The following is a 72,089-nucleotide window of genomic DNA, read 5'->3' as shown; positions in this document are numbered from 1 at the left end:
TTTTACCGAAAATTAATCGTTATTTCGGTACTTTTTGAGATATTTCGACGTTTAAACGTACATTTTACTCCATTTTAGACGCAGAATCTAGTGCACACTATATGCAGGGCAGAAACAAGCACGGAAGCTCGAAATTCGCGACCATTTACTCGATTTTACCGATAATTACTCGTTATTTCGGTACTTTTTGAGATATTTCAACGTTTAAAAGTACATTTCACTCCATTTTAGACGCAGAATCTAGTGCACACTATATGCAGGGCAGAAACAAGCACAGCAGCTCGAAATTCGCAACCATTGCCTCGATATGGACGAAAATTAATCGTTATTTCGGTCTCGCTGAAGATATTTCGTCGTTTAAACGCACATTTTACTCCATTTCATACGCCGATCGCAGTGGACGCGGTTTCCAGCTTGGAAATAAGCCCAGCGGCGCTAAGTTCGCGACCATTTACTCGATTTTACCAAAAATTATTCGTTATTTCGGTACTTTTTGAGATATTTCGACGTTTAAACGTACATTTTACTCCATTTTAGACGCAGAATGTAGTGCACAGTATATGCAGCGCCGAAACAAGCCCAGCGACTCGAAATTCGCCAACATTTACCCGATTTCTCCGAAAATTAATCGTTATTTCGTTACTTTTTGAGATATTTCGACGTTTAAATGTACATTTTACTCCATCTTACACGTAGAATGTAGTGCACACTATATGCAGCGCAGAAACAAGCAAAGCAGCTCGAAATTCGCAACCATTTCCTCGATATGGACGAAAATTAATCGTTATTTCGGTCTCGCTGGAGATATTTCGTCGTTTAAACGCACATTTTACTCCATTTTATACGCCGATCGCAGTGGACGCGGTTTCCAGCTTGGAAATAAGCCCAGCGGCGCTAAATTCGCGATCACTTACTCGATTTTACCAATAATTATTCGTTATTTCGTTACTTTTTGAGATATTTCGACGTTTAAACGTACATTTTACTCCATCTTACACGTAGAATGTAGTGCAGACTATATGCAGTGCGGAAACATACCCAGTGGATCGCAAATATTGAAAGCATTTACCGATTTTAACCGAAAATTTCTCGTTATTTCGTACTTTTTGAGATATTTCGACGTTTAAAAGTACATTTTACTCCATTTTAGACGCAGAATGTAGTGCACACTATATGCAGCGCCGAAACAAGCCCAGCGACTCGAAATTCGCCAACATTTACCCGATTTCTCCGAAAAATAATCGTTATTTCGTTACTTTTTGAGATATTTCGACGTTTAAACGTACATTTTACTCCATTTTTTGACGCAGAATGTAGTGCACACTATATGCAGTGCGGAAACAAGCCCAGCGGATCGCAAATATGAAAGCATTTAACCGATTTTACCGAAAATTAATCGTTATTTCGTTACTTTTTTGAGATATTTCGACGTTTAAACGTACATTTTACTCCATTTTAGACGCAGAATGTAGTGCACACTATATGCAGGGCAGAAACAAGCACAGAAGCTCGAAATTCGCAACCATTTCCTCGATATGGACGAAAATTAATCGTTATTTCGGTCTCGTGGAGATATTTCGTCGTTTAAACGCACATTTTACTCCATTTTATACGCCGATCGCAGTGGACGCGGTTTCCTTCTTGAAAATAGGCCTAGCTGCGCTAAATTCGCGACCACTTACTCGATTTTACCGATAATTACTCGTTATTTCGGTACTTTTTGAGATATTTCGACGTTTAAAAGTACATTTTACTCCATTTTAGACGCAGAATGTAGTGCACACTATATGCAGCGCAGAAACAAGCACAGCAGCTCGAAATTCGCAACCATTTCCTCGATATGGACGAAAATTAATCGTTATTTCGGTCTCGCTGGAGATATTTCGTCGTCTAAACGCACATTTTACTCCATTTTAGACGCCGATCGCAGTGGACGCGGTTTCCAGCTTCGAAACAAGCCCAGCGGCACTAAATTCGCGACCACTTACTCGATTTTACGATAATTACTCGTTATTTCGGTACTTTTTGAGATATTTCGACGTTTAAACGTACATTTTACTCCATTTTAGACGCAGAATCTAGTGCACGCTACATGCAGGGCAGAAACAAGCACAGAAGCTCGAAATTCGCCAACATTTATCCGATTTCTCCGAAAATTAATCGTTATTTCGTTACTTTTTGAGATATTTCTACGTTTAAACGTACATTTTACTCCATTTTAGACACAGAATGTAGTGCACACTTTATGCAGGGCAGAGACAAGCACAGAAGCTCGAAATTCGCGACCATTTACTCGATTTTATCAAAAATTACTCGTTATTTCGGTACTTTTTGAGATTTTTCGACGTTTAAACGCACATTTTACACCATTTTAGACGCAGATCGCAGTGGACGCGGTTTCCAGCTTGGAAATAAGCCCAGCGGCGCTAAATTCGCAACCATTTACTCGATTTTACCAAAAATTATTCGTTATTTCGGTACTTTTTGAGATATTTCGACGTTATAAACGCACATTTTACTCCATTTTAGACGCAGAACGCAGTGCACGCGATTTCCAGCTTCGAAACAAGCCCAGCGGCACTAAATTCGCGACCACTTACTCGATTTTTACCGAAAATTGATCGTTATTTCGGTACTTTTTGAGATATTTCGACGTTTAAACGTACATTTTACTCCATTTTAGACGCAGAATGTAGTGCACACTATATGCAGGGCAGAAACAAGCACAGAAGCTCGAAATTCGCCAACATTTATCCGATTTCTCCGAAAATTAATCGTTATTTCGTTACTTTTTGAGATACTTCTACGTTTAAACGTACATTTTACTCCATTTTAGACACAGAATGTAGTGCACACTTTATGCAGGGCAGAGACAAGCACAGAAGCTCGAAATTCGCGACCATTTACTCGATTTTATCAAAAATTACTCGTTATTTTCGGTACTTTTTGAGATATTTCGACGTTTAAACGCACATTTTACTCCATTTTATACGCAGATCGCAGTGGACGCGGTTTCCAGCTTGGAATTAAGCCCAGCGGCGCTAAATTCGCGACCATTTACTCGATTTTACCAAAAATTAATCGTTATTTCGGTACTTTTTGAGATATTTCGACGTTTAAAAGTACATTTTACTCCATTTTAGACGCAGAACGCAGTGCTCGCGGTTTCCAGCTTCGAAACAAGCCCAGCGACCCGAAATTCGCGACCACTTACTCGATTTTACCGAAAATTGATCGTTATTTCGGTACTTTTTGAGATATTTCGACGTTTAAACGCACATTTTACTCCATTTTAGACGCAGAATGTAGTGCACACTATATGCAGGGCAGAAACAAGCACAGAAGCTCGAAATTCGCGACCATTTACTCGATTTTACCGATAATTACTCGTTATTTCGGTACTTTTTGAGATATTTCGACGTTTAAAAGTACATTTTACTCCATTTTAGACGCAGAATGTAGTGCACACAATATGCAGGGCAGAGACAAGCACAGCAGCTCGAAATTCGCAACCATTTCCTCGATATGGACGAAAATTAATCGTTATTTCGGTCTCGCTGGAGATATTTCGTCGTTTAAACGCACATTTTACTCCATTTTATACGCCGATCGCAGTGGACGCGGTTTCCAGCTGGAAATAAGCCCAGCGGCGCTAAATTCGCGACCATTTACTCGATTTTACCAATAATTATTCGTTATTTCGTTACTTTTTGAGATATTTCGACGTTTAAACGTACATTTTACTCCATCTTACACGTAGAATGTAGTGCAGACTATATGCAGTGCGGAAACATACCCAGTGGATCGCAAATATGAAAGCATTTAACCGATTTTACCGAAAATTACTCGTTATTTCGGTACTTTATGAGATATTTCGACGTTTAAACGTACATTTTACTCCATTTTAGACGCAGAATGTAGTGCACACTATATGCAGCGCCGAAACAAGCCCAGCGACTCGAAATTCGCCAACATTTACACGATTTCTCCGAAAAATAATCGTTATTTCTTTACTTTTTGAGATATTTCGACGTTTAAACGTACATTTTACTCCATCTTACACGTAGAATGTAGTGCACACTATATGCAGTGCGGAAACAAGCCCAGCGGATCGCAAATATGAAAGCATTTAACCGATTTTACCGAAAATTAATCGTTATTTCGTTACTTTTTGAGATATTTCGACGTTTAAACGTACATTTTACTCCATTTTAGACGCAGAATGTAGTGCACACTATATGCAGGGCAGAAACAAGCACAGAAGCTCGAAATTCGCAACCATTTCCTCGATATGGACGAAAATTAATCGTTATTTCGGTCTCGCTGGAGATATTTCGTCGTTTAAACGCACATTTTACTCCATTTTATACGCCGATCGCAGTGGACGCGGTTTCCAGCTTGGAAACAGGCCTAGCTGCGCTAAATTCGCGACCACTTACTCGATTTTACCGATAATTACTCGTTATTTCGGTACTTTTTGAGATATTTCGACGTTTAAACGTACATTTTACTCCATTTTAGACGCAGAATGTAGTGCACACTATATGCAGCGCAGAAACAAGCACAGCAGCTCGAAATTCGCAACCATTTCCTCGATATGGACGAAAATTAATCGTTATTTCGGTCTCGCTGGAGATATTTCGTCGTTTAAACGCACATTTTACTCCATTTTAGACGCAGAACGCAGTGCACGCGATTTCCAGCTTCGAAACAAGCCCAGCGGCACTAAATTCGCGACCACTTACTCGATTTTACCGAAAATTAATCGTTATTTCGGTACTTTTTGAGATATTTCGACGTTTAAACGTACATTTTACTCCATTTTAGACGCAGAATGTAGTGCACACTATATGCAGGGCAGAAACAAGCACAGAAGCTCGAAATTCGCCAACATTTATCCGATTTCTCCGAAAATTAATCGTTATTTCGTTACTTTTTGAGATATTTCTACGTTTAAACGTACATTTTACTCCATTTTAGACACAGAATGTAGTGCACACTATATGCAGGGCAGAGACAAGCACAGAAGCTCGAAATTCGCGACCATTTACTCGATTTTATCAAAAATTACTCGTTATTTCGGTACTTTTTGAGATTTTTCGACGTTTAAACGCACATTTTACTCCATTTTATACGCAGATCGCAGTGGACGCGGTTTCCAGCTTGGAAATAAGCCCAGCGGCGCTAAATTCGCGACCATTTACTCGATTTTACCAAAAATTAATCGTTATTTCGGTACTTTTTGAGATATTTCGACGTTTAAACGCACATTTTACTCCATTTTAGACGCAGAACGCAGTGCACGCGATTTCCAGCTTCGAAACAAGCCCAGCGGCACTAAATTCGCGACCACTTACTCGATTTTACCGAAAATTGATCGTTATTTCGGTACTTTTTGAGATATTTCGACGTTTAAACGTACATTTTACTCCATTTTAGACGCAGAATCTAGTGCACACTATATGCAGGGCAGAAACAAGCACAGAAGCTCGAAATTCGCGACCATTTACTCGATTTTACCGATAATTACTCGTTATTTCGGTACTTTTTGAGATATTTCAACGTTTAAAAGTACATTTTACTCCATTTTAGACGCAGAATGTAGTGCACACTATATGCAGGGCAGAGACAAGCACAGCAGCTCGAAATTCGCAACCATTGCCTCGATATGGACGAAAATTAATCGTTATTTCGGTCTCGCTGAAGATATTTCGTCGTTTAAACGCACATTTTACTCCATTTCATACGCCGATCGCAGTGGACGCGGTTTCCAGCTTGGAAATAAGCCCAGCGGCGCTAAATTCGCGACCATTTACTCGATTTTACCAAAAATTATTCGTTATTTCGGTACTTTTTGAGATATTTCGACGTTTAAACGTACATTTTACTCCATTTTAGACGCAGAATGTAGTGCACACTATATGCAGCGCCGAAACAAGCCCAGCGACTCGAAATTCGCCAACATTTACCCGATTTCTCCGAAAATTAATCGTTATTTCGGTACTTTTTGAGATATTTCGACGTTTAAACGTACATTTTACTCCATTTTAGATGCAGAATGTAGTGCACACTATATGCAGGACAGAGACAAGCACAGAAGCTCGAAATTCGCAACCATTTCCTCGATATTGACGAAAATTTATCGTTATTTCGGTCTCGCTGGAAATATTTCGTCGTCTAAACGCACATTTTACTCCATTGTAGACGCAGAACGCAGTGCACGCGATTTCCAGCTTCGAAACAAGCCCAGCGGCACTAAATTCGTAAACATTTACTCGATTTTACCGAAAATTACTCGTTATTTCGGTACTTTTTGAGATATTTCGACGTTTAAACGTACATTTTACTCCATCTTACACGTAGAATGTAGTGCACACTATATGCAGTGCGGAAACAAGCCCAGCGGATCGCAAATATGAAAGCATTTAACCGATTTTACCGAAAATTAATCGTTATTTCGTTACTTTTTGAGATATTTCGACGTTTAAACGTACATTTTACTCCATTTTAGACGCAGAATGTAGTGCACACTATATGCAGGGCAGAAACAAGCACAGAAGCTCGAAATTCGCAACCATTTCCTCGATATGGACGAAAATTAATCGTTATTTCGGTCTCGCTGGAGATATTTCGTCGTTTAAACGCACATTTTACTCCATTTTATACGCCGATCGCAGTGGACGCGGTTTCCAGCTTGGAAACAAGCCCAGCGGCGCTAAATTCGCGACCACTTACTCGATTTTACCGATAATTACTCGTTATTTCGGTACTTTTTGAGATATTTCGACGTTTAAACGTACATTTTACTCCATTTTAGACGCAGAATGTAGTGCACACTATATGCAGCGCAGAAACAAGCACAGCAGCTCGAAATTCGCAACCATTTCCTCGATATGGACGAAAATTTATCGTTATTTCGGTCTCGCTGGAGATATTTCGTCGTTTAAACGCACATTTTACTCCATTTTAGACGCAGAACGCAGTGCACGCGATTTCCAGCTTCGAAACAAGCCCAGCGGCACTAAATTCGCGACCACTTACTCGATTTTACCGAAAATTAATCGTTATTTCGGTACTTTTTGAGATATTTCGACGTTTAAACGTACATTTTACTCCATTTTAGACGCAGAATGTAGTGCACACTATATGCAGGGCAGAAACAAGCACAGAAGCTCGAAATTCGCCAACATTTACACGATTTCTCCGAAAATTAATCGTTATTTCGTTACTTTTTGAGATATTTCTACGTTTAAACGTACATTTTACTCCATTTTAGACACAGAATGTAGTGCACACTTTATGCAGGGCAGAGACAAGCACAGAAGCTCGAAATTCGCGACCATTTACTCGATTTTATCAAAAATTACTCGTTATTTCGGTACTTTTTGAGATTTTTCGACGTTTAAACGCACATTTTACTCCATTTTATACGCCGATCGCAGTGGACGCGGTTTCCAGCTTGGAAATAAGCCCAGCGGCGCTAAATTCGCGACCATTTACTCGATTTTACCGAAAATTAATCGTTATTTCGGTACTTTTTGAGATATTTCGACGTTTAAACGCACATTTTACTCCATTTTAGACGCAGAACGCAGTGCACGCGATTTCCAGCTTCGAAACAAGCCCAGCGGCACTAAATTCGCGACCACTTACTCGATTTTACCGAAAATTAATCGTTATTTCGGTACTTTTTGAGATATTTCGACGTTTAAACGCACATTTTACTCCATTTTAGACGCAGAATGTAGTGCACACTTTATGCAGGGCAGAAACAAGCACAGAAGCTCGAAATTCGCGACCATTTACTCGATTTTACCGATAATTACTCGTTATTTCGGTACTTTTTGAGATATTTCGACGTTTAAAAGTACATTTTACTCCATTTTAGACGCAGAGTGTAGTGCACACTATATGCAGGGCAGAGACAAGCACAGCAGCTCGAAATTCGCAACCATTTCCTCGATATGGACGAAAATTAATCGTTATTTCGGTCTCGCTGGAGATATTTCGTCGTTTAAACGCACATTTTACTCCATTTTATACGCCGATCGCAGTGGACGCGGTTTCCAGCTTGGAAATAAGCCCAGCGGCGCTAAATTCGCGACCATTTACTCGATTTTACCAAAAATTATTCGTTATTTCGGTACTTTTTGAGATATTTCGACGTTTAAACGTACATTTTACTCCATTTTAGACGCAGAATGTAGTGCACACTATATGCAGCGCCGAAACAAGCCCGGCGCCTCGAAATTCGCCAACATTTACCCGATTTCTCCGAAAATTAATCGTTATTTAATTACTTTTTGAGATATTTCGACGTTTAAACGTATATTTTACTCCATTTTAGATGCAGAATGTAGTGCACACTATATGCAGGACAGAGACAAGCACAGAAGCTCGAAATTCGCAACCATTTCTTCGATATTGACGAAAATTTATCGTTATTTCGGTCTCATGAGAGTTATTTCGTCGTTTAAACGCACATTTTACTCCATTTTATACGCAGAACGCAGTGCACGCGGTTTCCAGCTTCGAATCAAGCCCAGCGACCCGAAATTCGCGACCATTTCCTCGATATTGACGAAAATTAATCTTTGTATCGACATATTTTGTGATATTTCGACGTTTAAACGCACATTTAACTCCATCTTACACGTAGAATGTAGTGCACACTATATGCAGTGCGGAAACAAGCCCAGCGGATCGCAAATATGAAAGCATTTAACCGATTTTACCGAAAATTAATCGTTATTTCGGTACATTATGAGATATTTCGACGTTCAAACGTACATTTTACTCCATTTTAGACGCAGAATGTAGTGCACACTATATGCAGCGCCGAAACAAGCCCGGCGCCTCGAAATTCGCCAACATTTACCCGATTTCTCCGAAAATTAATCGTTATTTCGTTACTTTTTGAGATATTTCGACGTTTAAACGTACATTTTACTCCATTTTAGACGCAGAATGTAGTGCACACTATATGCAGGACAGAGACAAGCACAGAAGCTCGAAATTCGCAACCATTTCCTCGATATTGACGAAAATTTATCGTTATTTCGGTCTCATGAGAGTTATTTCGTCGTTTGAACGCACATTTTACTCCATTTTATACGCAGAACGCAGTGCACGCGGTTTCCAGCTTCGAATCAAGCCCAGCGACCCGAAATTCGCGACCATTTCCTCGATATTGACGAAAATTAATCTTTGTATCGACATATTTTGTGATATTTCGACGTTTAAACGCACATTTAACTCCATCTTACACGTAGAATGTAGTGCACACTATATGCAGTGCGGAAACAAGCCCAGCGGATCGCAAATATGAAAGCATTTAACCGATTTTACCGAAAATTAATCGTTATTTGGTACATTATGAGATATTTCGACGTTCAAACGTACATTTTACTCCAGTTTAGACGCAGAATGTAGTGCACACTATATGCAGGGCAGAGACAAGCCCAGCGACGCGAAATGCGCCAACATTTACCCGATTTCTCCGAAAATTAATCGTTATTTCGTTACTTTTTGAGATATTTCGACGTTTAAACGTACATTTTACTCCATTTTAGACGCAGAATGTAGTGCACACTATATGCAGGGCAGAGACAAGCACAGAAGCTCGAAATTCGCAACCATTTCCTCGATATTGACGAAAATTTATCGTTATTTCGGTCTCGCTAGAGATATTTCGTCGTTTAAACGCACATTTTACTCCATTTTATACGCAGATCGTAGTGGACGCGCTTTCCAGCTTGGAAATAAGCCCAGCGGCGCTAAGTTCGCGACCATTTACTCGATTTTAACAAAAATTATTGGTTATTTCTGTACTTTTTGAGATATTTCGACGTTTAAACGTACATTTTACTCCATTTTAGACGCAGAATGTAGTGCACACTATATGCAGCGCCGAAACAAGCCCAGCGACTCGAAATTCGACAACATTTACACGATTTCTCCGAAAATTAATCGTTATTTCGTTACTTTTTGAGATATTTCGACGTTTAAACGTACATTTAACTCCATCTTACACGTAGAATGTAGTGCACACTATATGCAGTGCGGAAACAAGCCCAGCGGATCGCTAATATGAAAGCATTTAACCGATTTTACCGAAAATTAATCGTTATTTCGGTACATTATGAGATATTTCGACGTTCAAACGTACATTTTACTCCATTTTAGACGCAGAATGTAGTGCACACTATATGCAGGGCAGAAACAAGCACAGAAGCTCGAAATTCGCAACCATTTCCTCGATATGGACGAAAATTTATCGTTATTTCGGTACTTTTTGAGATTTTTCGTCGTTTAAACGCACATTTTACTCCATTTTATACGCCGATCGCAGTGGACGCGGTTTTCAGCTTGGAAATAAGCCCAGCGGCGCTAAGTTCGCGACCATTTACTCGATTTTACCAAAAATTATTCGTTATTTCGGTACTTTTTGAGATATTTCGACGTTTAAACGTACATTTTACTCCATTTTAGACGCAGAATGTGGTGCACACTATATGCAGCGCCGAAACAAGCCCAGCGACTCGAAATTCGCCAACATTTACCCGATTTCTCCGAAAATTAATCGTTATTTCGTTACTTTTTGAGATATTTCGACGTTTAAACGTACATTTTACTCCATCTTACACGTAGAATGTAGTGCACACTATATGCAGCGCAGAAACAAGCAAAGCAGCTCGAAATTCGCAACCATTTCCTCGATATGGACGAAAATTAATCGTTATTTCGGTCTCGCTGGAGATATTTCGTCGTTTAAACGCACATTTTACTCCATTTTAGACGCAGAACGCAGTGCACGCGGTTTCCAGCTTCGAATCAAGCCCAGCGACCCGAAATTCGCGACCATTTCCTCGATATTGACGAAAATTAATCGTTGTATCGACATATTTTGAGATATTTCGACGTTTAAACGCACATTTTACTCCATCTTACACGTAGAATGTAGTGCACACTATATGCAGCGCAGAAACAAGCACAGCAGCTCGAAATTCGCAACCATTTCCTCGATATGGACGAAAATTAATCGTTATTTCGGTACTTTATGAGATACTTCGACGTTTAAACGCACATTTTACTCCATTTTAGACGCAGAATGCAGTGCTCACGGTTTCCAGCTTCGAAACAAGCCCAGCGGCTCGAAATTCGTAACCATTTACTCGATTTAACCGATAATTACTCGTTCCCAGACTGGGAATCCAAAAGACACGATAGACAAACAATACCCATCATACACTAACACTCCCAACTTAAAGAAAATAATAATAATAAAAAGAAATTCTTTGAAATAGTTCTTAGACTATTTCTGGTGGCAGCAACTACCATATTAATCGGACATCTCGATTAATATTTCATAAACAATCACACCATTTCAATTTTCCCCTTCCGATTAAACTGAAGATAACACAGCAAAAAATTTTATCTGGATTTAGTCCAGACTAACACGGAAGGCATAACACGATCGAATCGAACATAACAGAACGTAACAGAAAAATTTTTGGTGGCAGCGGTGGGATACGCTCCACAAAGGATTAAAGTTATTACTGTCATTCATAAAATATATATCTGAAAAATAATGGCAACCAAATTAGAGTCATTGGATGAAGATATGCTTTTGACATTGTCGGAAAAGCTAAGAACGTGGGATGCAAATTTTCGAGTATTAACTGATATGATTGCAAAAATGAACGAATTACAAAACGACGTACGCGAACTCAAAACGAAAGGGGAACCTCAGTCACCTGCATCGCCGCCGGCAACCCAACAAGAAACAGTACAGCCAGGTGGATATTCCCAACCGATTAAGCTAAAAGACGCGATCGAGTCAGTTCCAGTATTCGACGGACATCGACCCTCAGTATTTCAATTTTTAAGAGCATGCGAGCGCGCACGAATCATGGTTCCTAGGCATCAAGAACCCCAGTTAGTAAAACTATTAATGAATAAGCTTCGCGGACATGCGTTTCTCGCCGTCGAAGATACAGAACTAATAAGTTTGAACGATTTCGGTAACAAATTAAAGGATCTGTTTGGCCCAAAGAAATCTCTTAACGAGTACAAGGGAGGATTAGGAACGATATACCAACGACCTGGGGAAGATATATTAGATTACATAGATCGCGTTAGAAATCTTAGGTTAGCGATAATGGACGGAGAAAGAAGCGAGTACGGCATGATATCACCGGACATCCAAGATACAATAGATTGGGAAACGAGGGAAGCTTCCGTTAAGGGGCTCCCAAACGAGGTGTATTTACGCGTAAAGATAGCAGGATACCACACTTTAGAAGAGGCGTATCGCCAAGCCGTTAAGGCAACACAAGAAGTGAAACAAATGAACGATAGAACGCGACTCCAACGACCAACATTTCTGAATAATTACAAACGCGACAACGTACGACCCTTGACTACTAATAACAATATCAGAAACAATCATCAGGATCGAAGGTCCGAACCTCCATCACAGAATTATTCAAAACAGGATATCATAACATGTAATTATTGTAAAACACCTGGGCATTTAGTAAAGGATTGTTATAAATTTAAAGCACGGGTAGATGCTGGAATAATTATACCCTATGCTTAAGAACAGTCGGGAAACCGAACACGTCCTTCGGGGGAATGGGGCGAGCCACGAAGGGACGAATTTTCGAATCGCCCAAGAGTGCCAGCGGCCACAAGGAGGCTAGCGCCTATGGTAATAAAGAGAACAAGGGCAGCTGCCCCCGCGAAATCGACTCCACAATCCGTAACAAGGAACAAAACGAACGTAACGTCGACTGTAAAATCAAGGGAACAACCATTAAATACTGTGGGGGAACCATCTCACAGCCACGCGAAAATAAAAACAGAGAGTCCGGAATCTCAAGGCCAAAAGAAAAAACCAACACGGAAGGAACAGACGAGGGAAAACCACCAGGAACCGGACTCAGATGCGGAAGACGACCTCTTCGGATTGAGGTGATGGGCGTGATAGGTCTAGAAGAATCACTCGTGTCGTTAACAGTAACAATTTATTTGCTTAAGTCTGTGGTATACACTAGCGCGCCGAAAGCACGGTACAGATATCGGTTAGAGATTACAAGTTCAAGATTTGGTTAATGGTTTGCTTATAGCGTGACCTGTCATACTTCGCAGCTTGAGATAGACTGTTTGTTCGAAACCACGGAGTCTTTCCTTTGTCGCCCCTCGATATCCCTACTACACGTGTGTTTATTAGATGTACCGCGGCGGTCGCCGCGTATGCGTTCTTCTGAGAATTCGGCGAAAGAAATATAGAGATATCGATGGTAGATTGGACACGTCGGTATTGAGCTTTGACGGCATAGCTCTTTGTATCGCGAAGCCGTTGGAAAATTCCGTGGTCGATGCCGCCACAAATTAAAGTTTACTTGAATGCTTCATTTGAAAGATGATCGGCAAACCGCAACAATTGGTATTTGGCTTGTCGAGTGCCGCTACAGGATCATTTCAATAAAATTAAACGATTCTCTAACAACCCCAACTGCACGAATAGTTTCCCCAGACTTAAAAACCAAGACAAGTTTACTACTAGACTCTGGATCAGAAATCAATATTATCAAAAAACCTGCTTTACTCGATTCAGCTATCATCGACGAACAGAAACAAATTGAAGTTCGAGGAATTACGGCAACGAGCCTGGTCTCCCTAGCGCAGACAGTAATACAGGTCGCAGGCCATCCAGTCATTTTTCACGTAGTTGATGACTCATTGCTGATCGATCAAGACGGAATCTTAGGATCCGAATTTTTTGCAGGATGCAAAGCTCGTTTGGATTACGAGGAAAAGCATATCAAATGGGGAAATATTTATATTCCCTTCGACACTAAAGAAAGAATAATCGTACCGAAACAAAGTTCGGTAACATGGTCAAATAATATCGCAAATCCAGAGATAAGAGAGGGATTTATTCCCAGAATCGAGCCGATCAAGGGGATTTATTTTGGTAATGCAGTTGTGAGAAATCATAAAGGAAAAGGTTATCTGAGAATAATAAATACTACTTCAAGAGATTATGAATTTACGACACCAACAATGGTAATCAAAGAATTTGAAAACCCCACCCCGCTTCCTAGTACGGCGTGTAATACAATTTTAAAAACAAAGGAAAGCAGATCTGACAAAATAATCGAATTACTACGACTTGAACACTTGAACGAAGAGGAAAGGAAAAACGTCGAAAAATTGATTCGTAATAATCAAGATAGATTTCATATTCCAGGAGATACGCTGGAAGCAACTGGAATTCTAGAACATAGAATAATTACAACGGATGATATACCAGTTAATACTAAACAGTATCGTTACTCACCAGTACACCGAGAAGAAATAAATCGACAAATTCAAGAATTATTAGACACAGACATCGTGGAACCATCGATATCCCCATACAATTCTCCGTTATGGATCGTACCGAAAAAACCCGATTCGCAAGGAAACAAACGTTGGAGATTAGTTATTGATTATAGGAAGCTGAACGATAAAACGATCGGCGATGCTTTTCCACTACCCAATATCACAGAAATATTGGATCAATTAGGAAGTGCAAAATACTTTTCTACGTTTGACTTGGCATCAGGTTTCCATCAGATCCGTATGTCACAGGAGGATGCCCATAAAACTGCATTTTCGACACCGTACGGACACTTTCAATTCAAAAGAATGCCCTTTGGATTAAAAAATGTCCCAGCAACATTTCAACGCTTGATGAACTCAGTATTATCCGGACTGCAAGGAATAGAACTATTCGTCTATCTGGATGACATTGTAATTTATTCGAGGTCACTTCAAGAACACGAAAGTAAATTTAACAAATTAATGGAAAGACTAAGGAATGCTAAATTACGATTACAGCCCGATAAGTGCGAGTTCTTACGACATGAAGTAAATTATTTAGGACATATAATTAGTGAAGATGGCGTAAAACCTGATCCAAAGAAAATCGAAGCCGTGTCGAAATTTCCACGACCCAAAAAGGTAAAAAACATGAAACAATTTTTAGGACTAGCAGGATACTACAGAAGATTTATACCCGATTTCTCCAAAATCGCAAAACCATTGATGCATTGATGCAACTATTGAAGGAAGATACCCCCTTTAAATGGGCAGAAAATCAAGAAAATGCGTTCAATAATTTAAAAACAGCATTAATGACAAAACCCATTCTACAATATCCAGATTTTTCTAAACCCTTTAATCTTACCACAGACGCATCAGGATATGCAATAGGCGGCGTACTGAGTCAGGGGCCGATTGGAAAGGATTTGCCATTCGCATATGCCTCGAGATTATTAAATTCCGCCGCACAAAACTACTCCACTATCAAAAAGGAGTGTTTAGCAATCGTCTACAGCGCAATGCATTTCCGACCGTATCTGTACGGAAGAAAATTTACTATTGTAACCGATCATAAACCTTTGGTGTGGATGCATTCTATCAAGGACCCTACTTCAAGAATCTGGAAATGGAAATTAAAATTGTCGGACTTCGAATTTGACATTCTATACAAAGAAGGTAGGGCAAACGCAAACGCGGACGCATTGTCTAGAAACCCTCCGGAGATCTGCCTGCCAATCAGGAGGAGAGAAGAAAATTCACCGATCCAGTATCCTGCCCCAAAACGATTCGAATTAGACACCACAACCGAAGACTCTCCCATATTTGAAGCTAAACCACGTGTCTTGTCTCCATCCCAAGACTCTACATAACGAAGAAAAGTTTTTACCCGGAAACATTTTACCATAGAAGAAACCCCCGTAAAATACTTTGATCAAGCATTAGCTGAACTCGATGCGAAAACAGGCGAAGAAATATCCAACCAAGAAAAGGAGGACACTGTTACAACAAGCGAAGAGGAACCCTCCATTGCAATCCCAGAACTAACACAACAACAAGAAAGAGACACGAGACTTACTATACTTGCGGAACTAAAAATTTCGGAAACTCGAGACTCGATTACGAGAGTGAATGATCATAAAATAATATTCATAGATATATATGGCACCCCGATAGATAAAGGAGCCTTAGAGATGAAGGAAGCAGGGCGATTGCCTCGTTATGAAAGTTTAATGTTGGAAAAAGCAAGGTTGAATCATGACTCCGGGAAATACATCGTATCCCTACCAATAAAGGAAAATCGAAATATTTCAATAACACCAGAAAATTTATTAAATTCATTAACATCATTGTTGGACGTAGTTAACGAAAAACAACTAACTTCCTTCAGCATTAGCAAAGGGAATTTAGAAGAGATACCCTGGCGGCACATAATCAGGAAATTAAAGGAAGTTTTCATAGAAAAAACAATAACTATTACCATTTGTACCAGGGAAGTAACTATCCCACCAGTAGAAACACGAAGCAATATAATACGAGAAAAACACGAATCATCTGTAGCAGGACACAAAGGAATAACTAAAACTTATTTGAGAATACGACAACCTATTATAGGGAAAATATGAAAAAGGAAATTCAAGATTATGTAAGGACATGCAAGGAGTGCCAATTGAAGAAACTCACAAGGATAAAAACGAAGCAACCAATGATACTTACGGACACACCAGGTAAAGCGTTCGATAAAATCAGTATGGATATCGTTGGGCCGTTGCCAAAAACTCAAAAGGGAAACGAGTATATACCAACTATCCTAGATCTATTGACAAAGTACTCAATCGGGATCCCCATGGTAGGAATCTCTTCAGCCGAGATAGCGAACGCTACGTAAAACGATTTATCTGTCGATTCGGGTCGCCGACAGCTATTCTCACTGATCAAGGAGCGAACTTTACATCTTCGCTAATGAAGAAAGTAGCAAAAAGATTCCGCATTAAACAATACATCACGTCGGCATATCACCCACAAAGTAACAGCTCAATCGAAAGATCTCACCATGTATTGGCAGAATACCTGAAGTTATATATTGAAAATTCCAGAAATTGGGACGAATGGGTGGAACTAGCCATGTTTTCCTACAATACCTCTGTACACGAAGGAACGAAATTTTCACCACATGAATTGGTTTTTGGACATTTGGCCACAGAACCTACTGGTGAAATGATAATCGAAGAAAACATGGAACCAACATACGCAGAATATCTCACAGACTTGTTCAATAAAATCAACACCGTGCAGCAAATGGCAAGGGAAAACTTGATAAAATCTAAATTAAGATCAAAGGAATATTACGACCGACGAATCAACCCTCAAAATTTTAAAACAGGAGATTTGGTATATCTACTAAAAGAACCTAGTAAAGGAAAATTCTCTGATCAATATACTGGACCATATAAAGTGTTAGAAATTTTGCAAAATCAAAACGTCAAGATTGAAGTAAAAGGACTCCCTCGAACAGTACACTTGAATAAATTAAAACTGACACATCATCGAAATAGACCACCAGAGCGATTCCAAAATGAGTAATCCAGTAAATAATTACAAAACAGTAAAAGTGGAAAGATACCTCGTGAACAATTATTCATCATAAAAAGAAACAAAACAAGTTGTGGACCCACTCCATAGAACATAATATACAACTGTCAACGAATGGATAAACTAACCTCAACTGCTTCAATATATGTATATATGGAAGAAAATAATAGTGTTAAAGCTTCACAATATCTCAATTAAACCAGCGGAATAGTCTTAGCAAACAAAAGGGTACCTTATAAGTTAACAAAGTCCATATGCAACAAGTTATCGTAGAATAAAGTGTACATGCAAGAGTTTCACGAGAATTTGCTACGGATCCATTTTCGCAAAACATAATATATGACGGTATGAAGATACCGAAGGTAATAAATACCAAGGTAACCAATCATAACCTAAAAAAAAAGGGGAAGAATGTTATCAATCATCTTGGAATAAAAATGGACAGTAATAAGAAGCTCGTTACTCACATCGGAAAATACACATTGAAGCCAACGCAGTTACAAGAAGCCCACTACCAAAGTTAGGCGAATACTTATAGAATACTGAACCAGGCATTGCCGAAGAAGTCAGGACAGCAACAGGAAACTGAAAAACAAAGGGAAATTTATGACATCATAACAAATAATCCAACGCTAATCCATTATACAGATATTTTGTAGTGTTCTATATATATACTTACAATTCTAGGATAAGTACAAATAATCATGATAAGTGTCGGAAATGTAGCGGAGAACCAGAAAATACCCAACGCGCTTTATATAATTGTTCCAAATAAAGTACTCGGTGGTGAAGGATTAGAATTGTAGAACCTGTAAATAATAAAGATGCTAATTAACAATATATAGATTAGTTCTAGAATTACTTTATACAGATGTGAAACAACGATAAAGCCACATGTTATTAGATTAAAACAACACACAGTATATAAATGTTATAATGATTACACAAACAACACCATTGTCACAAAAAAAAAAAAAAAATTTAACTGCGCTAAAATAGAGGGAACTAAGCAACGAACGAACAATTATTTCAGTATTAAGCAAACTAAGGACGCGTCGCTATACTTTTACCAGAAACACTCACGAGCGGCCATCTTGGACCGCCATGAACATAGCATAGCTCTTACACGTGCACATCGACTAGAGACATTCACGAGCGGCCATCTTGGATTGCCATGAACATAGGAAAGCGTTTACGCATGTGCACCGAATACACGCAATAATTATGCACATTAAATAAATGCAAAATAATATTATTCCTATTGCAATTATACATCAATTATTAAAATAATGTCACAAATAATTTCGCATTAATGTAATGTCTTCACATACTAGAGACATTTACAGGCGGCCATTTTTAATAACCAACACTTATGCGTTACAAAATAAATCATATTTTCAATGAAAGAATGAATATTTAATAAATAATAGTAGAAAAGGGGAAGATCATAACGAAGAAGGAATAAAATAATGATCAATACAATGTAACGCAAGAATAATGTAAATTGATGGGAACTAACTATGAGAAACAAACCACGGATCAGGACATTAAATAAAATTATTAAACCCTTAACTACCCGCGGCGAATAGATTTAGAAGAAATGATGAATACCGATCGACAAAATATTGGCATCGACGACTCACGCAAATAAATGCATATACCAATACATATACATACACATAAACATACATACACATTTATACATAACACATGCATACGTACAATTGTAAACAACCATTAACATACTAAAACTCTTTCCCTATATATATACATACATATATAATATGTATACAACGTAATAACAATAATATACACACAAAATGAATACTTATGTAAAACAATCAACATTCATAACAAAGCATATATATTATATCTACTTATTATATTATAATTTTCATGCATGTCCATTATATTTATTGACACACTCATACACACCCATGTATATATATATATATATATGTCGGAGATGGAAAAGCACCGGAACCTCTCCTTGGATTCTCGGGAATACCGTAATGTCGTAATTTAGATTAAACAAATGTCGCTCCGATTGTTCGAGGTTTATGATAGTGAGCTTGGGCTCGAGGCGACAACCAGTCGCCGAACGTAGCCGCGGTCAAGGGATGAACGTTTTGTCTAACAAAGGCATGAAGTAACCCTATAGCTATCCTTAAAAGAAATACTTAGGACGGGGCACGACTGTAAGCGTTTCAACGATTTCTGTCCCGTGGCTCGCCACACGCAGACTCTATTCTTTGAGTAAGATGATTACCAGATGTCGACGCGTCTCCACAGTACATGTTCAGCTAGCCCGAGGACCCGCTATAAATCTTAAGATCTGTTTAACTAAAGTCCTTCAAACCGACAAACAGTCCTCGTCCCAACTACGAGAAAATAGGAGAAATCTATTTTTCTCACCAACGACGCTTCCTCTTCTCGAACTTTCTCTTAAGGGCGCCTAGCACCCTTCCCTAACCACCAACATGGAAATTGACCAATTAACAGTAACGCCGATTTCCCTCACTTTCCGAATGAAGGCTTTTCTCCACGAATCCGATGATTTCGTGCCCTTAGGCACACCCGTCATAGTTTTCCTCGACAGCGTTACCGTGATGGAGAACCACTCTCCGGTACGATCTCGACGACGATTCAAGTAACTCTCGGATACGTAGTGATTGCCCCACGCATTAACATTGAGTACAACTTAGACGCTAAAGAAGAGTAGAGTTCGTCATCCCGTTGACCGTGGATTCGTTATTGAGCCTAGGATCATTGTCATTAGCTTCTCGAGTATCAATTTATCGCGATTACTTGTCCAATTCCAACATGGTCATGTTTGCACTAGTAAATATCTCCTCTCAAATCATAACGCCAACCCGACATATATATATATATATATATATATATATGTCGGATGCACGTCAGGATTGTGGGTGGGGGTGTTCGGTGTATCTTCGTTGGAATTAGCCATAGGTGCGGTGTAACAATGGTTGAGTTTATTGACACAAATTAGAGAGATTTGCAGCGTCGATAGATAGTCGCAAGGTTTCGATATTCGCGGCACTATGACAATGGTCTCGGCTCCGGCAACGTTTCCGCGGTCAACGGATACTGGACTTTACCCTTCGTTTGCGTCTAAGTTACACTATATGTTAGAGCACGGGGCAATTATTTCGTATACGAAAAGACAGGTCGATTACTGATGAGATCGCACTAGAGAGTGTCTCTCCGTCGCGGTGATGCTGTCGAAGAAAACTATGATGGGTGTGCCTAAGGGCACGAGATCATCGGATTCGCGGAGAGAAGTCTTCGCTCGAAGGGTGAGGGAAATTGACGTTGCTGTTAATTGGTCAATTTCCATGTTGGTGGTTAGAGAAAGATATTAGCTGTCCTTGGGGAAAGTTGCTAGCGAGAAGCGTCGTTCGTGGAAGGATAGATTTCTCTTATCTTCCCGTAGTTGGGGCACGTGCCATTTGTCTATTTGAGAGACTTTGTGTAATTGAAATTTAATATTCGTAGCGGGTCCTCGCCCAGCTAAACATATACTGTGAAGATGCGTTGGCATCTGGCAATCGTCTTACCCGAAGGACAAAGTCTGCGTGTGGCGAGCCACGGGACAGAAATCGTTGAAATGTTTACCGTCGTGCCCCGTCCCAAGTATTTCTTTTAAGGAGAGCTATAGAATTACTTCATGCCTTTGTTAGACAAAACGTTCATCCCTTGACCGCGACTACGTTCGGCGACCGGTTGTCACCTCGAGCCCGAGCTCACTATCATAAATTTCGAATAAGTACAGTCGGATCGAATCACAACAGTTTCTTAGTGCGGCTATGATGAAATCTGGGTTACAGCGCTAAAGGGGTCCTCCCACCGCTCCAAAGGGGAGGCTCCGGTGTTCTTTCATCTCCGACACGGCCATTCTGACTATCACACGTCCTCGGGTGGATCTAAAATATTGAGTTTTCCTAATGTTAAACTTGATATAACTAGTATTTTGTTCCTTTATAGTTTAGCTAAATTATATTGTACTAGTTTCTTTATGGCTTAACTAACTGTCCAAATAGGTCAAGGGCCCAGGTTAACAACAAAAATTTCGATCGGACGTTCAATGATAAAGTAGAGAAGAAAAAAAAACACAAAAGTCAGTAGCATTATGATTGGTATTCAAAGCGCCAGTTGCATTTTGTGAGTTACCAGTCAGACCGTAATGACATGACAGATCATTTTCGATTTTGTACACGGACGAGTCTCAGTTTGTTGGATCATATTACCGCACTGGGCGTGTGTGGAGACACTGAGTGCGGGTGCATTGACGTAATAGGTGTGTATGAAGACACTGAATGCGAGTGCAGTGTATGGAGACACTGAACACGAGTGCATTGATGTAATAGGCGTGTATGGAGACACTGAATGCTAGTGTGTGGTCACACTAGGCTTATGTGGAAATATCGAATGCTAGTGTGTGGTCGCACTAGGCTTGTGTGGAAATATCGAATGCTAGTGTGTGGTCGCACTAGGCTTGTGTGCTAGTGTATGGTAACACTAGGCTTGTGTGCTAGTGTATGGTAACACTAGGCTTGTGTGTGGAAACACTATGTTACATGTCATAGTCATAGTGTTAATGATCCTCTGAGATCGGTGTAGTCATATCGTCATTGTCACTGCCATTGTCATCACTACAGATGTCCAACTCAGCAGGAACGCAACTATTCGGCATTTTTCTTAATCTGTCATGACTGTATTTATACGATCGTTTGCCATCTAATGTCTTTAAAGTATATCTATCCCCTTCCAAAATCTCTGCTATTACGAATGGACCCTTGAATTTTGGCTCTAGCTTGGTTTGGTTTCTTTCCTCGATTTTGCGCAATACGAAATCACCGACATTAAACCTAACCACTTTAGCTTTGGTGTTATCGAATCTTTCTTTGTCGTGTTTGGCGCTACTTGCTATATTTTTTGTCGCCTGTTGTCTTACATCGGAGATATCTATTTCTCTTTCTTCAACGCTATCAGGTAGTAACAAGTCGTACGGTCTTGCTGTCCTACCGATTAGTAGTTCCAGTGGGCTCGCTTTAGTCACGCGGTTGGTGGTGCAATTCAGGGCCAATTGTATCTCCCCAATCGCGTCTTGCCATGATCGACCGGTCGTCTCTACTACCGTGAACATATTTTTCAACGTACTCATAACACGCTCTACCTGCCCGTTGGCTCTACTAGCACCGGTCGCTATCAAGTGGACTTTAATTTGTTTGTTTTCACAGAACTCCTGAAATTCCTTGCCCGTAAAACATCTACCCTGATCTGCTATTATCCGGCAGGGACTGCCGAATAAAAATATAGCGGACTTGACAGCTTCGATGGTGTTAAAGGAGTCTATCTTACGGGTATGATGTAAGTGTACAAACTTCGTGAAAGCATCGACCAAAACAATGACATATTCCTTGGAATCCTTTTTACCGCTTAGCTTGCCCGTTATGTCCATGTGGACCGTATGCCAAGGTATGCTGGTCTTAGGTATAGGATGTAGCTCGGCCTGGATCTTACCCGAGCTTGCCTTCGAAACTCTACAGGCATGACAGTTCTCTACGAATTTGCGAACGTACTTCGCCATTCCTTCGAACCAGTAATACTCGTACAGCTTCTCGAGCGTCTTATCCCAACCCAAGTGCATAATCGACTGATGCACATGGTTGATAACGGACCATCTAAAGCCTCTCGGGACAATGGGCAAGCAGAGGGTTCTACCCCTCCGCTGCACTTTGCGATAGAGGATACCTGAGCGCAACTCATAGGTATTCGCGATATCTTCCGCGAGCTCGTCGTTTCGTAGTTTGCGGGTAGTTTCTATAATTTGCGGGTCGCGACGCTGTTCGGCCAGTAGCCAGTCTTCCGATATTTCGGCCAAGTTAATTTCTTTCTCCACAATTTTGTCAATTTTACGGTGGCCTAAGTCTACGGGATTTCGCGAGAAGAAATCTACGTGGGACATCCTCTTCCCTTCTCGGTACATAATGTCGAAGGTGAAAGTCTGCAAGTAAGCCCACCACCTGTGGACTCTGTCGTTCAAATGCGCTTTGTTACTTGACGCTTTCAGCGAATTGCAATCCGTAACAACAAGAAATTCTCGTCCGTGTAGGTAGTGACGGAAATGCTTGATGGCGTTTACGACTGCTAACGTTTCTAGTTCGTAGGAATGATATCTAGATTCCGCGGGGGTAGTTCTTTTGCTGTAGTACTCGATTACTCTATTTTTACCTTCGACTTTATGCATCAAGATCGCTCCGTAGCCCTCCGAGCTGGCGTCGGTATGTAGCTCAATTGGGTAATTAGGGTCGAATATCATTAGTACCGGCGCGTCGGTCAGGACGGAAACTACCTGTTGTCTGATTTTCTCGTGCCTATCTGTCCAAGTTATATTTCTGTTATTTGAGATGAGCGCATACAGGGGTTTCATCACCTGTGAGAATTTAGGGATGAACTTTCGGAAGTGCGAAGCTAAGCCTATGAACTGCCTGGACTGCGTGACGGCTGATGGCACAGGTAAAGAGCTTAAGGTGTGTATTTTACCCGGGTTGGGGCGAACTTCTCCGTTATGGATTATATATCCCAAGTAAAGTACCGTTGTTTTCAGAAAAGAGCATTTCGCGAAGTTGAACGAAAATCCGGCTTTCACAAGAGTATCTAGTACGGTGTTCAACCTTTCTAGAGCTTGATCTATCGAGTCGGCAATAACTAAGACGTCATCTAAATAAACGACGACGTAAGAATACGCAAGGTCGCCTAAGGCGTTAAAGATGGCCCTCTGAAAAACGGACGGTGCATTTTTCAATCCGAACGGCATCGTTACATACTCATATTGTCCGTCGGGTGTAACGAACACGGTATACTCCGTTGAATTGGGATGTATGGGGATTTGGTGGAACCCGCTGGCCATATCCAGGCTAATGAAGTATTTCGCGTTCTGCAATCTCGCAATTTGGTCTGCGATAAGGGGTAGGGGATACCGATCCGCAACCGTATTTTTATTTAGCGCTCGGAAGTCTACGCACAGTCTATCCGAGCCGTCCTTCTTCTTCACGAGCAACATAGGACTTGCGAACGGTGACTTACTAGGTCTTATAATGTTTGCTTTAATTAGTTCGCTAATTCTCTCCCGCACGGTTTTCCGCTCTTCCTCGCTAAGTCTGTAAGGACTTCTTTGGACGGTGACGTTAGGGTCGATTAGTCGTATCTCTAGCTGGCCCGTAGTTACACGAATACGTGGGAGACCCGTGATGAATGAGTTTTTAAACCTTTCGAGAATGGAAATTAACCGGCCCTTATCGTTACCAAGTACCTCGGTGTCTACTTCACCGAGATCGATCTCGTTTTCGACGGTCCTATTACAGGCGTTAACTATTTTCGTTTTGCAAATGTTGAGACTGTCGCGCGTAATATGTACATCGAAGCCTTGGCTCAAAATTTCGCGACCAATCATGATATCGTATTTTAAGTGGCTATCGGGGAGGACGTGAAAAGTTATCTCGAGCGCAAAACCGTTGATGCATACGGTGGACAAAATCTGCGACGTACTCTTAACGCATGTATTCCCTATCCCTCGCATTACTACTACGTCGGCCGTTCGTATGCCGGGGAATTTCGGGGCAACGGACTCCTTAATTAACGAGCATTCGGCCCCAGAATCGAAACAAAATGGGAACGACTCACCCTGGAGGCTTAATTTACCGGTTGGGGCCTCCACCACGCAGAATTCGACTCGACGTTCCTGGCCGTTGCTGTCTCCTCTCTCTTTCCGCAGCGGGCAACCAGAGGCGATGTGTCCTTCCGCTTGACACTTGAAGCAAACCGGCTTGGACGATGTAGCTTGTCGGCCTCCTTCTGGACGTCGTATCTTCCGTTTCTCGGTCCGCACCTTCTTGCGGCACTCCGCCACTTCATGCCCAAAGGCACCGCAGTAGAGGCACTTGTTCCGGGGGTCGGACAGCTTGTGTCGTTTGGTTTCGGGGCTAGATGGTGTATTGCTTGTCGCCGGCCTCTTCTCGTGAGCGAAGACTCTTATTTCGTTTAAAAATTGGTCCTTGGTCCTGATATCCTTCTCGAGTGCCACTCGTTCGATACGCCGGTCGACTGACTTCACTCGATAAAAGGCGATAGCATTGAATAATTCCGGCAAGGTTATATGTTGCCACTTCATCTCTATGAGGGAACGGACGCGAGCGGCGAAAGCCGCCGTGTTTTCGCCCTTCTGTGGTTGTTCGTTAAGTATCTTCATTAGTGTCGAGGTTGCTGTATCCTTACCACCAAAACGCGTCGTAAAAAGTTCCGTAAACGCTGGCCAAGTGAGGCCTTCGTCGAACACTCCCTGCGAAAACCAATTTGCTGCGGAACCCTTCAGAGCACTGCTCAAAGCGGTGGCTAGCGAACGGTCTTGTAGGGGGTGGTCCTTCATAATCAGACCAGCAGTGGTACACCATGCGACTGGATCGGCGCCCGGGATGTCGGGGTTAAAGTCCGGTAGCACAGTTTTGGTAGGTTCCGCACTCGGCTTCAAATTCAGCTCCTCCACTAGGCCACGCAAAATGGCCCTCATTCCGTTCACCGTCATAACCGTTCCGAATCCCACATCTGATGTCGGATGCACGTCAGGATTGTGGGTGGGGGTGTTCGGTGTATCTTCGTTGGAATTAGCCATAGGTGCGGTGTAACAATGGTTGAGTTTATTGACACAAATTAGAGAGATTTGCAGCGTCGATAGATAGTCGCAAGGTTTCGATATTCGCGGCACTATGACAATGGTCTCGGCTCCGGCAACGTTTCCGCGGTCAACGGATACTGGACTTTACCCTTCGTTTGCGTCTAAGTTACACTATATGTTAGAGCACGGGGCAATTATTTCGTATACGAAAAGACAGGTCGATTACTGATGAGATCGCACTAGAGAGTGTCTCTCCGTCGCGGTGATGCTGTCGAAGAAAACTATGATGGGTGTGCCTAAGGGCACGAGATCATCGGATTCGCGGAGAGAAGTCTTCGCTCGAAGGGTGAGGGAAATTGACGTTGCTGTTAATTGGTCAATTTCCATGTTGGTGGTTAGAGAAAGATATTAGCTGTCCTTGGGGAAAGTTGCTAGCGAGAAGCGTCGTTCGTGGAAGGATAGATTTCTCTTATCTTCCCGTAGTTGGGGCACGTGCCATTTGTCTATTTGAGAGACTTTGTGTAATTGAAATTTAATATTCGTAGCGGGTCCTCGCCCAGCTAAACATATACTGTGAAGATGCGTTGGCATCTGGCAATCGTCTTACCCGAAGGACAAAGTCTGCGTGTGGCGAGCCACGGGACAGAAATCGTTGAAATGTTTACCGTCGTGCCCGTCCCAAGTATTTCTTTTAAGGAGAGCTATAGAATTACTTCATGCCTTTGTTAGACAAAACGTTCATCCCTTGACCGCGACTACGTTCGGCGACCGGTTGTCACCTCGAGCCCGAGCTCACTATCATAAATTTCGAATAAGTACAGTCGGATCGAATTACAACAGTTTCTTAGTGCGGCTATGATGAAATCTGGGTTACAGCGCTAAAGGGGTCCTCCCACCGCTCCAAAGGGGAGGCTCCGGTGTTCTTTCATCTCCGACATATATATATATATATATATATATATATATATATATATAAATTTTTGTAACTTATATTGTAAACACTAGAATATAAAGACATAAATTGTTGGCAGGGAAAATGAGTTATCTGGTCATCATACTTACCCTCATCAAAATAGTATATGGCCTGATAGGATACGACTGCAATGGCAATCACCTCAACGTTACCACTATCTCTTTAAACTCCATCGGGGACTGCAGCATACAGCCTGTGATAACAGAAAACCAAGACACTTATATCCAACTACTGCAACTATCGGAATTCGAATTTACCAGCGTGAGGCAATGCAAGGTACAAATAACACGAATTATATATTATTGTGGCATGCACTCCCACACTTCGGCAGTGCACAACGGATTCGCCGAATACCTCCACGAAACAACCGCTCAACAATGTGCTAGGATGCACCTAGATGGCACGTTTTCACTCGGACCACAAAATCTTATAGTAGGCTTAAAGGATAACGCAACGGAAACGAGGTCGCTTGTCCTAGCCGGCAAATTAACAAACGACGGCAACTGCCAAGGAACACAGTACGTAGACCCATACGGGAGCTGGGAAGGTGTTGTCGTACAAGCCACAGTAAGGATAAGTTTAAGATCAGGAGTTGTGCCAGTACAAACTGAAGCGAATAAAATTTTATTGAAATCAGGAACGGTATGTACCTTCAGCGAAGGAAATTGTCTAGACGCCGAGGACGGGTACACTTATTGGCAACCACAACCGCCCTCACCATGCAAATTTGATCAGTACGATGTACTATATGAAGGAATTGCCACAAGGATTCAAGAAATAAAAACTAACAGGGAACTAGCACAACCAATCTACGCATTAACAACACAAGAAGTAACCTTTGCATTGACTAAAACCGGAGAACAACCCCTATGCGGATACACTTTACTATCCACAGAGCACCCTAAATTGTTCCTATTGGAGACAACAAAAGGAAATACGTTCATATCCAAACGCAAGACAGCAGTCGAAAATTTGGATATATTCACATACGTTAATTCTAAATTCGTTTATGTAGAGAAGCACATTAAAAGACAAATGACGGCACTATACCATGATGTATTGACACAAAGATGCAACACTGAAAAGAAAGTAATAGAAAACGCTTTAAGTTTAGCAACCCTTCTGCCCGACGAATTCGCTTATACAATAACCAAAACCCCAGGACATATGGCCTTGATCGCAGGAGAAGCAGTCCATATAGTCAAATGTGTTCCAGTGCAGGTAAAAATACGACACACGACGGAATGCTATTCGGAACTACCTGTTTGGCAAGGAAATCGCACCGCATTTTTAACACCAAGAACACACATTCTAACTCAACATGGAAATCATAGAGAATGTAGTGCAGTACTACCCACACTATACAACATTGACGGACTCTGGCACAAGTTCGTACCAAAACCGATGGAGGCAAGTGCACCACAAGAACTCCGTCCAGACACACGCCAAACATGGCAATATCCAGCACCATCATCATTGGCCACAAGCGGAATATATACCCAAAGGGACCTTGATACACTACGAGATCACGTCATGTTCCCAGTTGAGAAAACAACAATATCAAACACACTGGCCAGAGGAGCAACAGGAAAAGTAATCGTCCCTGGAACGGTAAATATCTTGGGAATCATGGATGAAAACGCACTAACGACACTAGCAAAGAATACTGCATCGAAATTATGGACTGGTTTTATGGAAATCGGAACGGTCAGCGCAGCAATACTTGGAATCTTCATAATACTGAAAATAATGAAAACAATAGTTGACATAGTTATACATGGATATCAATTACGCGAAACTTACGGATGCGGACTCGCACTACTCGGAGCAATATGGGGCTCAGTCACTCACCTGCTATTGTACATGAAGGGAAAACGCAACGTCGAAAATCAAACACAACCACAAGGAATATCAATTACATCTAACGATACAATATATCAACAACCAACAACCACTACGTCCGCTCTAAATGAGCTGAAGGACACAATCAGTCAAATTTCCTCCGGAAATTTGAACTCCAAGAGGGGGGGGGGTGTCACGTCCCACGCTCCACACGTGCCGCAACGAAAACATAGATAACCGCAATGCACAAACAACGCAAGTATCAACTCGTATACCTGGAAACAAACACACAGTGCAATGAAAATGGAAATTCTTTAATAAAATTTATTAAACATAGTTTATTATTCATATATACATATATGAGATCGATATTCTAATAATAAACATAAAATTTATTAAAACTTGTCCTTGAACTCACAATAACTTTGGGGAACATAAGAAATAGAGCATACAACACGTGCAAAGACTCGGCAAGCACTTCGTACGATTCACCGACATCAGCAGGGCGATCACCAGACACACAAAATGCAACCTCAACAAGGCCAAGCAGCCACGCGACCGGCACATTCCACTGGTATCAGTAACGAAGGCCATGGAAAGAACGCAGACGCAGCATCAGCAAAATACGACCTACTGCAACATCTACATTCTTTCAAGCACCTCGTGAATCATTAGCACCAAGCAAAACGTGAGATGATCAAGAAGATGAAATTCCAGCAAAGGGTGAGATAATCAAGAAAACAAGAACTCCAGCGGAAATAGGTAGTTACGATATTCATAAATTGTCACGTAGTAATGGTACAATTACAAAAGAAATAATCGGTCACGTGACAATTAGGAAGAATATAAATAGAGATTCAGTACTCAATAGAGTGTTGTTGGAATGCAGTTTTAATTGAGATCAGAGCAAATCGAGTTCAGAACTTAATTGAAAGTAGTGTTGAAAGTAGTTAGAGTTCAGTTTTAATTGAGAGCAGTCAGAGGTCAGTCTTAATTGAAAACAGTGAGTTTAACTTAAAGAGTATTGTAAGAGTATTGCACTTAAGGTTCAGTATTAACTTGAGATTCGGTGATTCATTTGTTCTTTTGTTCATTCGCAAGTCGATCCGTCTGCGTCAAAGAAACAATCTAGTACATATTGTAATTCCGTTTAATAAAATTGTTAATTAAGTTCGAAAATCCGAAACATCGAGTAACTAATCGCGAAACAAAATTTAATTGTTAAAACCGATTCATCGCCAAACCATACTCACACCTGATCGACTCCACAAATCAAACAAGGTAGGAGATTCGAAATTGTACACCCTCTTCCTTTCTTTTTTAACTTTTAATTGAACAAAGTTGTCTTCAAACGAAAGTATCCATCGGCAGCTATAGTTGACAGATAGAAGTATCAAGTAAATAACTCACATAAAATTTCATTCGAACATTTTGAATTCACGACAATTATTCTCTGTATCGACCAGTGATCACGGTGTTTTCAATCATTGGAAACATCTATGGTTTTCGTTTTCCTCTTCCCACCGTTAGCAGATTGCTCATCCTTGGGCGAGGCCTACGAAGCCACACGGATTGTTTACAGAGAATATAATTACAAAATTGAGATAAACGTTCTTGCTCAACATTTAATGAATTGTTTGGAATAAACTCAATCAGCTTTCGATCTATTTTGTTTACAATTGTTCGCTGTATCAACCAGTGATTACGGTGCTTTCGACACGGAAAACATCTAAGGATTTCGTTTTCCTCTTCCCACCGTTAGCAGATTGCTCATCCTTGGGCGAGGCCTACGAAGCCACTGATTGTCTACAGTGAACTCAGTTACCAAATAAAATAATCATTTACTCATTTACGACTTTACTTGTCAAGAACGAATTATAATTCCATGACGAAATCAAGAAAGAATAGTAAAGATAAAAGTCACCTCAGCAAAAAGCGAGCCGAACGTTGGTACAAACGATTAATTGCTGCAGAAATAAAAAGGGAAGAGAGGAGGCATCGAGAAGAATTAGAGTTAAATCGCGACGATTCACCACCTAGTTTTTCGCCCTCAAATTCACCAATTTCCGAACACTGCGAGGCGTATTCCTTTCGATTTCGTTCGCCATCGCCCACATCACACCATAGCGTTTGTTATTAATCTTATTGGTACGAATAAATATTATCCTACCAAACATTTGTAAAATTTTACAGTTAGAAGCTAGAATATTTATTTATTGTACATCGCTGTATAATATATCTACATTTGCATCCGACGATACTTATTGCTGATATTGTAATACCTTCAATCAACTAACAACGAATAAATTAAAGTATAGTTAAATCAACATAACTCTGTTAGACGAAATAAATACGTTGCCAATTGTCTATCCCTAATAACTTTAATCCTCTCCCGTGCCAGTATTCCTGCGCATAGCAGGTTAGCCGAAAGGTGGAATTCGTTTGCCAGTTGCATCAAACGTAAGTCAACGCTACCCATTAAACACGAGTTAGTAGATAATAGACTCTCACCTAGTTCAAACCCCACGACAGACAGGTGTACAAGGTTTGTTTTTATACAGGCAAGAAAGTGCTTACAGAGGCACTTCCAGTCTGGGAATTCAAAAGACACAACAGACAAGGTACAAGATTTGTTTTCCTACAACCACGAAGGTGCTTACAGAGGCACTTCCAGACTGGGAATCCAAAAGACACGATAGACAAACAATAACCATCATACACTAACACTCCCAACTTAAAGAAAATAATAATAATAAAAGGAAATTCTTTGAAATAGTCCTCAGACTATTTCTGGTGGCAGCAACTACCATATTAATTGGACATCTCGATTAATATTTCATAAACAATCATACCATTTCAATTTTCCCCTTCCGATTAAATTCAAGATAACACAACAAAAAATTTTATCTGGAGTTAGTCTAGACTAACACGGAAGGCATAACACGATCGAATCGAACATAACAGAACGTAACAGGGATATCGATGGTTCCACGATGTCTGTGTCTAATAATTCTTGAATTTGTCGATTTATTTCTTCTCGGTGTACTGGTGGGTAACGATACTGTTTAGTATTAACTGGTATATCATCCGTTGTAATTATTCTATGTTCTCGAATTCCAGTTGCTTCCAGCGTATCTCCTGGAATATGAAATCTATCTTGATTATTACGAATCAATTTTTCGACGTTTTTCCTTTCCTCTTCGTTCAAGTGTTCAAGTCGTAGTAATTCGATTATTTTGTCAGATCTGCTTTCCTTTGTTTTTAAAATTGTATTACACGCCGTACTAGGAAGCGGGGTGGGGTTTTCAAATTCTTTGATTACCATTGTTGGTGTCGTAAATTCATAATCTCTTGAAGTAGTATTTATTATTCTCAGATAACCTTTTCCTTTATGATTTCTCACAACTGCATTACCAAAATAAATCTCCTTGATCGGCTCGATTCTGGGAATAAATCCCTCTCTTATCTCTGGATTTGCGATATTAATTGAGCATGTTACCGAACTTCGTTTCGATACGATTATTCTTTCTTTAGTGTCGAAGGGAATATAAATATTTCCCCATTTGATATACCTTTCCCCGTAATCCAAACGAGCTTTGCATCCTGCAAAAAATTCGGATCCTAAGATTCCGTCTTGATCGATCAGCAATGAGTCATCAACTCCGTGAAAAATGACTGGATGGCCTGCGACTTGTATTACTGTCTGCGCTAGGGAGACCAGGCTCGTTGCCGTAATTCCTCGAACTTCAATTTGTTTCTGTTCGTCGATGATAGCTGAATCGAGTAAAGCAGGTTTTTTGATAATATTGATTTCTGATCCAGAGTCTAGTAGTAAACTTGTCTTGGTTTTTAAGTCTGGGGAAACTATTCGTGCAGTTGGGGTTGTTAGAGAATCGTTTAATTTTATTGAAATGATCCGAAGAGGTCGTCTTCCGCATTTGAGTCCGGTTCCTGGTGGTTTTCCCTCGTCTGTTCCTTCCGTGTTGGTTTTTCCTTTTGGCCTTGAGATTCCGGACTCTCTGTTTTTATTTTCGCGTGGCTGTGAGATGGTTCCCCCACAGTATTTAATGGTTGTTCCCTTGATTTTACAGTCGACGTTACGTTCGCTTTGTTCCTTGTTACGGGTTGTGGAGTCGATTTCGCGGGGGCAGCTGCCCTTGTTCTCTTTATTACCATAGGCGCTAGCCTCCTTGTGGCCGCTGGCACTCTTGGGCGATTCGAAAATTCGTCCCTTCGTGGCTCGCCCCATTCCCCCGAAGGACGTGTTCGGTTTCCCGCCTGTTCTTGAGCAGAGGGTATAATTATTCCAGCATCTACCCGTGCTTTAAATTTATAACAATCCTTTACTAAATGCCCAGGTGTTTTACAATAATTACATGTTATGATATCCTGTTTTGAATAATTCTGTGATGGAGGTTCGGACCTTCGATCCTGATGATTGTTTCCGATATTGTTATTAGTAGTCAAGGGTCGTACGTTGTCGCGTTTGTAATTATTCAGAAATGTTGGTCGTTGGAGTCGCGTTCTATCGTTCATTTGTTTCACTTCTTGTGTTGCCTTAACGGCTTGGCGATACGCCTCTTCTAAAGTGTGGTATCCTGCTATCTTTACGCGTAAATACACCTCGTTTGGGAGCCCCTTAACGAAAGCTTCCCTCGTTTCCCAATCTATTGTATCTTGGATGTCCGGTGATATCATGCCGTACTCGCTTCTTTCTCCGTCCATTATCGCTAACCTAAGATTTCTAACGCGATCCATGTAATCTAATATATCTTCCCCAGGTCGTTGGTATATCGTTCCTAATTCTCCCTTGTACTCGTTAAGAGATTTCTTTGGGCCAAAGAGATCCTTTAATTTGTTCCCGAAATCGTTCAAACTTATTAGTTCTGTATCTTCGACGGCGAGAAACGCATGTCCGCGAAGCTTATTCATTAATAGTTTTACTAACTGGGGTTCTTGATGCCTAGGAACCATGTTTCGTGCGCGCTCGCATGCTCTTAAAAATTGAAATACTGAGGGTCGAAAGTCCGTCGAATACTGGAACTGACTCGATCGCGTCTTTTAGCTTAATCGGTTGGTAATATCCACCTGGCTGTACTGTTTCTTGTTGGGTTGCCGGCGGCGATGCAGGTGACTGAGGTTCCCCTTTCGTTTTGAGTTCGCGTACGTCGTTTTGTAATTCGTTCATTTTTGCAATCATATCAGTTATTACTCGAAAATTTGCATCCCACGTTCTTAGATTTTCCGACAATGTCAAAAGCATATCTTCATCCAATGACTCTAATTTGGTTGCCATTATTTTTCAGATATATATTTTATGAATGACAGTAATAACTTTAATCCTCTGTGGAGCGTATCCCACCGCCGCCACCAAAAATTTTTCTGTTACGTTCTGTTATGTTCGATTCGATCGTGTTATGCCTTCCGTGTTAGTCTGGACTAAATCCAGATAAAATTTTTTGCTGTGTTATCTTCAGTTTAATCGGAAGGGGAAAATTGAAATGGTATGATTGTTTATGAAATATTAATCGAGATGTCCAATTAATATGGTAGTTGCTGCCACCAGAAATAGTCTAAGGACTATTTCAAAGAATTTCCTTTTATTATTATTATTTTCTTTAAGTTGGGAGTGTTAGTGTATGATGGTTATTGTTTGTCTATCGTGTCTTTTGGATTCCCAGTCTGGAAGTGCCTCTGTAAGCACCTTCGTGGCTGTAGGAAAACAAATCTTGTACCTTGTCTGTTGTGTCTTTTGAATTCCCAGACTGGAAGTGCCTCTGTAAGCACTTTCTTGCCTGTATAAAAACAAACCTTGTACACCTGTCTGTCGTGGGGTTTGAACTAGGTGAGAGTCTATTATCTACTAACTCGTGTTTAATGGGTAGCGTTGACTTACGTTTGATGCAACTGGCAAACGAATTCCACCTTTCGGCTAACCTGCTATGCGCAGGAATACTGGCACGGGAGAGGATTAAAGTTATTAGGGATAGACAATTGGCAACGTATTTATTTCGTCTAACAGAGTTATGTTGATTTAACTATACTTTAATTTATTCGTTGTTAGTTGATTGAAGGTATTACAATATCAGCAATAAGTATCGTCGGATGCAAATGTAGATATATTATACAGCGATGTACAATAAATAAATATTCTAGCTTCTAACTGTAAAATTTTACAAATGTTTGGTAGGATAATATTTATTCGTACCAATAAGATTAATAACAAACGCTATGGTGTGATGTGGGCGATGGCGAACGAAATCGAAAGGAATACGCCTCGCAGTGTTCGGAAATTGGTGAATTTGAGGGCGAAAAACTAGGTGGTGAATCGTCGCGATTTAACTCTAATTCTTCTCGATGCCTCCTCTCTTCCCTTTTTATTTCTGCAGCAATTAATCGTTTGTACCAACGTTCGGCTCGCTTTTTGCTGAGGTGACTTTTATCTTTACTATTCTTTCTTGATTTCGTCATGGAATTATAATTCGTTCTTGACAAGTAAAGTCGTAAATGAGTAAATGATTATTTTATTTGGTAACTGAGTTCACTGTAGACAATCAGTGGCTTCGTAGGCCTCGCCCAAGGATGAGCAATCTGCTAACGGTGGGAAGAGGAAAACGAAAACCTTAGATGTTTTCCGTGTCGAAAGCACCGTAATCACTGGTTGATACAGCGAACAATTGTAAACAAAATAGATCGAAAGCTGATTGAGTTTATTCCAAACAATTCATTAAATGTTGAGCAAGAACGTTCATCTCAATTTTGTAATTATATTCTCTGTAAACAATCCGTGTGGCTTCGTAGGCCTCGCCCAAGGATGAGCAATCTGCTAACGGTGGGAAGAGGAAAACGAAAACCATAGATGTTTCCAATGATTGAAAACACCGTGATCACTGGTCGATACAGAGAATAATTGTCGTGAATTCAAAATGTTCGAATGAAATTTTATGTGAGTTATTTACTTGATACTTCTATCTGTCAACTATAGCTGCCGACGGATACTTTCGTTTGAAGACAACTTTGTTCAATTAAAAGTTAAAAAAGAAAGGAAGAGGGTGTACAATTTCGAATCTCCTACCTTGTTTGATTTGTGGAGTCGATCAGGTGTGAGTATGGTTTGGCGATGAATCGGTTTTAACAATTAAATTTTGTTTCGCGATTAGTTACTCGATGTTTCGGATTTTCGAACTTAATTAACAATTTTATTAAACGGAATTACAATATGTACTAGATTGTTTCTTTGACGCAGACAGATCGACTTGCGAATGAACAAAAGAACAAATGAATCACCGAATCTCATGTTAATACTGAACCTTAAGTGCAATACTCTTACAATACTCTTTAAGTTAAACTCACTGTTTTCAATTAAGACTGACCTCTGACTGCTCTCAATTAAAACTGAACTCTAACTACTTTCAACACTACTTTCAATTAAGTTCTGAACTCGATTTGCTCTGATCTCAATTAAAACTGCACTCCAACAACACTCTATTGAGTACTGAATCTCTATTTATATTCTTCCTAATTGTCACGTGACCGATTATTTCTTTTGTAATTGTACCATTACTACGTGACAATTTATGAATATCGTAACTACCTATTTCCGCTGGAGTTCTTGTTTTCTTGATTATCTCACCCTTTGCTGGAATTTCATCTTCTTGATCATCTCACGTTTTGCTTGGTGCTAATGATTCACGAGGTGCTTGAAAGAATGTAGATGTTGCAGTAGGTCGTATTTTGCTGATGCTGCGTCTTCGATCTTTCCATGGCCTTCGTTACTGATACCAGTGGAATGTGCCGGTCGCGTGGCTGCTTGCCCTTGCTGAGGTTGCATTTGTGTATCCGGTGATCGTCTTGCTGATGTCGGTGAATCGTACGAGGTGCTTGCCGAGTCTTTGCACGTGTTGTATGCTCTATTTCTTATGTTCCCCAAAGTTATTGTGAGTTCAAGGACAAGTTTTAATACGTCATTCTATAAGAGGTGGTGCGTGGTGGTAGTTTCTATTTGGTGATTTGCTTGCCGAGTTTTAGGTTAGTTTTCCTTTTTATAAAATGTTTGTTCGTAGCAATAAGTGATTTTGATATTGCTTGATGTTTGTATGATCTGTAGTGCTAATTTTGTTTGTTGTATTTTCATATTTTCTTTTATGAATACAGGTTATATTGAATCATGGATACTGACATGTCTGGAGCTGTAGAGGTATGTATTAATTTGATTTGTGTTGATTTCATCTTATTTCATATTGTTGTCCTTCATCTTGAACTTGTGTATTTTATTTTAGTGTAAGAAAAAGAAAAGAAATAGAGGGAAGCGCAGGCCGTTCGTACCTCCTTTGAAACGTTCCAGGAAATCTGGTCGTCGTGGCAATTAGTGGTTTTTTGGTGACGGGTACTTTCCGCAGATAAAGATCCATACAGCACCCGAGTCCCCTGGACCACTTGGGGTTGGGTAAACGCCCAACCGTCGCGCAAGGCACACAGTGCCTTGCTTCCTGGATTAGCTAGGCCTGCAGGGGCTGTCGCTCGTCTCAGGTCGAACGGGGCCCTTTCTAAGCCCTTCCGTCTACCGGGACGGTACCGGAGCAGGTGGGACGCTGCTCACACGCCGAAGGCCATTCGGTGGGAGAGAACACCTTAATTCGGCCCTCTTGCCAGCATCTTGGCCATCAACCACTGCCACCACGAGTCCATACCCATTACTTGACCAAGCAGAGGTGTCGCTACTCCCTCTGGGCTGTAACTCGACCCGCCCGTGGTACCAACCTAAGTCGTTGGTGGGACTATCGTGTGGATGTACGGCCACGTCACTACCAGCCCGACGTCCTGCTAACCGAGCTCGGCAGTTCCAGATGGGACTCACGTAAGCGGGGATCACAGGGCACCCGACAAACCCTGAACTGTTCCCGACGGCCCCATCCTTGGCATCAGGATCGTGGGTGCGCTACTACCCAAGGCCGTGGAGAGAGCGCGGCCACCCCACTCCTCCAGCGACCTTCCCTGCGGTGTACATAGGGACTCACGTAAGCGGGACGCTTGTCCCGACGGTCCCCCTGGCTGCGGGAACGTGGGTTTGCCAGCCCCCATAGGCTCGCAAAGCGAGCCCTCCCTGCGGGAGGTCGTCGTGGCAGTGCAAAAGGTCGTAATCGGGTGCTAAAAAGGTTGGGAGGCTCAACTTCCATGGAGGGTAGTAATGGCGTGGTTACAATCCCATCGCCGAGTCCTGATGGTCCTCCGGTTATTGACTTGACTTTCTCCGACGAAGACACCCTTGAGTTACCGCCAAGTTCTCCTGTGGTCGAAGTGGTAGATACAAATGCCTGTGCCAAGGCCCGTTTTCCGGACGAGATTCCTGGAATGTTTTATTTCTTATATTTGTCAATAAAAGTATAATATATTTTCTCGTCCTTTTCCTCAAATTATTTCCTCTTCGACACGTTGTTATTTATTTATTTTGGATTCATCAGGTGAGTTCGCAGTTCATCTAGTTGTTAATTAGTTGTTTTATAGTTTCTCCTCTCTTGTTGATTAATTTAAATATGTATTGCATTTATTTCCCTTTTGCTATTATGTAGTATTTAGTTATTTTAATTTCTAGATTTTACATATACATTTACGGATACATTTGCGTATTCTGTTTTCATTAACTAATTGTGGTATATTTTCTGTCGTCGAATAAAATTGTTCTACTCCCGAAATGATTCGTAGCTTGTTCGAGTATAGGTTATGTTATACCCTGTTATATTGGTTACTTGGTTGAAGTATCTATTTCTATTTTATTTTCTATCTTACCCTCGTATATTAATTATATCTATATATATATATATGAATAATTAACTATGTTCAATAAATTTTATTAAAGAATTTCCATTTTCATTGCACTGTGTGTTTGTTTCGAGGTATACGAGTTGACACTTGCGTTGTTTGTGTATTGCGATTATCTATGTTTTCGTTACGGCACGTGCGGAGCGCGGGACGTGACAAGTGCACCCGTTTTGCAGCTTCAAAACAAGCCCATCGGCTCGAACTTCGCAACCATTTCCTCGATATTGACGAAAATTAATCTTTATTTCTGTACTTTTTGAGATATTTCGACGTTTATACGCACACATAACTACATCTTACACGCAGAATGTAGTGCACACTATATGCAGCACTCCTGCTCGGGCAGCCGAGGAGGACGGACGTGTCTAGACTGTCGTCCTCGCCAGGTATAAGTGAATAGGGAAAAAGTGCTTCAAAGTAATAGTGCTGCAAAGTGATAGTGAGGAGGAAATAAAATAGCAATGCAGATACCAACTATAAACATAGCAACAAAGGGAGAAATATATTATATAAAAAACAAACAAATTAACATGGAGACAGAAGAAACAAAAGAGCAGCGGGGACAGGAAGAGAGCAATCCAGATTATGAAGGATACTATCAGGACGAAAGCTGTAAGCTAACGAAGGCTAGCAAAAAACGCAAAACAACTCCAGACATAAGTGCCGTAGGAAACCCAGCTACAGAAAAGCAGCAATGGCTGCAAGAATTACCATTAAGCAACTCCTTCAGCTCACTAACAGAAGAAACAGACGCTGACCCCATAAATAAAACCACAATCCAAACAAATCGTATTACAAAACCACCACCAATTTTTGTTGAGGCCCAAATAATAGACCCGCTCATCGATCTACTAAATAATCTAGACGAGAAAAACAACTACACAATAAAGCAAACAAAACTCGAACAAGTAAAAATTCAAACAAACACCCCAGAAACATTTAGGAAAGTTATAAAAGCATTAAAAGAAAAAAATGCTATTTACCACACGTATCAGCTAAAAACTGAAAGGAGCTATAAAATTGTCATAAGAGGATTGCATCCTAAAACGAACATACATAAACTAAGCGATGAGTTAGCAAAAATTGGTCATCAAACAAGAACAATAAACAATATAACAAGATTCGATACAAAGCAACCATTACCACTATTCTTAATAGAACTGGAACCCAAAAACAACAACAAGGAAATATATGATATCAAACAAATACTAAACACAATAGTAACAGTCGAACCACCACGACACAAAAAAGATATACCTCAATGCATGCGGTGTCAACAATACGGACACACTAAAAATTATTGCAACAGAAGCCCAGCTTGCGTCAAGTGCGCAAAAAATCACTTAACTATACACTGCCCATATTCTGGAAAAATAGAAAAAGTTAAATGCTACAACTGTAACGGAAATCACCCAGCCAGCTATAAAGGATGTGAAGTAAGAAAACAATTACAACGTAAACTGTTCCCGCCCCTCCGAAGCAGGACAAGCACTAACACACAAGCCCATCAGGACAGCACAAAACCTGAAATATTACCAAATACAGAGCAAGCAAGAAACACCAAACCTATCAGCACCAACACCATTGGTGGTCTAAGCTATGCTCAAGTAACCAGCCAACCAACACATACACACAACCAATACCACAGAAATAGTAACAACGACACTGCAGAAATCAAAGAACTGCTCAAACAATCCATAAAGAACACCGAAATGCTAACCAGAATGATAAGCGAACAAAACGCAGTACTCAAACAGCAAATCCAACAAATCACAGTCATGCTACAACTAATTACAAACGTGCTAAGCAAAAAATAAAAACGGACACTCTAAAAATAGCAGCCTGGAACTCAAACGGCCTACAACAACGGGCCCTCGAAACTAAAACATTCATATACAATAATAATATAGACATACTACTTGTCTCAGAAACACACTTCACTACAAAAAGCTATTTGAAAATACCATACTACACCATATATGATACCAAACACCCCTCAGGAAACGCTCACGGAGGGACAGCAGTGATAGTCAGAAACGATATCAAACATTATCTACACAGCCAAGTTAACAAAGAATATTTACAAGCAACCACCGTTACAGTTCAAACTAATAGCAACTACTTCCAGTTGTCAGCAGTATATGTGCCTCCGCGACACAAAATAACAACACAAATATGGGAAGAATACTTCCAGGACCTAGGGGACAAGTACATCGCAGCCGGAGACTACAACTCAAAGCACACGCTTTGGGGGTCAAGAAACATTACACCTCGAGGTAGAACACTGGAAAAATACATTAGAAATAATAACGTCAATATATTATCCACAGGAACACCGACACATTGGCCGAATGACCTGAACAAAAAACCAGATCTTCTGGACTTTGCAGTTACAAGGGGACTAAACACAAATAAACTAAAAATAACAGCCAACCTCGAGCTCAGCTCCGATCATACACCCATAATAATTGAATACAGAAACAAACCAATTCACTATAGCAAACCAGAAACACTATGCAATAAAACCACCAAATGGCAAACTTTCAAAGAAATAATAGAAAGCAAAATAAAATGCAACATCCCGTTAAAAACTCCTGAACACATAGAACAGGCAGTAGCAACATTGACAGCAACTATTCAAGAAGCAGCAAGGACAACCACTACACCCGAACCAACCAGCAGACAAACAATAACAATCCCGCAAGAAATACTCGACAAAATCAAAGAAAAAAGAAAAGCAAAAGCAAAATGGCAAAAATACAGAACCCGAAAAAACAAAAAACACTTAAACAAACTTACAAAGGAAATAAAAAACAAAATAAAGGAGCACAACGATAACGAATTCGCAAAGTTCATAGGGACACTCTCCACACACGAGAACACCAACTATTCACTATGGAAAGCCACGAAAAAAATAAGGAAGCCAATAATACCCGTCCCGGCAATCAGAAAAGCAGATAACACATGGGCAAGAAGCAACGAAGAACAAGCTGAAGAATTCTCCAACCACCTCTGCAACACATTCACACCACACATTATCAACAACAGCAACCTCAAAAGTCATACGGAGGAGGATGCACAAACCGCTATTACCGCAACCGACAAGGAATACACCATACCTAAAACATCAGCACAAGAAGTTAGAAACATAATTGATAAAACAAAAAACAACAAAGCGCCAGGAATCGACCTAATCAATGGTAAAATCTTGAAAAACCTTCCGCCAAAAGCAATAAGACTAATGACAATAATATTCAACGCAATTCTAAGAATTCAATACTTCCCCAAACCATGGAAATTAGCACAGATCAAAATGTTACATAAACCAGGCAAAGACCCGCACCAAACTGCATCTTACAGACCAATATCACTGCTTCCAGTATTTTCCAAAATACTGGAAAAAATAATATATTGCCGGATAAAAACAATAATAGAGACAAAAAAACTAATACCGGATCACCAATTTGGTTTCAGAAACAATCACTCCACGATAGAGCAAATGCACAGGCTTATAAACGAAATAATAGTAGCACTAAAAAACAAGGAATACTGCACAGCCCTCTTTATAGACATAGAGAAAGCATTCGATAAAATTAACTATGAAAGTCTACTACAAACAATTAGGAAACAATTCCCGGAGCAAATACACCAATTAATAAAATCCTACCTAAGCAGCAGAACCTTCGTAATAAAAATCAAGGACACACATTCTCAAGTTAAAGACATCAAGGCCGGGGTACCACAAGGAAGCGTCCTAGGCCCAATACTATACACATTATACACAGCGAACATACCAACAACTACCAACAGCACAGTATTGACATTCGCGGACGACACAGCTATACTAGTCAGGCATACTAACCCAGAAACGGCAGTCAAAATACTACAAGAACATATCATAAAAATAGAAAATTGGCTACAAGAAAAACAAATAAAAGCAAACCCCAATAAATGCAACCATATTACATTCACGCTACGAAAAAAGATACCAGTAAACATCCTATTGAACGCCACGCATATAACGCAAACAAAGCATGTCAAATACCTAGGACTCCACTTAGATATACAACTCACATGGAAACTACACATCAAACCAATAGTAGAAAAAATACAGAAAACAAGGAGACAAATGCATTGGCTAACAAGCCGAAAATCCAAATTAAGCATAGAAAATAAATTAAAAATATATAAAACGATCATAAAACCAATCTGGACGTACGGAATACCATTATGGGGGACGGCAGCAATGAGCCATATAAACAAAGTAGAGGTAATATAGGCTAAAATCCTTAGAACAGTAGTAAACGGACCTTGGTACATCAGAAACGAAGATATACGGAGGGACCTGGGAATCCCAACGGTCAAGGAAGAAATTAGCAGATACTCCGAGAAATACAAATCAAGAATAGCAATACACCCAAACCGGCTAGCTGCGGAAACGTACAAAAGCATAAACATGGACAGAAGACTAAAAAGGAAGCACCCAGCAGACCTTATAAAGGACATAACCTAGCAAACACGAGAATGGTACCCCGCTGGGGGTAGCCACCAACATGCTAATTTAACTGTTAAAAAATTCCACCAAATGTCCAAATTGGACAAATTGTGAATTTCAATAAATAAATAAAAAAAAAACATTGCCGCCAAGTCCGCCACATCTTCATCTCCGTCATCGGTCCATCGGATTTGAAGTATGCCGGTCGTGACACGTTCGTTGTGTGTGTTCGAATCGCTACTCGCGCTATATTTACATGTTGTAGTTTTCCGTTTTTTCGTTACAGCACATGCTGAGCGCGGGAGTGACACTCTCCCCCCCCCGTGCGGGGTTTAAATTTCCAAAGAAAATTTGACTGATCATGTCTTTGTTATGTTTGTAAAACTCGCGTCCACAAAAAAAATTATTCATTCTCCATTATTTCATCAATCGTGAATAGTTAATAGTTAATTGCAATTAGTTGCAAAATTTTGATTCATTTTTCATTTCTTAGGGCTGATCTCTATTAATTTATAATATTCTTGTTGGTATATAATTATTATTAATTATTATTTTTTCTCGTTACAATCTTCCATTTGTATTATCATCTTATTAAATATTTATTTCTTCATCGAAAATATAATTTATTTTGCAGCATACAAAAGATACTATATGGATGTGTTTTCAAAATGGCCGCTTGTGAATGTCCCTAGTATATAGTGACTTTTATTAATGTCGAACTTATTATTTATCTGTTATTTATTTGTAACTTTATTTTAGTATATGACGTATAATTGAAGTGGGAATAATATTATTTTGTATTTATTTTAGTGTATAATTATTGTATATATTTCATTACGCATGCATAAAAGCTACTTTGTGCTCGCGACAACCAGTATTATTTCCAAAATGGCCGCTTGTTAATGTTTTAATGTGTTAATAACCTTTTATTCAATACTGGAATAATTGTTTATTTGTTACATATTTTAACTCTATTTTATTACAATTGAAAATTGAAATGACAATAATATTGTTTTGTGTTCATTATAATGTATATATATGTAAACTCCCTAGAGTTCATGTGGGATAGGGATTCCTTTTGTTTTACGGGTAGCTCGACAGGCTTGTTTGTTTCGCGGACAGAGCGATCTTCTTTTGTTTTACGGACAACCATTTTGAGAAGTACGCTTTTCCCAAACGGATGGACAGAGAGTTACATTAGAGACAGACAAGTTTACAGAATAGTTATTTAAGATTTTAAAGACTGAAGAAGAAAGATCGGTAGCTCAGGACGTTGAAAATCGATTTTCGATTTTCCGGTAAACATTGTACCAAAGACTTGTTATTTCCCGTTTATATAATTATTGTTATTTATTGTTATAGACGGATATTAATTGTTTATTTTTGTATTTTGTGTAATTACTTTATAATAAAAATCTCGATTTTCAGACTTAAGAATCGATCCCTGAATTATCCAAATATTGAACATTATATATATACTGTGTGTTATTTTATTATAATAGCAAGTGGATTACGTTATTGTTGAAATTTACAATTTATTAGTGGCATTGTTTCACTCCTTTGTTTTGAGTGGTTTATTTTATAGAGTGTTTGCTTAATTAATTTAATTTAATATGCGCATAGTATACTATCACTAGTCACTATTGCATAACATAACCTTATTTCTTTACACGAAATTTAATACATTAAGACTAATATCTTAGTACAATATAATAATTTCTTATTTTAATCACGTTTATCGTTGATACTTGGATAATCTATCTCGATTAATTTCTAACCTGTTTCTAAATTTATTGGCTATTTCTATTTCTTCCTTATTAGTTTGTCGTTACTTTGTATTTGTGGTTTGTTGTTATTTTATATCTGTATGGTATGTTTATTCAATTATTATTGTTTATAGATTCTCTGGTTCCATTTCCTCAACGCTGCATGATTTGCTTGGGACAGTTACGCAGTGCATGTGGTTCATCTGGTTCTTTATTACATCGTCAACACCTATTACGAGTACCTTTATTTATCCTAGGTCTGTAAATGTATATATATACACATATAAAACGCCATATTCCATAAGTGTTCGCATAGTGAAATAGTCTGTCCCTTTTTTTGTTTATTAAGACCACTTCGTCAATGTTGACTTATTTTGTTATATTGTCACTAATTTTTCCTTGATTTTCCAGTTTCCTGTTGTTGTCTTGACTGTTTCGGTAGTATCTGCTGCAGTATTCCATAAGTATTCACTTAAATTTGGTAGTAGACTTCTTATAACTGTGTCAGCTTTAGTGTATACCTTTTGATGTGAGTAATAAACTTATTATTATCAATTTCTACTTCAAAGTGGTTTACAGCATTCTTCCCCTTTTTAGGTTATGATTTACCTTAATATTTATAACCTTCGGTATCCTTGTACTTGTAAGTAGAATAGTATCAAATCTTTCCAATGATCAACCATAAGTCCCGTTACCTTGTAAATGTTGTTGTCGGGCATCAATTATTGATCGTTATACTTGCTTCTTTTAGTTTAATTTTAATATTGTTATAAAGGTTAAATATTAATGCAATTGAGGTTAACTTATCCATTTGTTTCAGCTGACCGTCGTATATTATGTTTTACAAAAATGGATCCGTAACCAATTCTTGTGGAGTTCCCGCATGTACATTTCCTTTCTCGATAGTTAATTACGTACAAGCCTCGTTGATTTAAAAGGTACCTTTTCTTTTAATCTCTCTTGATATCTTATTTATTTTATTGAATTAACACATTTTGTATTTAAATAGAGCTAGAATACATAGTAATTCCTTTTTCTTTCTTTTGGGTTTTCACTATCTTCATTATTCGACAAGCAGTATTATACCATATACCACCATACTACGTTGCCTCTTGAAATCGTTCAGGTGGTCTATTTCGATGGTGTGCTAGTTTTAACTTGTCTAAATGTGCTGTTCGCGGAATCCCTTTCACTTCAATCTTGACATTTTGGTTTTGCAAAATTTCTAACACTTTATGCGGTCCTGTATACTGATCTGAGAATTTTCCTTTAGTAGGTTCTTTTAGTAGATATACTTGATCTTCTATTTTGAAATTTTGCGGATTGATTCGTCTGTCGTAATATTTTTTTGACCTTAGTTTAGATTTTATCAAATTTTCTCTTGCCATTTGTTGGACCGTGTCAATTTTATCGAATAGGTCTCTGAGATATTCTGTATATGTTGGTTCCATGTTCTCTTCGATTATTATTTCGCTAATAGGTTCTCTGGCTAAATTCCCAAAGACTAGTTCGTGCGGAGAGAATTTCATTCCTTCATGTACAGAGGTATTATAGGAAAATATGGCTAATTCCACCCATTCGTCCCAGTTTCTGGAATTTTCAATATATAATTTGAGATATTCAGTTAATACGTGGTGAGATCTTTCGATTGAACCGTTACTTTGTGGATGGTATGCTGACGTGGTGTATCGTTTTATGCGAAATCTCTTCGCTACTTTCTTCATCAACAAGGATGTAAAATTCGCTCCCTGATCGGTAAGGATGGCTCTTGGTAACCCGAATCGGCAAATGAATCGTTTTACGAAAACGTCCGCTATCTCAGCCGAAGAGATTCCTTCCATCGGAATTCCGATCGAATACTTTGTCAATAAATCTTGAATAGTTAATATATATTCATTTCCCTTTAGTGTCTTTGGCAATGGACCGACGATATCCATACTAATTTTGTCGAACGCTTTACCTGGTGTGTCTGTGAGCACCATCGGTTGCTTTGTTTTTATTCTGGTGAGCTTCTTCAATTGGCATTCCTTACATGTTCTTACGTAATCTTGGATCTTTTTCTTCATGTTTTCGTAATAATAGTGTTGTATCCTTTGATAAGTTTTTGTTACTCCTTTGTGTCCTGCCACGGATAATTCGTGTTTTTCTAGTATTATGTTGCTTCGTGTTTCCACTGGTGGGGTGATTATTTCCCCGGTACAGATGGTGATAGCTATGGTTTTTCCCGTAAGTACTTTCTTCAATTTCCTGATTGTATATCGCCAGGGTATTTCTTCTAGGTTTCCTTTGCTAATGCTAAAGGACGTTAATTGTTTTTTGTTTACTACATCCAGTAAGGATTTCAATGAATTTAATAAATTTTCTGGCGTTATAGGAATATTTCGGCCTTCCTTTATGGATAGGGATACGATGTATTTTCCGGAATCTTGATTCAATCTTGCTCTTTCTAACATTAGATCTTCATAATGCGGCAGTTTCCCTGCTTCCTTCATTTCTAAGGCTCCTTTATTTATCGGAGTGTCCTGTATATCAACGAATATTACTTTATGATCATTCACTCTCGTAATTGAGTCTCTTGTTTCTGAAATTTTTAGTTTCGCAAGTACCGTAGGTCTTGCGTCTTTTTTTCGTTGTTGAATTGATTCGGAAACTGCTATAGAGGGCTCTTCTTCACTTGTGTCGATGTCCAAATTGATTACTACCTCGTTTGTGTTTACATCGATTTGGTTAATGCTTGGTCAATATATTTTATGCGTGTTTCTTCTAAGGTGACATGCTTTCGAATGGAAGTTTTTCCTTGTTTTCCTGGTCTATCGCATTGCGATAATTCGCGTGGTTTAGCTTCGAATATGGGAGAGTCCTCACTTGACGTATCTACTTCAAATCTTTTTGGGGCAGGATATCGAATTTTCTTCTCTCTTCCTGATTGGTAGGCAGAATTCCGGGGGGTTTCTAGATAATGCGTCCACATTTGCGTTCACTCTGCCTTCTTTGTATATAATATCGAATTCAAAGTCCGACAATTTTAATTTCTATTTCCAGATCCTTGAAGTAGGATCCTTGATAGAATGCATCCACACTAAAGGTTTACGGTCGGTTATGATAGTAAACTTTCTTCCGTATAGATACGGTCGGAAGTGCATTGCACTATATAAGATTGCCAAACACTCCTTTTCTATAGTGGAGTAGTTTCGTTCGGCAGAGTTTAATAGTCTTGAGGCGTATGCTATCGGCAGGTCTTTTCCGATCGGTCCTTGACTCAATACGCCGCTTATTGCATATCCTGATGTGTCTGTCGTAAGGTTGAAAGGTTTAGAAAAATCCGGATATTGTAGAATAGGTTTTGTCATTAGTGCTGTTTTCAAATTGTTAAATGCGTTTTCTTGATCCTCCGACCGTTTAAAGGGGATATCTTTCCCCAATAGGTGTATTAATGGTTTCGCGATTTTGAAGAAATTAGGTATAAATCTTCTATAGTATCCTGTTAGTCCCAGAAATTGCTTGATATTCTTTGCTTTTTTGGGTCGTGGAAATTTTGATACTGCTTCGATCTTCTTTGGATCTGGTTTTACACTATCTTCACTGATTATATGCCCCAAGTAACTTCATGTCGTAGGAGTTCACATTTATCAGGCTGTAATCATAGTCTGGCTTGCCCTTAATCTTTCCATTAATTTGTTAAATCTAATTTCATGTTCATGAAGAGATTGTGAATAATTCACTGTCATCCAGATAGACGAATAGTTGTACTCCTTGTTATCCTGATAGCACTGAGTTCATTAAGCGTTGAAATGTTGTTGGAGCATTTTTTAATCCAAAGGGCATTCTTTTGAATTGAAAGTGTCCGTACGGTGTTGAGAATGCAGTCTTGTGAGCATCCTCCTGTGCCATTCGGATCTGGTGGAAGCCTGATGCCAAATCAAACGTGGAAAAATATTTTGCACTTCCTAATTGATCCAATATCTCTGTAATATTGGGAAGTGGATAAGCATCGCCGATTGTTTTATCATTAAGCTTCCTATAATCAATAATTAATCTCCAACGTTTGTTTCCTTGCGAGTCTGGTTTCTTCGGCACAATCCATAACGGAGAATTGTACGGAGATACCGATGGTTCTACGATATCAATATCCAATAATTCTTGAATTTGACGATTTATCTCTTCTCGATATACAGGTGGGTAACGATACTGTTTAATACTGATCGGTATATCGTCCGTTCCAATTATTCGGTGTTCTAGAATTTCAGTTCCTTCCAGAGTGTCACCTGAAATATGAAATCTATCTTGATTCTTTCGAATTAATTCTTCGACGTTTTTCTTCTCCTCCTCGTTTAAGTGTTCGGACGATTTTGCGACGGCGGTATAAATCTTCGATCTTGGCGTTTATTTCCAATATTGTTATTATTATTAAGGGGACGAACATTGTCACGATTATAGTTGTTCGGGGGTGTCGGTCGTTGATATCGCGTTCTTTCGTTTGCTAATTTTAATTCTTGTGTAGCTTTAACTGCTTGGCGATATGCGTCCTGTAGGGAACGATATCCTGCTACTTGCAAATATATTTCGTTTGATATATTGATATATACCCCTAACGAAGGCCTTCCTTGTGTCCCAATCTATTGTGTTTTGAACGTCTTGAGATATAATTCCGTAATCACATCATTTTCCGTCCATTATTGTTAACCTAAGGTTTCTAACGCGATCCATATAATCTAGTATATCTTCTCCCGGTCGTTGGAATATTGTTCCTAATTCTTCCTTATATTCGTTAAGAGATTTCCCTGGGCCGAACATATCTTTTAATTTGTTCCCGAAATCGTTCAAACTGTTCACTTGGCTGTCCTCTACAGCGAGGAACGCATGCCCGCGAAGTTTATTCATTAATAATTTTACTATTTGACGCTCTTAATTTCGCGGAATCATGTTTCGCGCACGCTCACATGCTGTTAAAAATTGAAATACTGAGGGTCCATGTCCGTCGAATACTGGTACTGACTCAATCGTGTCTTTTAACTTAATTGGTTGGAAGCTACCATCTGTCGGTATTGTCTCTCGCTGAATCATCGGTACTGATGTGGGTGTTTCAATTTCCTCTTTTGCTCTAAGTGAACGCAAGTCGTCTTGTAATTCGTGGAGTTTTGTGTTCATGTCGGTTATTACACGAAAATTCGCATTTCATGCTTTAAGTTTTTCTGACAACGTCAAGAGTATGTCTTTGTCCAATGTTCCTAATACGATCTCCATATTTTCTATTTATATTTTGTCAATAACTGTAAGAACTTTAATCCTCCGTGGAGCGTATCCCACCGCTGCCACTAAACATTTTTTAACTGTTATGTGTTCAATTTGATGTTTTCAATTATGTTTGCCTTCAAATTTAATCGAAAAAGGATGATAGTATTCAAGATATAAATTAACTTCCAATCAGTACGATAGATGCTGCCACCAGAAATAGTCTAAGGTCTATTTCAAAATATTTTTTTTATGTATTTATATATTTTAAGAGTGTTAATATATTATGAGTGCTTGCAGTATAGTAATTGCAGTTGGTGACTAGTAGAAGTCAACGAGGTCGGTACACCCCTCGGGAAGCGAAACGCGGTCTCGAGATGGCAACTCGTAGTAATCAACGAGGTTGGCTCACCCCTCTGGAAGCGAAACACGGCCTCAAATTGGCGACTGATAATGGTCAACGAGGTAGGTTCGCCCCTCTGGAAGCGAAACGCGGTCTAGTTAATTCAAAGAGTCGCTCTTTCTATACACAGCTTTAATGGAATCCCAGATTTATTTCGCTCGAACGGGCGCGCCGGGGCTAAGGGTTATCGAGGCCGTCCTTCCAAACTGGGACGTTTGGTTGGACGGGGCCGGCCACCCTCCCCCTCCCCCCCACCCCCGACTTGCAGGGTGACGCAGGTGCTCACCGGGCACGGGTGCTTTGGTGAATACCTGCACCGAATCAGGAAAGAGGCGACCGCGCGTTGCCATCACTGCGATGCGAGCGTGGATTCGGCGCAGCACACGCTGGAATACTGTCCGGCGTGGACGCGGCCGTGGAAATCGGATGGGCCTCTCGCCGCTGGCGATCCTCGAGGCACTGTTGATGAGCGAGAGAGGGAGGACGGCCGTGACCTCCTTCTGTGAGCAGGTTATGCTTCGGAAGGAGGCAACGGAGAGGGTGAGGGTGCGGAACTCCCACCCCGAAAGAATCGGCCGGCGAGGGCGCGGCAGAGGCCGTGGACGCGCTTCGAGGAGGCGCGCTAGAGCCGCTGCGATCCCCGATGGAGGTCAAACTTAGGCGCTGATACATCAACGCCTCGGGATCGCCTAGCAGTCCGGTAGGGGAACCAGACTGCCTTGCACGGCGGCTCCGGCGCGGTGTGTCGTTCACACCGGTTCCCGGACCTCTCGATCGCAGCCGGGACGGTCATCGTGGAGGTTTTAGTCGGTTGAAGTCTGGCACTATCGCGCCGCTTCCCCCCAGAAGCGGCCTGGTGTTCGTGCGAACTTCCTCCACGTTAAAAAAAAAAAAAAGATTTATTTCGCCCATTCAGTGAGAGTTTCAAGATGAAAACTTCCGAATAGTTGTATCCTCTCGACTTTGTTTCAATTAAAAAGGGTGCTCGTGGGTAGCGTTAAAAGTGACTAGGAAATAAATTCCACTAATCTGCTATTGTGCAGGAGTACTAGCACGGGAGAGGCTTAAAGTTGTTCAGTGTAAATAATTGGTGTGGAGGTAAGAACCTATTCGGTTCAACTGAGACGTGTTATTATTTATTTAGGTCTTACTCGATAACAATAGGTACAGTGTTGATTATGAATGTCATAACGTATAACAGGCGCGTGTGTAAATACAGTTAATACTCGAATCTCTATTTGGATTGTCCTTACAGGTATTTTGGTGTGAAATAATTCGTTTAGTTCTTCTCTTCGCCTTCCTTCTTCTCTTTTAATTTCAGCAGCGATCAATCGTTTAAACTAATATTCGACTTGCCTTTTATTTAGGTGACTATCGTCTTTATGATTCTTTCTTGCTTTTGATTATTATCCCATTTGCAATATGGCTCTACTTAAGAGAACAGTTGAAAGCATCAGCGGCGTTCAAGTGACGACTGGTCTCTGTCACCGTGCGCGGTCGGTCGTTGGTGCCGTAAGTGATATCCGAATTCTTCATGGAGTTTATCGAAAATTTACTGTTCAAACCGATTGGTAGACAATGTTATTTGCAAAACATCTTACATTCTTTATAACAGAGGAAAAAAGTAAAAATGATTTTTCTTTTTTAATTTATTTAGATTAAAATGTCGCAAAAAAGCAGTCGCAGCGCGCGGAATATTCCGCCTTTGATGATAGAAGACAGTTGGCCGATTGCGTAATAATCTGCTCTCGGTGATAGAAGACAGTCGTAGCGCGCGGATTAATCCGCGCTATGATGCAAATGGGTTAAACATGATTAGAATGAAGTTGATGTTCTTCTATGTGTGAGACCCGTGCGGTTTCGCAAGCCTTGCCCAAAGATGAGCGATATGTGCTAGCAGTGGGGAGGGTGCGAAAATCCGAGTGTCTTCAATGATTTGAAAAGCACCGTTGTCACAGGTTAACACAGCGAATAATTGTTTATTTTAATAGTTCAATGTTAAAAACAATTGTTTTATTCTTAACACTCTTGTGAAATCGTAAGCAAGAATGAATATGTCAATCGATTGACGATATTTTCTGTAGATAACTACTGTGGCTTCGTAAGTCTCGCCCAAAGATGAGCGATATATGCTAGCAGTGGAAAGAGAAAAACGAAGGCCATAGGTGTTTTCTATGATTGGAAACACCGTAATCAGCGCAACGTTTGACTGCGTCAGATCAGTAGTTAATACAGCGAACAGTTGTGAATCCAAGATGTCTTAAGTAAAAATCGCGTTGAACGTATGCTTGATATTCTTATTCATTAATTATAACTGTTGATGAATACTTTTGTTCCGATACCAAATATCGCACAACTGTGAAGTTATCAGAGAAGAGAATATACAAACTTTAAAATTCTTACCTTAAATGTATGCGGAGTCAATCGTGTTCTATTATACAATTTGGCGGTCAATCAAACTTTGACACTTATTTCGCTTGGACAATCTGCGTAGTTAATACTTATGAATTTTTACTAACTTGATTTCGATTGAAACAAACTGACAGAGTGATAGTGTACACACTTCAATTGACAAAATGGTAACTGTTGTTAATACTTATAAATTTTTCTAACTTGATTTCGATTGAGACAAACTGACAGAGTGATGGTGTGAGCACTTCTATCGAAAAATGGTAACTAACTTTTCCTATGTCACTACGCTTATTTATATCTTAGTCTATCCTTGAATAATTGTCACATGACAGATTGTTCCCATGAGAATCATAACGTTGCTACGTGACAGAATGTGAATATCGTGGTTGTTAGTCTTAGCTGGGGTTTCGTCTTTTCGGTTATCTTGTTTACGCCGTGTCTTAATGTCTCATATTCCTTTTGATGCTACCTGTGAAAACGTGGATGCTGTTTGTCTTCTGCTGAAGTTTCGTTTTCTTAGTTATCTTGTTTACGCTGTATCTTAATTTCTCATATTCCCTCTGATGCCACTGGGAACGTTCAAGATACGTGACAAGGTGTGGATACTGTAGTGGCTTATCTTTTGCTGAGGTTGCGTCTGCGATGCTTCTGGAACCTTTCCTACTGATGCCAGTGGGAACGTTTAAGGCGCGTGGCAACTTATCTTTGCTGAAGCTTGTGGAACCTTCCATGTTGAGAGCCTGAGAGCAGCGGTGGACATCTTATTGTTCTGCCGAATCGTCGCAGGTGTATCACGTGTAGTATTTCTTGCTCTTCAATAAAAACTTAGTGCTAAGTACGATAAAGATGGATTTGACAAAACTAAAGCTAAACTGGTTAGATTTAATTTCGGTGATTTTGTATTATGCAAAAAAAAAGAAAAAAAAGATGAGGGAAGAAATCAAACTAAATTAAATCCAAAATTTAGGGGTCCATTTGTAATAGCTGAGATTTTGAAAAGAGATGACCATGACGATATGAGTACCCCGATCTCGGAAGATCATTAGCACTATGGTCATAACATCTAGCGGAGTGAGATCACATGTGTTCCGAGCGAGAATGTAAGGAGATCTCGTGATGCAGCTCACATGCGTTTTGGGGCGACAATGTAAAGAAGCTCAATGTGACCGTGTGATTGATTTCACATGTATTCGGAGTGACGATATTGAGTCACTTGTGATGCAGCTCACATGCGTCTTGGGGCGACAATGTAACACAGCTCAATGACACCGTGGAGGCTCTGCGTGATCGTGCGATCTAGAACACGAGATTCATTCTGGTACGAAATCGAGAATGGTTAATCATGTCATTACGATCTAACTGATAACCCATAGAATGCAACTAGCACTTTGAATACTAATCATAATGTTACTAATTTTTGTTTTTTTTATTATCAAACCTCTGAACAAAATTTTGTTGTTAAACTGGATCCTTGGCTTACTGGAACATTTAGTTAAATGCTAAATAATGTCTAATGTTGAGAAAACACAATATTTTAGATACATCCGAGGACGTGTGATCCTCAGGATGGTCGTGTCGGAGATGAAAGGACACAAGGGCCTTCCCTTTGGAATTCATGGGAAACCCTCAATATTTTAATATAATTTAACTCGAATATAATTTAACTCTATAATTTAACTCGATTATAATTGTCTGAGATTTGTGATGGTGAGCTTGGACTCGCGGCGACAACAAGTCGCCGAACGTAGCCGCGGTCACGGGATGAACGTTTTTACCTAACATAGGGATGGAGTAATTCTATAGCTCTGCTTAAAAGAAATAGTTGTAGCGGTACGCGACGGTAAACATTCCAATCGTTTCTGTCCCGTGGCTCGCCACACACAGACCCTATTCTTCGGGTAAGATGATTACCAGATGTCGATGCATCTTCACAGTACATGTTCAGCTAGCCTGAGGAACCGCTATAAATCTTAGGATTTAGTTAACTAAAGTTCTTCAAACGGACAAACAGTCTTTATTCTAACAGTTCTTAAACCTACCACCTACTACGCGAAGTTACGGGAAATCTGCTTTTCTCACGAACGATGCTTCCCGCTAGCAACTTTCTCTCAAGGGCGGTTAGCATCTTTCTTCAACCACCAACATAGAAATTAACCAATTAACAGAAACGTCCATGACTCACTTCTCGAACGAAGGCTTTCCTCGACGATTCCGATGATCTCGTGTCCTTAGACACACCCTATCATAGTTTTCCTCTGCAGCATCATCGTGACGGAAAGACGTTCTCTCGTGAGGTCTCTTTAGTGAGTTACATACCATCTTTACACTCGGTGAATATTCTACGTTCCAACAAATAATTAGTTTAGTAAAACTCGTACCGTAGACAAGGTAAGATCATTGATATTGGCATCTCGAGTATTTAATGACCACGGTTACTTGTCAAATTCTGTAATAATCATATTTATACTAGTAAATATCTTCTTTATTATAATATAACAACAATGTCTAATCTAAATGAAGATTCGTTACACGCCCCTAACCCTGATCATAATGTGAATCCGACATCAGAAGTGGGATCAGTGCCGGTTATAACAGTGCAAGAGCTTAGGAGCATCATGCGCGAGTTAATTCAGTCGCTAGTACAAAAATCGAATGCGGGAACTAAAAATCTTCCGCTACCGCGTTTCAACCCTGATACCGTGGGCTCCGGCCCCGCTGCGTGGTGCGCAGCTGACAATCTGATTATGGAGGAAAATCCTTTACAAATTAGCGCTCTGAATATAATTTCAATAACGAGCGACGAGTCGACTTCTACGTAGTGGAAACGTCAACTGGTATATCAATTCATGTGGGTGAGTCATTTCCATTTTACTCCGATTCTGGGGCCGAGTGTTCAGTAATTAAAGAATCCGTAGTCATGAGATTTTCTGGCAAAAGAACGATTGATATAGTAGTATTGCGAGTAATAGGAAATATTTGTGTTAAACGTACATCTCAAATCTTGTCCATTGTATGTATTAATGGTTTTGAATTGCAGATAAATTTTCATGTCCTTGCTGATAGCTACTTAAAATATGATATCGTGAACGATCGTGAATTTTTAAGTCTTGGTTTTGACGTAATCTCACACAAAATAGCCTCGCTATGTGTAAAACAAAAATAATTAATTTCTCTAATAAGACCATTGAAAACGAGATCGATATTAATGAAGTTGACACTGATGTACATGGTAATAATAAAAGTCGATCAATTTCTCTTCTCGACAAATTCAAAGATTCATTCGTTACGGGTTTCCTACGTATTCGCGTAAATGCAGGCCGGTTAGAAATACGATTAATTGATCCTAACACCACCGTACGAGGAAGTCCTTATAGACTTAGCGATGAAAAGCGAAGAACAGAACAGTACGTGAGAGAATACGCGAATTAATTAGAGTATAAATCATAAGACCTAGTAATTCATCATTCGAGAGCCCTATGTTACTCGTGAAAAAGAAAGACGGGTCAGATCAATTATCTGTAGATTTTCGAACGTTAAATGAATATACGGTCGCGGATCAAATCGTGAGATTGCAAAAAGCGAGATACTTTATTAGTCTGGACATGGCCAACGGGTTTCACCAAATCCTTATTCATCCTAATTCTACGAAATATGTCACATTTGTTCTCCCGACGGACAATACGAATATGTAACGATGCCGTTTGGGTTTAAAAATGCACCATCTGTTTTTCAGCGGGCAATTCTCAAGGTCTTAGGCGACGTCGCTTATGCGTACGTTGTTGTTTATTTGGACGATGTTCTAATTATTACCGACTCGATAGACCAAGCTTTAGATCCCGCAGGGAGGGCTCGTTTTTGCGAACCTATAGGGGCTGGCAAACCCACGTTCCCGCAGCCAGGGGGGCCGTCGGGACAAGCGTCCCGCTTACGTGAGTCCCTATGTACTCCGCAGGGAAGGTCGCCGGGAGTGTAAGGTGTTTAATTACGGTTACATTCTCTCTACGTGGCCTTGGGTAGTAGCGCACCCACGATCCTGATGCCAAGGATGGGACCGTCGGGATAAATTCCCGGGTACAAAAGTACCTTGGCCCCCGCTTACGTGAGTCCCATCTGGAACTGCCGAGCACGGTTAGCAGTGGCGGCCAGCAGTGACGTGGCCGTACATCCATACGATAGTCCCACCAACGACTAAGGTTGGTATCACGGGTGGTCGAGTTACAGCCCGGGGGGAGTAGCGACCCCTCTGCTCGGCCAATTAATGGGTATGGACTCGTGGTGGCAGTGGTTGATGGCCAAGATGCTGACAAGAGGGCCGAGTTAAGGTGATTGGCTCCACCGAATGGCCTTCGGCGGATGAGTAGCGTCCCACCTGCTCCAGAACCGTCCTGGTGAGACGGGAGGGCTTAGAATGTGCCCTGTTCGACCTGAGACGAGCGACAGCCCCTGCAGGCTTAGCTAATCCAGGGAGCAAGGTACTGGGTGCCTTGTGCGATGGTTGAGCGTTTTCTCCAACCCCTATGGTCCTAGGGGGCCGGGTACTGTGTGGAATTATATCCGAGGTAAGCACCCGTTACCAAAAGACAATACTAGACCAAGCTTTAGAAAGATCATGCATTGTATTGGATATCCTCAAACACCGGATTTTCTTCGTATTTTTCTAACTGTTTTTTTCTAAAAACATCAGTACTTTATTTTGTATATGTATTTCACAATGGAGAAGTCCGCCCCAACTCGGGTAAAATACAAGCCGAATTGCATTCTATACTTAAGATCAGCATACCTTGGCATACAGTTCACATCGATATAACAGACAAAATGCAATCTCTTCAATGTTTTGACGTGAACTAACTGCTATTTCGCTCGTGTTTGAGATATTTTGACTTTTAAACGCTGTTCTCATACCATCTTGTACGTCGAAAGTAGAGCACGCCTGTTTAAGGCGAAACCAGCACAGCACAGCGCAGCGCAAAATGCAATTCGATGAATATTTTGCTTGAGATTTGCTGTAATTTCGCTCCTGTTTGAGATATTTGACGTTTGAACACTGCTTTCACTCCATATTACACGCCGAATATAGTGAGCGCCTGTTCCATTTTCCAAATAAGTCCAGCCTTGCGCAAAATGCAATTTATTGAAGATTTCGAAGTAAACTAGTTGTTATTTGGCTTCTGTTTGAGATATTTTGACGTTTGAACCCTGCCTCTACTCCATATTATGTATCACGAGTCCTGCGCTCCGCACGAGTCGTAACGAGAAGCAAAAGTTGGAACACGTGACTAACGCGACCTGCAGAAACCAGACAAGAACAACCCGCTACTCGAAAAGCTAACCAAAATCGACCCGACACTCAAAAAAACTAATTAAGTGCAACTTGTGAGTTGGACAGATTAATTAAAAATACTAACGAGTAAGGAAAATGAATCGAACAACAGGATCAATATATTTTAATAATCTAGCAGTCCTATATACATTTTAATAATCACGCACATATATAGAATGTATATGTTGGAGATGAAAGGACACCGAAGCTTTCCCTTTGGAACCTTGGGAAACTCCATTAACATTATAATCTAGATTCTAATCATAGCCGTAATTAAGCAATTGTCGTCATTCAATCCGATTGTATTTGTTCGAGATTTGTAATAATGAGCTTGGGTTCGAGGCGACAACCAGTTGCCGAACGAAGCCGCGGTCAAGGGATGAACGCTTTGTCTAACAAAGGTATGCTGTAATAGTACAGTTCTCCTTAAAAGAAATAGTTGTAGCGGCACGCGACAGTAAACATTCCAACGGTTTCTGTCCCGTAGCTCGCCACACACAGACTCTATCCTTCAGGTAAGATGATTACCAGATGTCAACGCATCTCCACATTATATGTTTAGCTAGCCTGAAGACCCATTATAAATCTTCAGTTTCAGTTGTCTAAAGTCCTTCAAATAGACAAACAGTCTTTGTTCCAACTACGGGAAGATAGGAGAAATCTATTTTTCCACGAACGACGCTTCCCGCTAGCAACTTTCGCTCAAGGGCTGTTAGCATCTTTTTCTAACCACCGACATGGAGATTGACCAATTAGCAGCAACGTCTTATGTATTAAAGAGACAAGTGGTAAAATGTAATAGTCAATGTATTTTAAAATCACTTTGATTACAATTACAGATATAGCGTATGTCGGTCTCTCATTCGATTGTATCGTAGAACTCGCTCTGATAATTCGCTATGCTGATCGCTATGAAGACTCTTGCACTGATTCACTATAAAGATACTCGATGATATTCCATGATAACACTCGATGAAAATACTGATACTCTAGAGAGCACGTTCGTTTATTTATAACTACAATTGTTATTATAAAAAGCTCGAATGTAATTCCGGTTTGCGATTACAAATAACGGTGATCATGTTTTGATCCGGAGTTCGTTATTTCATAAATCTATCAAATTGGAACAACGGTAACACGTCAAGGCACAATAATATGAGTCATTCCCGATTTGAATCGTCCAATGAATCATGTGCTACTACATATGTAATATCTTTATTATACGCATATTTAATAATACTATTTTCTTCGGCACTCGACAAGCCAAATACCACCACTCGACACTAACTAGTGTCGGACGACGGCAGCGCAGTGGTTAGCGCCTTAGGTTACAAACGTTCGGAACCCGGGTTCGAATCCCGGCGACCGGAGTCCGATTTTTCTTCCACGCACAAAAAAAAGAAAAAAGACTGGAGGAAAAACCCGCAGTACCCCAGCAGTGGCATCTACAGTGCCTAGCGACAATTACTCCGGTCGAGACCCAGCAACTAAAACTATCACGGACAACATATATGGAACCTCATATGTTTTACTATCACTGTCTTTTACATTCAAAATTACTTTCGCTGTATGGACATTTTTCTGTCTAGTAAAGAAATAACCATGTCTTTTTTCTAATCCCGAATAGCTTGAAACAATTTATCGATACAACCACGTAAATTTTTCACATCATATCTAGACTTTACTAGATCTAGTGGCCTCCTACCCTGTGTATGTTTGACGTCATAATGTGTTCCTTGTTCTAAGAGCAAGTGTGCAATGTTTAAATGATAAGACTGTATTTTTAATACATACCGTAATGCAATAATTATAATGTTATAATACCATTTGTACGTTTTCTATCATTTTAATAAACCAGAAAGAATAGTTCTAACGCAATATCAGATAATATTAGATTTAATGCATTATAGATGCTATCATCAGAATTTATTTCCAATAGTTCATTAATTTTACAATTCTGTTCTCGAACTTAATTTCCATAATACTTTACATATGTTGTACAAATCAATATTTTGAACAATCTTTTCCTGTATATATAATTGTCGGACAGCCTTAGTTTCCGAGAAATTCGTGCAGAACTTTCGGTACCACCAGAACATATTTCTGCCTGTAGTTGTGTATGTGTCGGTACGCAATTACTGGTTGTCGGGAGACGCGACGGCCGAGTGCTATGACCAGACCCAACTCTTGTCTTATGTTTTTTGGTTGGATAAGTTTGGGTAATCCATCGATCTCAATGCTAAGATAGCTGAGGACAATTTGGACAATAGGTTGTTGTTTTCTTCAAATTCTTTTGTGCCTTTTTTCCGTCCATTCGACCTCTTTTAATTGCATAACATAGTTTACATGCGCGTCTAATGCTTCTTCCGGAATCATTTTTCTGAACGGCCATATTATGCCGACTCCGTCGAAGACAAGGATTTTTTGTATTTTCAGACAACCCTAATAATTATTAGGGTTGTATTAGGCTTAATTTATTATTATTTAATGCAAAATGTTTCGCCCGCCGTACGGTGGTTGGATAAAAAAAGCTAACCCAAACTTAGAGCCAACCCAATACGCCGATAATATTCACTTTCAATAGAATTACATATTGTTATAGAAGATTTTTATAGACATTTTTCGTATATGCACGCTGTTAACGTTATCTACTTAACTCGGAATCCGCACTCGTGACAACATATGAAAATGATAACAATGTAACATGTGTATTTTCGAGATATCGCGGGGAGACGCGGTCGTTAGAATACGCGTCAACGGGAGTCGTAAATTCCCGCTACGATTAGAATAATGGACACCACGAATAGTTCGATCCCCGTATTTCGGTTAGGATAATAGGGGTAGTTGTTGTGGTATAACACTGTGATTCACAGAGTTATAAAAAATATATATTTCCAAGACTTTATACAATCACACAAAGTAGTGACGCCGTTGTTTAAGATACAGATAACGAAGAGAAGGATTATTCTTGGATGAGAGTGAGAGCTATAGGAGACTCTAGGCCGTGTAAGCACTTTGAGGGTAGTAGGAAACTCTGAGAGATATAGGAACGGTGAGAGTTGTAGGAACTGTAGGAACTCTAGGTACCGTGAGAGACGATAGAACTCTGAGAGATATAGGAACGGTGAGAGTTATAGGGACTACAGGAACTCTAGGCACCGTGAGAGATGATGTAACTCTAAAGTTTATTCTGATGTCAGTACGGAGGAAAGCTCGGTATGGGTGTACCCTTTGAACGAAGAACGCGGATTCGTTGCTTACATTTTTAGTTAGGAAAGTGAGGGCAATAATCCGCGATGTCGATTGGTTAGGACCGATGTTAGGAAGGAAGAGAGGAGGAAGAAGCCTCCTACCAACTTGGGTCCTAGACGACATTGTTTATAGGGAAACTCAGATTTTCCGTTAGGTAGATCTCCGCTTTTTTCGTTAGGCTACTACCCGCTTTCCCCGTAATTCTTAAGAGCACGTAATAAACCCAAGGACCTTTCTAAAAACCGGCCGAAAACACTTCTAGAATTAGAAAGTCTTTTCGAGCAACAGATTGACTTAAACCATGTGTGCGTACAATACAGTTAGGATTTCAACTTTATGGTGGGTCCTTAGGCCTATGGAGGGTTCGAAGGACGGCACGTAGACCGTTGGCTGTCGAGCCGCGCGGGATGGAGTGCAGATGTGTTGCGCGGCAGAACAACATGTACGCTTACAATTACAATCAAATGTCATTTGCCATCTATGAGCTGGAACTACAGGCAAGAATTAAGCAAAAACAAAGAGCGACATAATTGCCACCAAAGGACTTTAAAAACTGTTTTACTTGGATTGACGAGATTTTTATGATAAAAATGATACCGAACATAGCCATACCTTCGAAATCAGTTCGGTCAACTGCGCGGGATACGGTGTGTAGGTTTGTTCGGGGGTAACATTGTAAAATGACATTGAATGCTGATGTTAAATCTGTCATTTAGAGATGCATTTGGCTACTTTTCGCTGTAATGTAAACAACATCCGTCAATTGCCGGATTGTTCCCACGGATCCGAGAACTACAATTCAGCGTCTAAGGGGCCTGGTTTCGGAAGTGATCCTGAAGTCGGCTACCCGAGACGTACGAGGAATGCGCGGCGGGAAGCTTTGAAGAAGTAGCGCATCCAACTTGCCGCCGAAGGGAGTGGCACGAACCACCGACCGGTAGATGCGCTTCTTCCAAGCTAGGAGGCTCGGAAGGCTTCGCTCTCCTACAGTATGAGGCATGAGACATCAGGTACGAAATGTACAATGAGTAACTACAGAAGATTGGAAGTGCTGACGAGAGTATGTCACCATTGTAGGGTGGACGAGGACACGGCGTACGCTGGGATTCTGCTCATCGTGGGAAGTACAATGCCTTACCTTGAGTCTGGCCATTAATGAGAGCTTTGTCCTCTCGATGATCGTGGAAGCGATGCTGACAGAAATTGAATGCTGGCTGCTCCGTATGCGAAGGGGTTATGCTCACAAAGAAGCAGGCAGAAAGGGAGTGGGAAAAAACATCCCACTCAAGCAGGGTAGCGCGCCGTGGAGTTTCAGTGGGCGTGCGACACAGAGCCACGCTGTCGTCACCGTCGGCCGGCGAATGATCGGTCGAAAAGTCGTAAGGGACCGTGAAAACTGGACCCCAAAGAACAATAAACCGTAGAGTCTTGCTGTTTTACCGATTAGCAATTCTAACGGACCACCTAAAACCTCTTGAGACAATGGGCAAGCAGAGAATACTGGTCTCTTCTTTGTATTCTACGATAAAGGGAATCGGATCGTAAAGCATATGTATTTGCGATATATTTCGCGAGCTCATCATTTCGCAGTTTATTGGCGATTTCTGAAATTTGGGGATTGCGACGTTTCACCGTTAATAGCTAATCTCCTGAAATTTCGGCCAGATTAATTTCTTTATCTGCAACTTTGTTAATTATACTGTAATTCATGTCTATGGGATTCTGCGAAAAGAAATCTATGTGAGTCATTCATTTGCCTCCTCGATACATAATACCAAGATTGAAAGTTTGTAAGTAAGCCCATCACCTGTAAACCCTGTCATTTAAACTCACTTTATTGCTAGGTGCCTACAAAGAATTACAGTCGACAACAACAAGAAATTCCCGTCCATGTAACTAGTGGTGAAAATGTTTCACAGCGTTTACAATTGCTAACATCTCTAGTTCATACGAATGGTACCTGGATTCCACAGGACTAGTCCTTTTACTGTAGTGTTCTACGACTCTGTTTTTTACCTTCTACCTTATGCATTAAAATAGCCGCGTATCCATCCGAACTAGCGTCACTATGTAGGTCGATCGAATAGTTAGGATCAAATATCATTAACACCGGCGCGTAAGTTGGGACGGAAATTACCTTTTGTCTTATTTCTTCATGTTTATCTGTCCAAGTTATGATTTTCTTACCGGAAGTGAGTGCATACAGAGGATTCATTACTTGTGGAAATTTAAGAACGAATTTTCGGAAGTAAGAAGCTAAAGCTATGAATTGCCTAAGCTGTGTGACGGTCGTTGGTGCAGATAAAGAACTCAAGGCCTGTATTTTATCCAAGTTGGGGCGAACTTCTCCGTTATGTATTACATATCGGTATAAGATTAAGAAGAAAATCCGGCATTTATGAGGGTATTTAATACGGTGTACAATCTTTTTAGAGCTTGATCTATGGAGTCGGCAATAATTAGAATATCATCCAAACAAACAACAACGTACGATTAACACGTTGAGTGTCAGGCGTGCCGCAGTACCAAGCGTTCTCTGCTAGGTGCTCACATCAATATTTTAGTAATACGAGTCGTTCAAGCGGTGATGATAGTATCAATTAATTGCATTTCTAACTGGCCTGTATTTACGCGAGTACGTAGGAAATCCTTAACGAATGAATCTTTGAATTTTTCGACAAGAGAAATTAATCGACTTTTATCATTACCATGTACATCAGTGTCAACTTCATTAATATCGATCTCGTTTTCAATGGTCTTATTAGAGAAATTAATTATTTTTGTTTTACACATAGCGAGGCTATTTTGTGTGAGATTACGTCAAAACCAAGACTTAAAAATTCACGATCGTTCACGATATCATATTTTAAGTAGCTATCAGCAAGGACATGAAAATTTATCTGCAATTCAAAACCATTAATACATACAATGGACAAGATTTGAGATGTACGTTTAATACAAATTTCCTATTCCTCGCATTACTACTATGTCAGTCGCTCTCGAGGCTACGGATTCTTTAAATAGTGAACACTCGGTCCCAGAATCGGAGTAAAATGGAAATGACTCACCCACATGAATTAATATACCAGTTGACGTTTCCACTACGTAGAAGTCGACTCGTCGCTCGTTATTGAAATTATATTCAGAGCGCTAATTTGTAAAGGATTTTCCTCCATAATCAGATTGTCAGCTGCGCACCACGCAGCGGGGCCGAAGCCCATGGTATCAGGGTTGAAACGCGGTAGCGGAAGATTTTTAGTTCCCGCATTCGATTTTTGTACTAGCGACTGAATTAACTCACGCATGATGTTCCTAAGCTCTTGCACTGTTATAACCGGCACTGATCCCACTTCTGATGTCGGGTTCACATTATGATTAGGACTAGGGGTGTGAAACGAATCTTCATTTGGGTTAGACGTTGTTGTTATGAAATAGAGATGATATTTACTGGTGCAAATATGATTATTACGGAATTTGACAAGTAACCGTGGTAATTAGATACTCGATGCTAATGATCCTAGGTTCAATAACGTATCCGCGGTCAACAGGATAACGAATATATTTTCTTCCAAAGTCTAAGTCGGACTCTGTTAAAAACGTGAAGTATCCACTGATCGTGATCAAGTTTAGAGTGATAATGATCCTGGTAGCATATAATTTTCTGTATTTTGTAAAAGACTCACTGATTAAGAAAATATACCTATTTTTATATTCGTTTGATCTGGACGCAAGAGCCAAGTGATCACTGTGTATTATATTAAATGCATGTACATGTAAATGTACATTACTATTCGACATGGTATGTAACGATTCCTCGGGTTTTCCATAATTTGGTGTAAACATGATACATTTGAGACAGCACCTATTGTACCGATATAACTACGAACTATCAGCATGAATGAATGGTCCAGAAAAATTGAAGTTTATACTCATGTAAACCTAACAATAATATGTCACTTGTATTTTAATGAAAACAAGATGTATAATGTCTGTGCTGATCGAATGCTAGCAGATGTATATCGAATGAATGGTGAAGTATGTCGCAACTCACTGGCAATGCGTTCTGGCAGAACACTAGAAAGTGTCACTGTTTGTAGGCTAGAATATGTGTTGCCCGAAGACTGGATTGTATGCTTCTACGAAAGGTTAGCTATTAGTACATCTGTCAGATAAGCCACACAAACGAATGCGCAAGGCGTAGGAGAAACGGGCCTCACAGTTAGATCATAGAAAAACTTTAGTAGATTTGAAAACCCTCCTTGTATAGCGTTAAAAGTTTGTTGCAAAATCGTATCAGGGGAATCCGGTACCATCTCTACCTCCTACTAGTAACAGGTACAATAATCAAGAACTACAATCGCGTCTCGTATCGTTTATCTCGTTAACACTGAGATGGTCAAATGCATATCATGCACTGCTGACCATGGGTTATATTTCTGTCAGTCATTCAAATCATTGGCATTCTAAGCACGCAGGTCGAAAGTTAGAGAATTATCTGCTTTAGGTATCTTCATACAGGGCACGGCATTAAGATTTGTACTTAAGGTACATACCGTATATGTAAGGTAAAACATTAGAAATTTAAAAAAAGATTGAAAAAAATTAAATCAAAAAGGATCAGATTCGGTCGCAAATCTTGTCGTAATAGATAAATGAACAGAGGAAATGAGGTCCGATAATCAAAGTTATACTATTTTTCATATCTCGGTCTACTATCAACAGCAATTGTTCATGTAATTGATGACCAAGGTAGAAGATGTAACGTCCCGCGCCCTGCACGATCCGTAACGCGAAAATTTGAACGCGCGACCCGCGACTCGAAAAAGAGATATGTCTTGTGATAAATTTACCTAACGATATTGAGGCAGTTTAAAATTGTAAACAAAGTCGGCAGTTTGAACAAACATTGGGGATCTTCCGAAACATTTAAAAAAAGAAAGACCCCGATGTCTTTTCATCTCCGACAGATATAAATAAATGTGGCAACTTAGAGTGGTAATCATTTTGTCAATCGAAGAGCTTTACATACTTCAGTCTGTCAGTCAATTGTCAATATCGAAATCGAGTAAGATTTGAATAAATCGTTGCATATTGATAATTTATTCTCAAACAAATTTAATCCTCTCCAATGCCAGTATACGCGCACATAGCAGGTTAGCTGAAAGTGGAACTTATTGCCAGTTGCATTAAATGTTAGTTAACACTACCCGTGTGCATGCGATTTGTTGATTATATCATCACGATCAACAAAACGCGGCAATTCAATAGGACGTAACAGAAGGCACAGATAGAATTCCCAGGTAAATCTGTCAAGGAAATTAAGATAGTATCGCGATACAATGGGTACCGTGCAAGTTTACCGTGCTTAATAATGCAAAATGTCACTTCCATATTCTCAATTACAAACTCTCTCGCTCATTGTTGCATATCCCACCACACATACGCCTTACAGACGCACAATTTGATGTGCCATACGACGTGGATATGATAATTGGAAATGGATATTTTTGGGACATAATGAGCGCGGGACACCACAGATTAGGACCTGGGTTGTCGGTCTTGCTGAAAGCACAAATGGGTTGGGTACTCGGGGGAAGTGTTAGAAGCACAACAGCATCGCAACGACGGATTCGCAATGTGGTCACTAATAAGCCATTAAACGATCAGTTAACGCGATTTTGGGTAATCGAAACAATTCCGGAGACCAATGAGTCATACACTCAGTCATACGAAGGGTATTTTATGCAAATGATTACGAGAAATTTCGGCAGACATTTAATAGTAGAGATTTCGTTGAATTACGACATTACGAAATCAGGTGAGAACAGATTCCGCAATTTGGACAGAAAGTTGTCCACACCACCATCGGCAGGCATATGTTTATTTAAGAACATACCGCGCTGGGACATACGTATAAATTACCAAGGAATAGTCCAATCAAGACGAAACCCGTCTATTACCTGCCGCATCATGTTGTCATCAAGGAAACGAGTACCATAACAAAGGAGCGAGTGCTCTTCGATGGTTCTACGAAGACGTCAAAGAAAATGTCTTTAAACGAGGTTTAATGTGCAGGGCGGATAGTTCAAGATGATTTGTTTTCGATCCTTGACAGACTTAGACAACATCGTGTAGTAATAAGTGCCGACATAGAGATGTATAGGAAAATTCTTCTAACCCGGGTGGCGGTAATTGCAACGCATTTTATAGTGAGAGGATAGTTTAGAGTCGGTCGACGTTTATGAGGTAAATACCGTAACGCATGAAACCGCGCCGGCCGCTTTGTTTGCGGCTGGTCGGTGATTTCTATGCCGACGATCTGTTAATAAGCGCGAATTCAAGGGAGAGGCGAGCTGCTTACCGAGTTGGGCAGTTCCAGATGGAACTCACGTAAGCGGGGGCCTCAAGGTACAATGTACTCGGGAACTTATCCCGACGGTTCCATCCTTGACTTCAGGATCGTAAGTGTGCTACCTAAGGCCACGTAGAGAGAATGTATCCATACCTAAACGCCTTACACTCCCGGCGACCTTCCCTGCGGAGTACATATAGGACTCGCGTAAGCGGGACGCTTGTCCCGACAGTCACCCCTGGCTTCGGGAACGTGGACTTGCCAGCCCCCATAGACCCACATAAGCGAATCCTGCCTGCGGGACGGTGTCAGCGGCGCACCGGCCCACCACGCCGCGCACAAACTGCATCCTCTAATGGAGCGGAATGCGGTCACGTCATACCCCGGCTCGTCGCCTCTTTCCCGATTCGGTGCAAGTATTTACCAGAGCACCAGTGTCCGGTGAGCACCTGCGTCACCCTGTAGGTCAGGGGAGGCCTGCACCCGTCGAACTGAGGTGATGGGCGTGATAGGTATAGAAGAATCACTCGGTATAGTTTAACAATATCTATTTATTTGCTTGTGTCCGTGGTATACACTAGCGCGGTGAAAGCACGGTACAATTATCGGTTCGAGGTTACAAGTTCAAACTCGGCGCGGTACTTTACGCGGTGGTTCGAGTCGAGACGATTGCACAGATGTCCAGAGATTCAGGTTCGTATTACGTACGACCGCGGACGACCGATTCAGATAGGCGTCTTCCAACTTGCTTCGCGGCTCGCGATAGATCAGAATGAATTTGTGTCGCGAGGATGCTCCTTAGGAAAACTGTGTTTGGGTGTGTCTAAGGATGCGGAATCATCGGATTCGTTAAGAAAAGCGTTAGTTCAGAGAGTGAGGGAAATGGACGTCGCCGTTAATTGGCTAAATCGTGAGTTGGTGGTTGGAAGGAGATGGTAACTGCCCTTGAGAGAAAGTTGCTAGCGAGGAGCGTCGTACGTGAGAAAAAGCAGATTTCCCGTAGTGGGTGGTATGTGTAGGGACTATTGAGACAAAGACTGTTTGTCCCTTTAGAGAATCTTAGCTGCACGAATCCTAAGATTTATAGCGGGTCCTTAGGCTCGCTGTAAATATTCGGTGAAAGCGTATCGACATCTGGCAATCATCTGTTCGAAGGGTAGAGTCCTTGTGTAGCGAGGCACGGGACAGAAACCGTTGGGAAGTTTGCTGTCGAGTGCCGCTACACCACCGACTCCCAGACTCCATAATAGACTCTTCTAACAGAGACGGTGGGCCCGTTGACATTGGGGAGCAGAGATCTAAATGATACGCCTGTAAGGGCGTCGGCTTTCCGGCACACCATTTCCAAGTGAGCTCCGAACCTTCTTTTGCAATCCAACTGGACCCCAAGGTATTTCACTGCCTGTCTCGTCGTCAGGAGGTATTCCTCGACGTTCATCTCGATTACCTTAGGCATACATTTGCCCGTCAAGAAAATCACGCCAGTCTTGTCACAAGTAATCGTTAATCCACAATCGGCACACCACCGCAAAATCACACCCATCGTATCGAATAACTTCGTGGTCGCCTCTTCCTGCTTAGCCACGTCAAACATGACCGCTAGGTCGTCGGAAGATGCCACTGCGTTCAGGTGAGGAATCGCCTTTAACTCTTTTAATAATTTTAACTTCTAAATACAATTCTTCTGTGCATGAAATAATTTTCTAAGAGCGTCAGCAGTTTCTTTTGTATCCCTCTAACATCCACTCCCCTCAAGACCACGTTCCAACTGAGGGTATTAAACAGATTCGTCACATCGATTGCTACCAACACAGTTATTCCGTTTCTTCTTTTGGCCCAGTTGGCAAGATCAACCACACGGCGCAGGGCGTCAACACTGCTACTCCTTCTTCTGAACCCATATTGATTGATGGGTTCAGCCCCGGATTTTCCTCGAACAGACTCTCAAACGTGTGCTCCCAGACTTTACTCAGTGCTGGGAGTACGCTGATCGGCCAGAATGTAGATGTCAATGGTGGTTCCTTACCCGGTTTGGAAATGAGGACGACCCTCGCCTCCTCCGTTTTGTCGAAATCTTGCCCTTAGCGTTCACCGCGTTCAATACCCTCAGTACTTCCTCCGCGCTTTCTTCTATCAATACTCTGACTGCTGTGTCTGGCATACCATATACATCGATCGCCTTTTTTGGATTAATCCTCTTGGCGGCATCCCACAAGTCTTCCAGCATAATCCTACAGCCGCCGTCATCCACCTTACCGTATTATTTCCCGTCGGCCCGTCAGGGACCCTATGGCCATGTGGAGGCCTTTCGTCCTCGATCTCCTAGCCATCCTGGACATGATAGTCTTGTACGGCCATCCCCATAGATCCCGATCCAGCGGCGCACAGAATTCCTTCCAACACCTTTCCATAGCGTTCTGAATGAACCTCGCCAACTTCTTCTTGTTCGTCATAAATTCTTCTCTCAATCAAGCCGCGTCGTTTGTGCCACTCATCCAGGCTTTCTGCACCTTTCTCCTGCTCTTCATCGTCATTCTTCTAAAATTGCCGATTTCGTCACTCCACAAATAGTTGGTGCATCTCTTATCGGTGGATAAATCTTTTTCAATTCCGAGACACATGTAATCTCCAGTGTCTTCTGCAAACGATCACCATGGCCTTCTCTTCGCCCTTATTGTCTTCCAATAAATTATCGTAATTATCGTCAAATGTTAACAGAAGTGTCTCCATGTCTTTTGTTGAGTATTTAAAATTCTCGGATTACGTCTCGTCCTTGTAATCATAAAATTATCTAGAACGTAGCGGTGGTCCGATGCTGGCCAGACTTTCGGCATCTTCCCACCGACATACCTCCTGGCCAATCTCTTGCTCACGCTGATCACGTCAAATAAACTTACCCCCGTTTCTAGAGATCGTGTAATTCTTACGCGTCATCCTAATTGATACAATTCTATTATTCATTATCATATCCAGGAGGCCAGTTTTCTTGCGGTCATTTACATTGTCACCCCACGCGGTGGACTTTGAATTGAAGGTGCCGGCGATAACTCCTCTTAACCGCAGGTGTCAATGTGCCCAATTCGTTGATGTAGGAATTTAACTGTTCCATGTTCACATTGGGGGATAACATTATATACCTATATTCATTGTATTTACGGAGATTCATAGAACGTATAGTAATGGTATGTATAATAAACTTGTACTGTTTAACTGTGGTGTGGCATGCGTTGTAGTATTGTATTCTCATGTTTATTTAATTGTTGTGTTGAAGCGTTGAAGGTGGACAGTATGTTCGACCATTAAGACAGGTAAGGATTTATAACACTGTTGAATATCCACTCAAAAGGGTCAAGGCTTGAAGGGCTATGAGTCTCATAAACTACTCGGTAAGAGAAGCAAACTTTTTACTTTTAACTTCCACTTTCAGATGGGGCAGATGGGAAGAATCACGAAGAATCACGGACATTCAGTCGTAGAGTACGGGCAAGTAGAGAAAATGAGCCTTTAAGATCTAATATCCTAAAATTCTTCTTTTCTGCTAATGAATTTAATTATCCCGAGTTGTTGACTCAATTATCTTGTTGAGTGCTCGAAAATCTATACACATTCTTACCTTTCCGTTTTTTCTCCGTTAGAACCACCAGTTAAATATATTTGGATGTGTTGTTTCAGATGATACCTCCGCTAATCAGACCATATAATATGCGTTACAATTTAGCTGTTTCATTGTACGAAAGTCCATGCGGTGCACGTGGGAACGGTTTGTCATTTGTAAGTGTAAGTTTTATGGTGTTTTCTGATGCGGGAGTCAGTAGTCTTTGCGGGTTGATATAATACTTTTCGAAAAATTCAGAAGTTAATTTGCATATCCCATGAGGATCTATGAAAGCTAATATCATCTTTCTCGGTATTCATAATGTTAATTATTTCTTCCTCTTTATACGTTAATGATAGTTTTGTTAATTGTGCTTTCAGACGCGAAGAACAGAATATCAGCTTCGGATCCAGGCGGAGTAGATTATCTTATTCTTTAGTCTCTTCTGATGAAACGAAATATTTTATATT

At 40.5% G+C, this 72,089-nt stretch overlaps 2 protein-coding genes and 5 long non-coding RNA genes across 8 annotated transcripts; 6 read left to right on the top strand and 1 right to left on the bottom strand.

Moving 5' to 3' along the window:
• Positions 1-26,130: 26,130 nt before the first annotated feature.
• On the top strand, positions 26,131-36,154 carry LOC125386236. Its single transcript, XR_007226207.1, has 3 exons — positions 26,131-26,140; positions 35,104-35,107; positions 35,775-36,154. It is a non-coding gene; the product is annotated as an uncharacterized LOC125386236 (long non-coding RNA).
• Positions 27,182-29,309, top strand: LOC125386234. Its single transcript, XM_048411594.1, has one exon. It carries the CDS (start codon positions 27,195-27,197, stop codon positions 29,208-29,210), a length of 2,016 nt encoding a protein of 671 aa, XP_048267551.1. The 5' UTR covers positions 27,182-27,194; the 3' UTR covers positions 29,211-29,309.
• A 281-nt stretch (positions 36,155-36,435) lies between the features above and the next one.
• On the top strand, positions 36,436-38,365 carry LOC125386235. Its single transcript, XR_007226206.1, has 3 exons — positions 36,436-37,001; positions 37,128-37,170; positions 37,253-38,365. It is a non-coding gene; the product is annotated as an uncharacterized LOC125386235 (long non-coding RNA).
• A 5,739-nt stretch (positions 38,366-44,104) lies between these two features.
• Positions 44,105-46,090, top strand: LOC125386175. 2 transcript variants are annotated; one of them, XR_007226090.1, is made up of 5 exons: positions 44,105-44,585; positions 45,188-45,310; positions 45,465-45,582; positions 45,651-45,696; positions 45,874-46,090. It is a non-coding gene; the product is annotated as an uncharacterized LOC125386175 (long non-coding RNA). The 2 variants fall into 2 exon arrangements; XR_007226089.1 differs by having other exon boundaries at positions 44,121-44,585; positions 45,651-46,090.
• On the bottom strand, positions 44,767-45,772 carry LOC125386176. The gene is made up of 2 exons (XR_007226091.1): positions 45,663-45,772; positions 44,767-45,574 (listed from the first exon to the last, which is right to left on the bottom strand). It is a non-coding gene; the product is annotated as an uncharacterized LOC125386176 (long non-coding RNA).
• Positions 46,091-62,036: 15,946 nt separating the features above from the next.
• On the top strand, positions 62,037-66,671 carry LOC125386195. The gene is made up of 2 exons (XR_007226149.1): positions 62,037-62,682; positions 62,750-66,671. It is a non-coding gene; the product is annotated as an uncharacterized LOC125386195 (long non-coding RNA).
• Positions 66,672-67,189: 518 nt separating this feature from the next.
• Positions 67,190-67,740, top strand: LOC105666974. Its single transcript, XM_012319840.2, has 2 exons — positions 67,190-67,490; positions 67,562-67,740. The coding sequence occupies exons 1-2, from the start codon at positions 67,190-67,192 to the stop codon at positions 67,738-67,740; spliced, it is 480 nt and encodes a 159-aa protein (XP_012175230.2).
• The last annotated feature ends 4,349 nt before the right edge of the window (positions 67,741-72,089 follow it).

Source organism: Bombus terrestris, chromosome 13 (assembly GCF_910591885.1).
Source record: "Bombus terrestris chromosome 13, iyBomTerr1.2, whole genome shotgun sequence".
NCBI lineage: Eukaryota > Metazoa > Arthropoda > Insecta > Hymenoptera > Apidae > Bombus > Bombus terrestris.
This window is presented reverse-complemented; position numbering and strand designations above follow the sequence as displayed.

Coding starts and splice junctions, on each gene's coding strand:
- LOC105666974 (XM_012319840.2), top strand. CDS start 67,190: ATGAGCGCGGGACACCACAGATTAGGACCTGGGTTGTCGGTCTTGCTG. Junction 67,491..67,561: donor TTACGACATTACGAAATCAG/GTGAGAACAGAT, acceptor TGTTTATTTAAG/AACATACCGCGCTGGGACAT.
- LOC125386234 (XM_048411594.1), top strand. CDS start 27,195: ATGAGTTATCTGGTCATCATACTTACCCTCATCAAAATAGTATATGGC.